The sequence below is a fragment of the Gobio gobio genome (assembly GCF_949357685.1).
Source record: "Gobio gobio genome assembly, chromosome: 21".
In the NCBI taxonomy this organism is placed as follows: Eukaryota; Metazoa; Chordata; class Actinopteri; order Cypriniformes; family Gobionidae; genus Gobio; species Gobio gobio.
Genome location: NC_137117.1, coordinates 39872820 through 39944908, shown reverse-complemented (window position 1 = coordinate 39944908; position 72089 = coordinate 39872820). Strand labels below are relative to the sequence as shown.

At 39.3% G+C, this 72089-nt stretch overlaps 4 protein-coding genes across 4 annotated transcripts in view; 3 read left to right on the top strand and 1 right to left on the bottom strand.

Moving 5' to 3' along the window:
* Positions 1-10181, top strand: part of toporsb (topoisomerase I binding, arginine/serine-rich b) — an 18319-nt gene extending 8138 nt beyond the window's left edge. Inside the window, exon 3 of the mRNA XM_079802104.1 lies at positions 7540-10181. Within this exon, the coding sequence (XP_079658230.1) occupies positions 7540-9252 (1713 nt within the window). The 3' untranslated portion in view covers positions 9253-10181. The remainder of the gene's footprint in view (positions 1-7539) is intronic.
* An 11767-nt stretch (positions 10182-21948) lies between these two features.
* On the top strand, positions 21949-61855 carry rigi (RNA sensor RIG-I). The gene is made up of 19 exons (XM_079803032.1): positions 21949-22636; positions 24527-24658; positions 35184-35365; positions 35458-35602; positions 35706-35870; positions 35947-36048; positions 38180-38339; positions 38429-38675; positions 43554-43716; positions 43792-43893; positions 43974-44131; positions 50698-50833; positions 50961-51106; positions 51192-51288; positions 54852-55022; positions 55111-55259; positions 55344-55490; positions 58902-59063; positions 61289-61855. Exons 1-19 carry the CDS (start codon positions 22531-22533, stop codon positions 61454-61456), a joined length of 2838 nt encoding a protein of 945 aa, XP_079659158.1. The 5' UTR covers positions 21949-22530; the 3' UTR covers positions 61457-61855.
* LOC307117993 (PHD finger protein 23B-like) lies at positions 26034-26780 on the top strand (the record flags this gene model as incomplete). Its single annotated transcript, XM_079803286.1, has 1 exon — positions 26034-26780. The coding sequence occupies exon 1, from the start codon at positions 26169-26171 to the stop codon at positions 26778-26780; it is 612 nt and encodes a 203-aa protein (XP_079659412.1). The 5' UTR covers positions 26034-26168.
* Positions 61856-66240: 4385 nt separating the features above from the next.
* Positions 66241-72089, bottom strand: part of LOC307117485 (CXXC-type zinc finger protein 4) — an 8688-nt gene continuing 2839 nt past the window's right edge. The window contains exon 3 of the mRNA XM_079802339.1: positions 66241-66784. Within this exon, the coding sequence (XP_079658465.1) occupies positions 66737-66784 (48 nt within the window). The 3' untranslated portion in view covers positions 66241-66736. The remainder of the gene's footprint in view (positions 66785-72089) is intronic.

Here is a 72089-nt window from a genome sequence, read left to right as displayed (position 1 = left end):
AAACAATATTTAACAAATAGTAAAAACAGGTTAGGTAGAACAAGAAAAAAAAAGAGTTAAATAAATTCTGAAAATAAATTAAGCATAAATAAAATATTTACACTATTGCACTAGGGATGAAACGATTACCGGTTTCACGATAAACCACGATAAAATTTAGTGACGGTTAGTAATATCGTATAAAATTTTATTATCATTAAAACCGCGTGTGATTATCACGATTGTGAAAACTCGCGGTAAATCTTGTCCAGTCAGCGTCAGTCTGGCGCACCGCTGTTTTCTGAATGAGAATAAATGGCAGAAGCAGTGACAGCGGCGGGAGATTGTTCAGCCTCTAAAAGGACCAAATCTGAGGCGTGGTCATATTTTGGCTTTTACAAAAGTCCTGAGGGAAACTTAATCTAAGATGGTCACCTTCTGCAGAACATGCCAGAAGAAAGTCACTGTAATGGGGAAAACACTTCAAAACTACGAACGCAAGGCAAGTGGACTCCTACCAAAACTACGTCTGGCAAATTATAATGTGAAGCGAACGAACAAATTCAGTCAAGACTAAAGGTGACATTTAAGGGATAATAATCAGGGCTTGTCATTAACATCCGCCATTTGCGGGTGTAACGTTATTTCGGCTGCACACTAGCCACTCTGGATGTTGAACTTATAATAGTCTTCTCAAAAGCCATCTGTTATAATCACGTTGCGCATTATTACCACTCACACGTGTTTCTATTGAGTTTATGAATGCAATGTCTCATAATCAGAGGCGTTCAGATTAGCCGGAGTTTTGTTCAGAGCGCGCGCCGCGCTCAATCACTGAAATCTGCACTAAAAGCAGAGATAAATGTGCGATGTACGCAAGAGATTCACTCAGCATACATAGGTTGACTGTTTTTGTTCTATTTCAGCAGCGAAAATGGTTTAAAAAAACACAGCAGAACCACAGCGCATCTGATATGACTGGCATAACGCTGGCGAATTTAGGGACCGTCTCTAAAGTTACACACAACATTGAAACGTGTATAACGTTACCAAACTTCACTAGCATTTAAAGAGAATGACAGTCATAAAACTGACTGTAAAGTGTTCATCTAGGTGTCAGGTATGATGCACACATTTTGATATTTAATAAAATAAACTGTCAAATCATATGGAAATATGGATATGCATTATTTCACTTGGATACTGTTTGGGCTCTAACACAAAATATGCTGATTTAAATGCATCATAGCTGAACACGGATGAGAATATTTCTTGAGAATATATTTACAGAGATAATATTAGAGATTATATTTACGACAAATTATTATTATTTATGCGTTACTATTGATGACGGCCATTAAGTAAAGAAATCCCACAGAATCTAGCTTAAAGTGCTTAGAGCTGCTTTAGTTATTTGTTGTTTGTTGAATTTCAAATATAAAACTTGTTGAAATTTTTTAAGTGTGTGCATCGGTTCTTTTTGAACACTTTCATCTCGTTTGAACAAAACCGTGATAATATTGATAACCGTGATAATTTGGGTCACTATAATCGTGATGTTAAATTTCCATACCGTTTCATCCCTATATTGCACACAGTATCAACAAGCAAGCAGCATAATAAAGTGCACACTGACTGTACTATACTTCATTTTAAAACTGTTTACAACCTAGTCATTTAATGGTTAGGTGCACTTCAGGAAAAAATCTCCCAATGCTCCACGTGAAACTTCAGTCTTTCCACCTTTTACCATCGTGTCAATTCTCAGTTGATTTTGATTAATATGCGCGAGGGAGAGCAAGAGATTTTGAAGACGGTGAGAGCTGCCCTGTGGACGCCTGTCTGTAAATAATGCAGGGGAAAAAATATCGGCGAACGCAGCAGCCAAATATCGGCCGATACACGTAAAAATCACAAATATCGGCCCGATATATCGGTCTAACATTAGTGTCTATTAAAATATAATGTGGCCCGTCATGGATAATTTACAAATCGTGTAGTTTCACAATGTCAAGATGTACTAGACTTTAGGCCAGGGAAACAGCGCCAAAAGCGTAACGAAACAGCGCTGCTTGTGCTCTGCGCAACTCGCGAGCTCTGACTCTGAGCAAATGTGTTTACCTGCTGAGTGTCTCGATCACATGACCACTAAACAGCCAATGAGAAGCGTTCGAGTTCGGCGCAGAGGTCTCCGGTACGAGCTGCGAATCTCTCTGTGATTTGATCTAATTTAAATCCAGTTAAACAGCACTGACTTAATACATAACACTAACCTGCAAATCAGCTGAGCCGATTCAGTTCAAATACTTTTCAAACAACAATTTGCCAACATTTATCATGGATTTACTGTGGTAACACTCACTGTAATCGTGGTAATTTGTCAGAAATGTAGGTTAATGTCTAATTTTATTTAATTTGTAATGTAGACATGTATTAAATGAGCAATAAAGGCCAAATTGCAGACTATTTTTGTTATAAACTTGCAGTTTTGTGCATTTGTATTTATATGTTTATAGACTAAATACCTTAAAGCCATTCTATATATATATATATATTTACTAGGGATGCCACAATTCTCAATATAATATTGAACCGTTCGGTACGGCCTTCACGGTTCAATACGCGCCTGTGAATTGCGGTTTTTCGGTTTTGCATTTAATTAAGTATTAATTATTAATTAAGTATTAATTAAGTATTTTTCTACAAATTCTATAATTTGCCTCCATCCCAATACTGAACAACGTGACATACATTCACATCACAGGTTAGTGGTAGAGTTATACTCACAGAACACTAGAGTTATTCACAATCACCAATGTTCATTATTTGCATGCGTTTTAAAGTCTTGCCGGTTCATTCGCGTGCACGGTTTTAACATGCGCTTTTCAGAGCGCGCGCACTAAACGCCTGTCAAACACGTGATTACTGGACTAAGTAGTCGTCTTACTGCGATAATACTTTCAAATACACACAAGTTAACATAAACACAGTCGGTTATGTCTAAAGTGAAAGTAAAATCGGCGTGTGTGTGTATATTAGATGCGTGCAGGTCTTGAAAGAAAATTGACAGCGGCGCAGCCTATAGTGAACACGCGGCCCTTAAAGGGACAGTTCACCTCTAAAATGATGTCATTATTTACTCACTCTAATATTGTTCCAAATCTGTATTAATTTCTAATTTTTGAGTGAACTATCCATTTAATGTTAATACAACAACAAAAGACAAAGAGAAAATCACTCTCTGCTCTTGACTGAAAAAGTTTAACAGTAGCTTTAATAAGAATCAGTGTATATTTTATAGTGAAGTCTATGTAGTGTTTTATTTTTACATTTATTCATTCAATTTCACACTTAAATGCTGCTGTACAGCTCTGAGCTTCCAGTGTAAATCTTTATATATATATAATTTTTTATTATTTTTTATTATACAATACACTAGGAATGTGTACAAGGTTTTTTTTTTAAGTAATAATGTTTTTAGTTTAAGTAAGGTTTTTCAATTATTTTATGTAAACTAAAGAATTAAAGAATGCAATTAAAAAATAGTATTTTTTCTCCTTAACCTCTTGCTGTTCCTGTCGCTTAAGAATAGAATAGCAAAAAACTGATGTGACAAGCCATCAGAACCAAACCGAACCGAAAACCGTGGTTAAAAACCGAGGTATGTATTGAACCGTGGACTAGCTGTATTGTTGCATACCTAGTGTTTACTTTTTGCCTCGTGTGCACTGCAAAAAATGCTGTCATTTTGTATATTTGTCTTGTTTCTGGTCTAAATATATCTAAAAATTCTTAATTCAAGGTGTATTTACGAGATAAGTTAAATGACATTAGATTTTTTTTCTTGTTTTCTGGAAAATAAAATGAAATTAAAGTGACTTTTTGTTTAAAACAAGCAAATATATCTGCCAATGGGGTAAGAAAAAATATGTTTCTGTTTGGAATCTTGTTTCTGTCCCAAACAGAAACAGGATTATTTTTCTAATCCATTGGCAGATAATTTTGTTTGTTTCAACCAAAAACTCAATTCATTTAGACTTTTTCCCCCAGGAATCAAGGAATCAAGAAAAAAATGTAGTAAAAGCATCTTGATTTAAGAATTTTTAGATATTTGGACTGGAAAAAAGACAGAAATACCAAGAAAGAAAAGTATTTTTTACAGTGTGGTTTTACCTAAATAGAGCACAATTAAAAATAGAGCACTTATTAAATTTAAATAAGAATTGAGTTCTAACTCAGTAATAATAAATATATATATAATGTCCACAACATCGAATCTGGCCCCCTTTAAAAAAAGTTTGGACACCCAAAAGTTTGCATTGGTTGTCTTCCCGGTGACCGGACACCTAAAAATTTAACTTCCTCCACTCCAGTAAAACCAATGCAATTTATGTTTCTTCTATAATATTTTTAATTTTGTATTTTGAGATGATTTGGTGGTATTTTTTTATATTTATGCAATAATTATTAGGGCTGGGTAAAAAATATCGATTTCTCGATTTTAATCGATTCTCACTTTTGCAAAACAATATCGATTCTTAAATCCCAAGAATCGATTAGTCATCCTGTTTTCAGTTAATGAATGAAATAAACATTGTAGCGCCTCCCATCCAATAAATCGCAATAATCTTTGTGCTTTATTACTATTGATATGGACAACTTACTGAAATCCGTATCATGTCACATAGAATCGCTCAAGTGTTTCAACCACAGAAAGATGCAAGTAAAACGGCTTGTAAATGTCATGTAACCTCACATTTACCTCAGAAAAACCATATCCAGTGTCCATGAACTCATTAGTCAGCTAGAAAAATTAACTCTAGAGAGGAGCATTTTGCTAATTATATGCACCATTACATAGGATATTCATTGTCCATGTTCTTCAATATTTAATGCATGTATGTATGTATGTATGTATGTATGAATAAATCTGGCAGGTTTTTATGCAGCCACCATTTAAATGTTTATATTTCAAAAATCTAATTGGAGTAGAATTATGATTATGTAATTGTAAAGTTATTATAACTTAATTATGTTTTTTATATATATAATAATATAGTGTCATTTAAGTATTTGTATACAAATCTGTTCATTTGTACCTTCAATATTAGTAGGATAATGTAGTATCAACTGACTCCCATAGTTTACAACATTAGTTCAGAAATTAGTTTTCCTTGAGAAAATTTTCCATGTTTTATACCTGATACATATCCAAAATAATCCATATTGAATTGAAAAGAATCGAATCGAAGCTTTTGAATCGAAATCGAATCGAATTGTGAAATTGGTGTCAATACCCAGCCCTAATAATTAGTCTATTTTTGCCATTAATATTATACAAAATAGTTTTTTTATATATATATTTAAAAAAAAAAAATTAATTATTGCAGTATTTCAGGGTAAAATAGAGACTAGACCTTCAAAATAATTTTTTTGGAATTATTTAAGAAATCCTGCAACCATGTGTGTGACCACTAGAGGTCTCTATGGAGAGGCTTGAGAATTCACTAGTTCTGTTTTTTGATGGATTTGAATATATTAAAAAAATCTCAAAGACAATTTATTATAAAGTTTTAGATATTTTTTTGTTTGTTAGAAATATAGATTTTTTTTTCTGTGAATTTGTGTTTGTCTTTCTGCCCTGGGTAAAGCAAAGAAAACTACACCTTTCCTCACATTTAGAAAAACAAGGCAACATAATTGATAGAAAAACGGGAGTTCGGTTTGACCCTTGAATTTGTTTGTGTAAATATTTAAAAGAAAAGGTGTGTGATATAGTTGTTTGTGCTTCCGGTAAGATGCGCTGCTTGTTCGGTGTGTGACCGCCTTTAGGGTCAGTTTTTAATGGGAAGGATTCAAGTCTCTAGCCATGATGGTTTCTAGGGGTTTTATAAGTTTAGTTCTCAGTGGTTCTCAAGCTGGTACACACAGAGGAAAAGGGTTTCAAAATTGTACCTTTTGGGCTACACCAGTTTGTCACTGGGGCAGTACCCTTACTACGACATAGCTGTACCTTTTTCTTTTTACCACAAAAAGGTTCATAGTAGTACCTTAAGGTATGTATTTGTGCTCTTTACTTGGGAGTAAAAAGGTACAAAGATACCAAAGAGGTACTGCCCCAGTGACAAGCTGTTTTGACATTTTGACACCCCTTTTCTCCGTTTATACCCACATTTTTAAGGTTGTGGTCCAATGTCGACATTATTTTTTTCTACAGACATTCCTCTTTAAATACAGAGGGTGTCCGCTGTAAGCAAAGTGTCCCACATTGGGTAAAATTTTAACAATTTGCAGACATACAAACATGCTTTTTCCCATTTTGAACTGTCACCATTGGCATATAATGCAACAAGAATGGCTAAAGTAAACCGATTTTACAAATAGACCTCTCTGTGTAAAATTAACACGAGGATGACCTCTTTCTAAAGTAATTTTTTCCTTTATTTGGCTCCAAATCTTAGCTGAAAATTGGCATTTTGACCCCCTCTGCATCGCCATAAGTTTGGAAAAAGGCGTCTAGCAAATTTTGTAAATGTTGAGTATATCTATGTCGATCTCTACAAAAGTAATTTGATCGCTTTGTGTAAGGAGCAGAACATAGTTTAACCCTCTATGGTACACAATATGATTTCAATGAGGAAAAATTATTTGTGTTGTTTTTCCTGCTTAAAATAGGACACTATAACAATAGCAATATAATTAATTAATTTATTTATTTATTTTTAAGTTTGTTGCCTCAAGGCAACATTGTACCACAACGGACAAATTTAAACATTTGACATTTTCATGTAGAAAAAATAAATATATTTATTGAAAACATCGATTTCTTTAACCAGACACCTGAACAAACACATTTATCCAGTTTATAATGTATTACACATTTCATATTTAATAAAAAGTAACATTACAAAATCATGCAAAAATGCAAATACATTTTGAGAATTTTAACTCTTTTCCTTACAAATATACTATATTTGTACCCAACCCAGTGTGTCTGGTATGGCCTTATGCGATTCCATTATGGTACAATGTTACCTTGAGGCAACACAGTTTTTTGTTATTTACTCTAAAACATTTGATGATATATAATGTAAAGTTCTTGACAATACTTCTTTACTTACCAGTGAAGGCGACTCATATTTTTTGTGTGATTAACTGGACGGAAATACACTTTTCATTGGAGAAAATATGGAGCCATGTGACCTGTGCACATGTGCTGAAACAGGACACAAAATGGACCCCTGTGGGTCATGTGACCAATTTTTTGCACTTTCATTGATTAGTATTTGAGTTCTTCTTCCCTAAAATAGGTTTGACCAATAAATTGGTGTTTCATTGTATTAAAAATAAACTAAAATAGACTATGTTGCCTGGAGGCAACACCGTACCATAGTGGGTTAAGTTGTTATTCTCTTGAAATCGACCCCTATGAGGTGCTTTGACACTATGTCCAAGCGGATAATGTCGGGAGAACAGCAGGAGGGCATTATGGGGGTTTTACTTCTGTTTACGCAAGTGAATGAGGTTCAGTCTTAATTGTTGCGTTGTCTTTTCTCACAGGATGATGATGATGATAACAACAGCGAGGACAATGTGACAGAGAATCCCTCTGCTGTCCAGGAACACCTTGCATCCATTGCCACTGCAAGTGGAACGGAAAGTTTGCTGAGTCAGTCAGCGTGGGATGACGAGACGCCTGGTCCCTCCTATTCAACACTCTTTCCCTCTTCTAGCCAATCACAGGATGAGGGGGCGGAGCCAAGCTCAAGCACAGCCCCGCCTTTCAGCGGCCCTGACATGACTGCGGCGGGACGGGGTGACGATAACGAAGAGGAAGAGTGCCTGATTGTGGGATATGTGAAGCCGATGGCCGAACGGACCCCAGAGCTTGTTCAGCTCTCCTCTGATTCGTCTGAAGAGGAGCAGGAGGCAGCCGCTGTGGAGACGACGGCCATAGTAACGAAATCAGAAGTCGAGCTCCCTTCGCAGTCCCACATTAGTTCCTCCCCAGGCCCCGCTCCCTCATACAGTCCCAAGCGGACACACTCGGACAGGAGAGAAAGAGAAGCCGAATACTTGTCCTGCCAAGGTCACCCATCCAAAGATGGTTCACAGCAAAATCGAGCTCATGGGAGTCGCAAAGACCGCTTGAAACGGCGTTCGGGCAGCAAAGAGAAAGCCAAGAGCTTAGAGCAATCATGGCACGCCAAGACCCCGGATTGCTCACCAAGCCAAACCAGTCCGCCTCCGAGTTGGGCCGACCAGAGCCCTGTGGTGTCCATTTGGAGCTCTGGGTCACATGGAAGCGACTGTTCTCCCTCGAGAAACAACACAAGCCAAGAGCTGAAACTCTCACAATCTCCTTCCAACTCCAGGAGGAGGAGAACCAAGGACTTGAGAAGCAGGTCTCCCGACTTGGACTCGTTCCTTGGTTCCCATTATCCCAGAGAGTCAAAGCGATGCCGTAAACGGCGTAGGCGAGCGATCAGCAGCAGCAGTGCCGACTCGCACTCCGAAAAGTCCTGCTTGGACAAACCCAGTGGCAAACGCAAGTATAAAACCCGGCACTTGGAGCGGGCGGCCCAGCGGCAGCACGAGGAGGGAACCACAACCAAGGAAAAGCGGCGACGCCGCAGTAGGGAACGATCTCCAAGTGTGGAGATCATCTACGAACGAAGGGCTCCCGAGCCGCATTGGCACTCGCGGAAGAAGAAGAAGCACCGAAAGCGGAAGAGGGAACTACGCTCACCCACGGTGATCACGATCGACAGCGATAGTGACCGCACCATCGACTGTCTGGACCGCGTCATGGATGTCATAGACCAATCCGTTGCAGATGTCGGGATTTCTGGGCGAGATACGATCCAGAACGCAAGTTTTACCTTGGACTCCTCAAATCCTCAATCCGAGTCCTCGAGTCCCGAAGTCCCCACTGAACGCACGCTAAACCTGGACGACTGTGTGGTGGACGTAGTCGACCACAGTAGCTCCGACTGCTCCCGAAATATGGATGCCAGTAACCACGAAGAGTTTGTCCCCGATTCATTCCCAATGACACCGGCCCAACCTTCGGACACAAGGCTCCTTGAAACTATACTGCAAGATCTAGAGGAATTCCTACCAGAGGCGGCGCCCAGTCCTTGCGCAAGTTCTCCCGTCCAACAAAAACGCGCGTCTAGCCCTCAAAAAGACCAATCGGACGTGAGAGTTGCTGCGGAAAACTTGGAGAATAGGAACACTGACGGCGACGTACCACAAGACATTGCTAGCTAGAACTAAAACAAACTTGTATGACGCTTACCTGAACCACTCAGCCAGACTAGAGGTTTTTATAAGCTCGTTTGAAGGGAGCTGTGCCCGGTTGCATAAAGCACCTTAAGTGTAAGTTTGCCTTAAAGGACAACTCTGGTGAAAAATGAACCTAGGGGCAAAATGAACCAAATTGACGCGCATCCTTTTGCGCTTTTCATAGTGGTTGTGTGCTGCCGCGAAATTGAAAAATACTACTGTTATTGTGTCACGAAATGTAGTTTTAAGAGTTGTTCAGTCGAGAATGTAGTTGTTTAAAGGACAACTCTGGTGAAAAATGAACCTAGGGGTAATTAACACATGGTTACCGAGTAGATCGTTCTCATGAAAATCGAATGTAAAGAGTTTTATCTCTAAAAACAGATTAGCTTATAACGCTAGTATATGGGGCATAGAATAAGTCAAATTAAATCGCTAGTTAATACCACTAACAAGGCTCAAAATAGCCTCACACTAACAACCCTACATGCAAACCGAAGAACTGTGTAAGTGTACAAACAGTTTAATAAGAAGATACTTTATAAAGACAGAACATTACGTGTATACAGACAGGAGCCGTTTTGGAAAAAAGTCTCGACAAGTCGAGCCACGAACGCTGTGCTAAGTGATGAACTGTGACTTGGAATCTCATTTGGTCCGTTGTTTCCGGAAGAAAGCACTGAACGCAACAGAGAAAATAAATAAATAAAAATAATTTAAAAAAAAAACTGAACGCAAGAGAGACTAGTGCTTCCAAAGGATACACGCTAAAGAGATGGCGGATTATTCAACTGATTATTTTCCAAGATGGCTCCTGTCTGTATACGCGTAATGTTCTGTGTTTATAAAGTATCTTCTTATTAAACTGTTCGTACACTTACAAAGTTCTCAATGCTTCAGTTTGCATGTAGGGACCCTCATTATGCTACCGTGTTAGTGTGAGGCTATTTTGAGCCTTGTTAGTGGTATTAACTAGTGATTTAATTTGACTTATTCTGTACCCCATATACTACCGTTATAAGCTAATCTGTTTTTAGAGATAAAACTCTTTCCATTCGATTGTCATGAAAACGCATCCCAGAGAACGATCTACTCGGTATTAATTACCCCTAGGTTCATTTTTCACCGGAGTTGTCCTTTCAACCACTACATTCTCGACTGAACAACTATAACACAATAACAGTAGTGTCTTTCAATTTCGCGGCCGCACACAACCACTATGAAAAGCGCAAAAGTATGCGCGTCAATCAAAAGCTTGCTTTGGACGGGCGAATGCATTCAAAGTTCAAGCGTCAAACTAGACGCGAATTTGACGCTCTATTCACGTTTGGTGTTAGTGTTTTGCGTATCTATGGCAACAAGACTTTTATAACGTGAATCCAGGTTCGCTGTCGTGAAACACTTACCTAAGAAAACCGTTTAAGAGATTATGTGCAACACCCTTAAGTTATTCTCTTAGGTAAGCGGAAATCGCCCCTTGAGGGAAAAACTTAAGGTGCTTTAGGCTACCGGGCCCAGATGCTCATTCTTTTGTCATTGTTCATTTTGTTTATAGTTACGGTGATCCTCTTCCTCCAATCCGGTGCTGATTTACTGTGCCACAACCCAACCTCAGTCATGTCTTCCCTCATCCTCCACCCTAACCCTTACATTAGGGTTACTATCTAGACTAGTGGGTCTCAACTTGTTTGCGTCAGGTCCCAGATTTCGCTTCACAAGACCGAATAAGGAACATAAATGGGAAAGTGTATTGGCTACCCTTGCGTTTTCTGCTTCTTAAGATTGAGAACCGGTTGAGAACCATCATTCGTTATTCAGTCCCGCTGAACTTGGAGAATTGTGTCTTTTTTAAACTCAGGGAACAGGCGCCTCGCTTGTGTATGTGGGTCACCCTGGAGATATAATTCACTGATCATGTCTACTGAACACACAACGAGCCTTCTTTTACAATAGCTGTCCATCATGTCAGCCAAACAATCAATAAATGCATTCAATAGATGTACAATCCCAGCGTCTGGATCTGTTTTTTTTTCTTTATGAACTCTCTCGCTTTGACCTGTCAATTCAGGAGACAAACCAATGGGCCGTGTATAAATAAATACCCTTGTATCGGCCCCAAAGTGCGTCGGGAAAATGCCCGTGGTGCCAGATTACCAGCCCTCTACTGTTCTTATTTAGTTGCTAGAACTCTTGTGTTAGCTAACTATACTAACTAAGCTTTTGTTAGCACAACATACTATTTCAATTTAATTTTTTTTTTAAACCTCTTAAACTCGTTAATGTTAATTGTCTGTGGAGGAACTCTGACCACCATTTGAAAGCTTAGAGTCTCTACTTTCTGGCATTTAACCCCCTGGGGCTCTTTGGTCATTTCTGACCTGAATTTTTTTAAATAAAAAATTTAAAAATCGTAGCTTCATCGGAATGGTCCAAAACTTGGTTACTTCATTGGTACTTGGAATATGAACCCCCCAACAAATTGGGGACAGGATTTGAAAAGTCTAAGTGGTCGTAAAAAAAAATAGTCACACTCAGGACCTTCGGGTCAAAAATGACCCCCATAGGAAATGAATGGGAAATTGGCAAAAATATGAAAATGCAGAGTTTTTTTGTGCATACAATCTACAAATCAGCCAGAATGCAGAAAAAATGGACTCAACAGTGAAGGGGTGAATCTCTAAAACATCAAGAGTGCAAAACAGACAAAAAAAACACACACACACAAACACAATTAGCTTTTGGAATGGCAAGCGTTAATTTGTGTGTGTGTGCGTGTGTTTTTGTGTGTATAAGTGTGTGTGTGTGAGTTTTCTTTGTCTGTTTTGCACTTGATGTTTTAGAGATTCATCCCTTCACTGTTGAGTCCTTTTTTTTCTACATCCAGGCTGATTTGTAGATTGTATGCACAAAAAAACTAATTTCCCATTCATTTCCTATGGGGGTCATTTTTGACCCGAAGGTCCTGAGTGTGACTTTTTTTTTTAACGATTTTTTTTGTTGTTGATCGATTAATCTATCAACTAATTTAGCGGTTAATCTATCGCCTGATTTAACGGTTAATCTATCATCTGATTTAACGATTAATCTATCAGCTAATTTATCGATTAATCTATCGTCTGATTTATCGACTAATCTATCACCTAATTATCGATTAATCTATCGCCTATTTAACGGTTAATCTATCGTCTGATTTAACGATTAATCTATTGTCTAATTTATCGGTTAATCTATTGTCTAATTTATCGATTAATCTATCAGCTAATTTATCTTTTAATCTGTCATCTGATTTAACGATTAATCTATCAGCTAATTTATCGATTAATCTATCGTCTGATTTAACGGTTAATCTATCGTCTGATTTAACGGTTAATCTATCAGCTAATTTAACGATTAATCTATCGTCTGATTTAACGATTAATCTATCAGCTAATTTATCGATTAATCTATCGTCTGATTTATCGACTAATCTATCACCTAATTATTGATTAATCTATCACCTATTTAACGGTTAATCTATTGTCTAATTTATCGGTTAATCTATTGTCTAATTTATCGGTTAATCTATTGTCTAATTTATCGATTAATCTATCAGCTAATTTATCTTTTAATCTGTCATCTGATTTAACGATTAATCTATCAGCTAATTTATTGTTTAATCTATCGTCTGATTTAAAGATTAATCTATCAGCTAATTTATCGATTAATCTATCGTCTGATTTGTTGGCTAATCTATCAGCTAATTTATCCATTAATCTATCGCCTGATTTAATGGTTAATCTATCGTCTAATTTATCGATTCATCTATCAACTAATTTATCAATTAATCTATCGCCTGATTTAATGGTTAATCTGTCGACTAATTTATCGATTTATCTATCAACTAATTTATCAGTTAATCTATCGCCTGATTTAACGGTTAATCTGACGACTAATTTATCGTTTAATCTCTCAGGTAATTTATCGATTAATCTATCGGCTAATTTATCAAATAATCTATCGCCTGATTTAACAGTTAATCTATCGTCTAATTTATCGATTCATCTGTCAACTAATTTATCAATTAATCTATCGCCTGATTTAACGGTTAATCTATCAACTAATTTATTGATTTAATCTATCAACTAATTTATCGATTAAAAATAGTCGATTAAAAATATTGATGTCGACTAATTAACAGCAGTCGATTGTATCGACCAATCGCGACAGGCCTATGTGTGATATAATAAACATATAAAATATTTAAAAAAAACAGAGACACAAAATAGGCATTTTGGGATTTTTTGTTCATATAAATTCATTTTTGAAAGTGTATATCTCAGTTTGTTCTAGCACCCTGTGGAGAGTTTGGGCTGTTTCCAGCATATGTCGGCAAACACTGGACAAAATGTCATATTCCTCCCTTCAGATCCATTTGAATAAATCTTGCATACATGATACAGACACAATATTTTTTTCCAGTATTTTCTAGAATCTAGTGGAAACAGCCCAAACTCTCCGCAGGGTGCTAGAACACACAGGGCCTGAGTTACTCACTTTCAACAATGAATTTATAACCAAAATAATCAAAAAGTGCCTCTTTTTGGGGGGGTTATTACAGCTCAGACAACATATACTCACATGTTTATCACTTTTAGCAGTGGTTTATGAAACTTAAAAGGGTTTCCTGTAAAATGACACCAGTATTGTGTGTTTAGAGACACACTGTTTGTGTGTGTGTGTATGGGAAGCTTTTATATTTGGGGAGGCCAAATCCAGGCGGAAATGGTGCCAGAACTTAAGGGCGCTTTCACACCTTCCTTGTTTGGTCCGGATTTTCTGACTTTTCAGTTTGGTCCGAATCAAAATTACAGGTGTGAAACCTCCCCGTACCACGGTCCGGACCAAACAGACGAGATTTGGTCCGCCGAAAAGAGGCAGTCTCGGTCCGGATCAAACTGAACAAAGGTTCGGTTCGTTTCTAGTGTGAAAGCATTTTCTGTATGGTTCGGACTTTCAGAGCATTTACAGGAAGTTCCTGTTTATGTTTAAATATTATAATGTTATTTTTAAATTCAATCTAGGCTACATTGATTATGAAAAGTGAAAAGATGCGCAATATGTCAGAAGACAGAAGGTCAGAAATGATTTTGAACTAAATTTTGTATGATTTTGCTTAGAAAGCCTTTCTTTAATGTGAATTTCGTTTCGTATAAATTGTATCTTCATTTTAATCAACGTTTCATCATATAATCGCCTGGATTTAATAAATAAGAAGCAAATAGTCTATAGCAGACAATAATCGCGGGAGCGATCACATGCTTTACACATGAACTGGAGCGCGTCTCAAATAAACTGAAACTCAGCAGATACTCGTCTCACAAACATGAGAAATGTGTGTATATAAGGCTTGAAATATCCACTTTTAAACGTAACGAAAAGAAAATAGTGAAGCAATGCAAAGTTCAATAGTGGCAGCGATATGCGTCTGTTCATTCACTCTTGTCAAAGACGCGTCAGACGCACGTCCGTTTACAAACCAATCAATGTCCAGATGCCGCCCACACAGATGATGACGAGTGGACGCAAGTGTGTCATGTAAAGTTCTTTAGTCCACTCACATAATTGCAATGTGAAACCAAATCAAAACTAACCGAATGTATAAAATGTATCAAAACATGAACTTCGGTTCGGACCTTGGTGCGGACTTTCAGATGTGAAAACGCCCTAAGAGGTAAGTCTAACATCTGTGTATGATTTTACAGTTCCGTTGCAAAATATGTCATATAAGACACTTTTTTGTTTTGTGTTTTATCTTTAGGTTCGGTGTGACCAGTGTTGGGCACGTTGCTTTAAAAAAGTAATTAGTTATAGTTACTAGTTACTTCTTACAAATAGTAACTGAGTTAGTAACTGAGTTACATCATTATAAAAGTAACTAATTACCAGGGAAAGTAACTACTGTGTTACTTTTTTTTTTTTATGTTCAAATATGTCAAATAACTTGGATGCCCCCAATATTAAATATGTTAAATGAATGAATTGGACACTAAATAGAATAAATTATTGTTATAAAACATTGTACATTAATTGACACTATTGTAATGTTGCTGTGGGACAATGTGAGAGACATTATTGTAAATATTATCAGTAGGCCTACTATAGTGTGAATATTGTGTAAATATTATCAGTAGACCTACTATTGTGTAAATATTGTGTAAATATTATCAGTAGGCCTACTATAGTGTGAATATTGTGTAAATATTATCAGTAGACCTACTATTGTGTAAATATTCTGTAAATATTATCAGTAGACCTACTATTGTGTAAATATTGTGTAAATATTATCAGTAGACCTACTATAGTGTGAATATTGTGTAAATATTATCAGTAGACCTACTATTGTGTAAATATTGTGTAAATATTATCAGTAGACCTACTATAGTGTGAATATTGTGTAAATATTATCAGTACGCCTACTATAGTGTAAATATTGTGTAAATATTATCAGTAGACCTACTATAGTGTAAATATTATCAGTACGCCTACTATAGTGTAATTATCAGTACGCCTACTATAGTGTAAATATTGTGTAAATATTATCAGTAGACCTACTATTGTGTAAATATTATCAGTACGCCTACTATAGTGTAAATATTGTGTAAATATTATCAGTAGACCTACTATAGTGTAAATATTATCAGTACGCCTACTATAGTGTAAATATTGTGTAAATATTATCAGTAGACCTACTATAGTGTAAATATTATCAGTACGCCTACTATAGTGTAAATATTGTGTAAATATTATCAGTAGACCTACTATAGTGTAAATATTGTGTAAATATTATCAGTAGACCTACTATAGTGTAAATATTGTGTAAATATTATCAGTACGCCTACTATAGTGTAAATATTGTGTAAATATTATCAGTAGACCTACTATAGTGTAAATATTGTGTAAATATTATCAGTAGACCTACTATAGTGTAAATATTGTGTAAATATTATCAGTAGACCTACTATAGTGTAAATATTGTGTAAATATTATCAGTACGCCTACTATAGTGTAAATATTGTGTAAATATTATCAGTAGACCTACTATAGTGTAAATATTGTGTAAATATTATCAGTACGCCTACTATAGTGTAAATATTGTGTAAATATTATCAGTAGACCTACTATAGTGTAAATATTGTGTAAATATTATCAGTAGACCTACTATAGTGTAAATATTGTGTAAATATTATCAGTAGACCTACTATAGTGTAAATATTGTGTAAATATTATCAGTACGCCTACTATAGTGTAAATATTGTGTAAATATTATCAGTAGACCTACTATAGTGTAAATATTGTGTAAATATTATCAGTAGGCCTACTATAGTGTAAATATTGTGTAAATATTATCAGTAGACCTACTATTGTGTAAATATTGTGTAAATATTATCAGTAGACCTACTATAGTGTAAATATTGTGTAAATATTATCAGTAGACCTACTATAGTGTAAATATTGTGTAAATATTATCAGTACGCCTACTATAGTGTAAATATTGTGTAAATATTATCAGTAGACCTACTATTGTGTAAATATTGTGTAAATATTATCAGTAGACCTACTATTGTGTAAATATTATCAGTACGCCTACTATAGTGTAATTATCAGTAGGCCTACTATAGTGTAAATATTGTGTAAATATTATCAGTACGCCTACTATAGTGTAAATATTGTGTAAATATTATCAGTAGACCTACTATTGTGTAAATATTATCAGTACGCCTACTATAGTGTAATTATCAGTACGCCTACTATAGTGTAAATATTGTGTAAATATTATCAGTAGACCTACTATAGTGTAAATATTGTGTAAATATTATCAGTAGACCTACTATTGTGTAAATATTATCAGTACGCCTACTATAGTGTAATTATCAGTAGGCCTACTATAGTGTAAATATTGTGTAAATATTATCAGTACGCCTACTATAGTGTAAATATTGTGTAAATATTATCAGTAGACCTACTATTGTGTAAATATTATCAGTACGCCTACTATAGTGTAATTATCAGTACGCCTACTATAGTGTAAATATTGTGTAAATATTATCAGTAGGCCTACTATAGTGTAAATATTGTGTAAATATTATCAGTAGACCTACTATAGTGTAAATATTATCAGTACGCCTACTATAGTGTAAATATTGTGTAAATATTATCAGTAGACCTACTATAGTGTAAATATTGTGTAAATATTATCAGTAGACTTACTATAGTGTAAATATTGTGTAAATATTATCAGTAGGCCTACTATAGTGTAAATATTGTGTAAATATTATCAGTAGACCTACTATAGTGTAAATATTGTGTAAATATTATCAGTAGACCTACTATAGTGTAAATATTGTGTAAATATTATCAGTACGCCTACTATAGTGTAAATATTGTGTAAATATTATCAGTAGACCTACTATAGTGTAAATATTGTGTAAATATTATCAGTAGACCTACTATAGTGTAAATATTGTGTAAATATTATCAGTAGACCTACTATAGTGTAAATATTGTGTAAATATTATCAGTACGCCTACTATAGTGTAAATATTGTGTAAATATTATCAGTAGACCTACTATAGTGTAAATATTGTGTAAATATTATCAGTACGCCTACTATAGTGTAAATATTGTGTAAATATTATCAGTAGACCTACTATAGTGTAAATATTGTGTAAATATTATCAGTAGACCTACTATAGTGTAAATATTGTGTAAATATTATCAGTAGACCTACTATAGTGTAAATATTGTGTAAATATTATCAGTACGCCTACTATAGTGTAAATATTGTGTAAATATTATCAGTAGACCTACTATAGGGTAAATATTGTGTAAATATTATCAGTAGGCCTACTATAGTGTAAATATTGTGTAAATATTATCAGTAGACCTACTATTGTGTAAATATTGTGTAAATATTATCAGTAGACCTACTATAGTGTAAATATTGTGTAAATATTATCAGTAGACCTACTATAGTGTAAATATTGTGTAAATATTATCAGTACGCCTACTATAGTGTAAATATTGTGTAAATATTATCAGTAGACCTACTATTGTGTAAATATTGTGTAAATATTATCAGTAGACCTACTATAGTGTAAATATTGTGTAAATATTATCAGTACGCCTACTATAGTGTAAATATTGTGTAAATATTATCAGTAGGCCTACTATAGTGTAAATATTGTGTAAATATTATCAGTAGGCCTACTATAGTGTAAATATTGTGTAAATATTATCAGTAGGCCTACTATAGTGTAAATATTGTGTAAATATTATCAGTAGACCTACTATAGTGTAAATATTGTGTAAATATTATCAGTAGGCCTACTATAGTGTAAATATTGTGTAAATATTATCAGTAGGCCTACTATAGTGTAAATATTGTGTAAATATTATCAGTAGGCCTACTATAGTGTAAATATTGTGTAAATATTATCAGTAGACCTACTATAGTGTAAATATTGTGTAAATATTATCAGTAGACCTACTATAGTGTAAATATTGTGTAAATATTATCAGTATAGGCCTACTATAGTGCAAATATTGTGTAAATATTATCAGTATAGGCCTACTATAGTGCAAATATTGTGTAAATATTATCAGTAGACCTACTATAGTGTAAATATTGTGTAAATATTATCAGTACTATACTACTCCTTTGGTAGTGGAGCTCACGTCATCACCTGAGTTTTTAGCCACTAATGTTGTGTCGGCATGTGATGATGTGAGGCGCTTCATTAGATTAGAATGACTTGCCACAGACGTGGAGAGACTTTTTCTTCCTCGACATAAGTTGCACGTCACATAAACATTCTTACCTTTCACCTCAACGAGGGAAAAGTAGCGCTTATATTTCCAGTTTGCGAAAGCTACCTTTGAAGTCGTTGGACTTGCCATCGCTGACTGTGCATATGCGTGTGCGTCATAGGTGTGTGTGTGTGTGTGTGTGTGTGTGTGTGTGTGTGTGTGTGAACCATAGACCCTAAACTCAACCTATCAACCTCAACCGTATCTCCCACCCACCAATTATAATCAGTTATTTGCATAGATATCCATAATAAAGGCTAGATGTCTTACGGCGGAGTCTCATCACCAGCGGCCATCTTGTCACAGGCAGGGCTCTGCGGCTCCTGATGATCTGCACGAACACAAATACTCTTATCTCACTGAAATCTTGACGGATTTACAAATGATTTGGTTTCTTACAAACGTTATTAACGTGGCTATAATTATGGATGCTTGAACAAATTATGAATAATTTTTGATAAGTATGCAGTGTCATAACTACATCTCTGACGTTTATAACAAACCAAACAGTTCGAAAATCGGTAGAAAATTGAGCAAGTTATGGTTATTTAAAAAGTGCATGCACCATTAAAACACAATGTTATGAGTGAGCGAGCTGACTGTGACAAGATGGCCGCCAGTTGCGGACGTCGACCTCCATTGGCCAGCAGCAGACGAGACATCTAGCCTTTATTATGGATATCTATGGTTATTTGTACCATAACACGCATGGCTGGTGCGCACACACACACACACACACACACACACACACGTCGCAGGTCCGACTGATAGAGAGCCTGTTCGGATGAGCCGCTTCAGTGAGCTCAATTATAGTAACGCCGCATTGTTTCCCCTCAGTAACGCTAACGGCGTTGTAACGGAAGAAACAGTCATTCGTTTGATTACTCGTTACTGAAAAAAATAATTCCGTTAGTAACGCCGTTTATCTATAACGCCGTTATTCCCATCACTGGGTGTGACCACTAAACGAACCAGGACTAAATGTATTATTTGCCTTTTTGTTCCGGACCAAAAGAACTGAGAGAACTATACCCTAAGGCCCTGTCCCAAAATGGCCGCCTAAACCCTCACGGCCTTCCTCTGAGTCTGAGACCCAAAAAGACAAATGGGACCCCCTGAGGTCTTGTGGACTTAAAGGGTTAGTTCACCCAAAAATGTAAATTCTGTCATTAATGACTGACCCTCATGTGGTTGGACACCCGTCAGACCTCCGTTCATCTTCAGACACAAATGAAGATATTTTAGTGTAAATCTGATGCTCTGAAAGGCCTCCATTGGCTCAATGCACTTTACACTCTCAAGACCCTTAAAAGACTCTAAAGACTAAAGTTACAAAGTCCATCTCACTACAGTGGCTCTACAATAACTTTATGAATCGGCGACAATAGTTTTTGTGCGCAAAAAACCCTAAATAACGACTTACATAGTGATGACGATTTCAAAACACGGCATCATGAAGCTTCAAAGTGTTATGAATCAGTGAGTCGATTCAGCGGTTTGATTCATAACGCGACTCACTGATTCATAACGCTTCGAAGCTTCATGATGCCGTGTTTTGAAATCGTCATCACTATGGAAGTCGTTATTTAGGGTTTTTTTGCGCACAAAAACTATTCTCGCCGATTCATAAAGTTATTGTAGAACCACTGTAGTGAGATGGACTTTGTAACGACGTCTTTAGTGTCTTTTAAGGGTCTTGAGAGTGAACCGTGCCATTGTGCCAATGGAGGCCTTTCAGAGCCATCAGATTTCAGCTAAAATATCTTCATTTCTGTTCCGAAGATGAACGGAGGTCTTTCGGGTGTCGAACGACATGAGGGTCAGTAATTAATGACACAATTTACATTTTTTGGGTGAACTAACCCTTTAACAAAAGTGCACAGGAAGTGTGTCATTTGGGACAGGGCCTGAGTTGCTGTCCAACTTGTTAGCCAAATTTATTAATTTATCTATTTATTGCTAAAAACAGTTAATGCTTTGCTTTTTAAGTCATTTCAACTTTTCATTTCATGATTATGACTTGGCATGTTATAATTATATTTTGAAATGATAAATATCTGTAATGCTGTGTTTTGTCGGCGCTGTTTGAAAGTTTGTGGAGCGCTTGCAGAATCTGAAAATGTGAGTAATTTGCACTAAATAAGAGAGATTACACAGAATGCATGTTATCTGTCCTGAAGAAGATCTTTCACACAGAAGATGTTTATAGTCCAGAAGACTAAACAACATCTGAATTTATTTAAAAAAAAAACCTGTTCAGAAGTTTATGAAACATTGATTCTCAATACTGTCTGTCGTTCCTTGATGATCCACGGCTGTGTGTGTGTGTGTGTGTGTGTGTGTGTGTGTGATGGGTAGGTTTAGGGGCAGGGGCAGTGTGTGTGTGTGTGTGTGTGTGTGTGTGTGTGTGTGTGTGTGTGTGTGTGTGTGTGTGTGTGTGTGTGTGTGTGTGTGTGTGTGTGTGTGTGTGTGTGTGTGTGTGTGTGTGTGTGTGTGTGTGTGTGTGTGTGTGTGTGTGTGTGTGTGTGTGTGTGTGTGTGTGTGTGTGATGGGTAGGTTTAGGGGCAGGGGCAGTGTGTGTGTGTGATGGGTAGGTTTAGGGGCAGGGGCAGTGTGTGTGTGTGTGTGATGGGTAGGTTTAGGGGCAGGAGCAGTGTGTGTGTGTGTGTGTGTGTGTGTGTGTGTGTGTGTGTGTGTGTGTGTGTGTGTGTGTGTGTGTGTGTGTGTGTGTGTGTGTGTGTGTGTGTGTGTGTGTGTGTGTGTGTGTGTGTGTGTGTGTGTGTGTGTGTGTGTGTGTGTGTGCGCGCGCGCGCGCGTGCGTGCGTGCGTGTGTGTGTGTGAGAGATTCTGATCTGAGGGACTCAAACACATTCACTGATGCTCCAGAAGGAAACGCGACGCATTAAGACCGGGGGTGGAAACTTAATGAATCTGAAGATCAAAAATGTTTCCGAAGGGCCAGTCCTGAATGAAAAAGAAATACAATTTAAACAAAATAAGAAAAATTATTATCATCATCAGAAATGTTGTACATATCACGAGCATTCGAGGTGAAATTATCTTGAGGATTCCATTTTGAGGGATTGTATGAATTTACTCAGAAAAGGGCCACTTTTGATTTCATTTTCGCGGAAGTTCGCAGTTGTTGTGGTGTTTTCGCAGCACTTTGGAGCTTTACTGAGGGAGTGTCTTAAATCCTCGTTCGCCCACTATAAAAACAGCAGTTTTGGGTGAGCGCGCTCTCGGGAACGCGCCTATGTAGGCAGCTCACTATATTCTGGGACGGCTTCGGGGAGATACCTTTCGTTTCCTGGTTTCGCTTTCGTTTCTGGCTCGGTTGTTCGTGGTCAGTCAGTGGCTCTTGCTATCATAATCCGGTCTTCATCGCAATCGGTCGTGTCCCGAATCGCCGCTGAAATGTACGAGCTGGAAAAGGAGAATCTGCGGCGCTCTGAAGTTTATATCTTCAAGTTTTTACGACCGTCATTCATCAAAACCTTCATGACGACGTACTTTGATACAGGTGAGTCACTAGCCATCTTAGTCAAAACATCCCTCAGTTGTTATTGTATTTTGTATAATCTATATCATTAATATACGTGAATTGTGTTGAATAATGTGTGTTAAATAAGCAAGGAGGAGTGGCTGCAGGACTATTATCATCCTGAATGTCCTACAGGATTGTTTTAACTTGCTGGTGATGATAACCAAAATATTTTTTTTATTAATTTAGAATCATTTTATTATTACTTGTACACTGCTTTCTCTAAACTTGGAGAACATAGCACTTGCAGACCCCAGTTTGAATACAAATGAAAAAATAATTTAATTAATGTTACAGATGTATTTTTAATAACTCGATGTATTTTTTTTTTTTAGTATTGTAGGAATTATCGCTGTGCGATATTGAAGAAAAATGCGATATGCAATACCTTTATAAATATTGCGATATTCTGTATGCGATACGATATTGCTTTAAGTGTGTAAAATCTATTTAAATTATATAAAATAAAATAAAACTGAGAATGATACCATTTATGTGTTTCACATTCTTTCTGGGAAAAGAAAGCATCGCTACAACTTCTTAAAGTGACCAGCAGCCCTCATGAAAAAATACTATAGTATAAATTACAGTAAAATTACTCTAGTAAATACTATAGTGTTTTTGAACCATACTATGGTAAAGATACTACAGTATATTGTAGTATATTATAGTATTTACTACACTTTGTTAATTTATTAGAGAAATTTTACTAAAATATAGTATAGTATTTTTTTATGTGGGAGTGTTTAAGCAAAAATGAATGTCTCAAATCTGACAATATAATTTTAACATCAATGTAAACAAAAAAACAAAAAAATGTAATGCCAATATTTAAAAAAACAAAAACTCTTTGCTTGAATTGGTAATATATAGTTACATCAACCTAAAACTTAACATCGAGGAAACAAAGACACCTGAACTAGGGGTGGACGATTATTTTTGTTGTTTTATCTTTGTTATTAAAAATAAGAACTAAAAACAGTAGTCTTCACATGAACTTATACATAATAAGTGGTTTCTTTCGCCAACTGTTATCATTCACTTAAAACATAACCGACTGCGTTTACAAGAATACGCATCAAGACATAATTATGTGTGTATTTGACCGTTCGAGTGTGTAATAAGGCACGAAACAGAACTGAAGGGATCACACACTTTCAGAGGTGGCTTGTGCGCACGTTTCGGTGTGTGTGTGTCAGACAGCGCGAGTTGTTTTTCGCAAGTTATTGCGTTTAATAACTCTTTTTAACGTCAAGCAAGTCACATAAGTAACAAGTCGTGTGCTCAGTTTATTCTCTACTAAATGCGTCAACCTAAAACGTACACTTTTCACAACGTTGAAGTAGCCTATTAAAATCATTCCGATATTGCGTGCCGTTGCGAAATGCATATCGCGATATGAACATTTGCGATATTTCGATAATTTTGATATATTGCGCAGCCCCAGTAGGAATCCTACAGAAGATTAAAAAAAAAAAACATAAACATTGTACACCTCAGTTTTGTGTGTTAGTTTTTTAGGTTTTTATGTTAATTAATTGTTTTGTTCTTTTATTAATTTTTGTTGTTTTTTTCTCTCTAAATATTGCCATTTATGTATTTCCGATTGATTTTAGGCCTTCAACTTAAACTTATTTCAGGTTATTTCCAAGGCAACATTTCTACGTTTAATTTAGCTTGACTATTAGTTTATTTTATTTCAGCTTTATCTCAATTAACATAAACATTTATAGTAGTTTTAGTCAATAATAGTTTTAGTTAACAATAATAACCCTGATTCACGCTATGGTAGTGAGTTGGATTTTTTTCTGTTTGTAAGATTTGAGTTTAACTTTAAATGTCTGGGCTATTCTATTCTGTCTCTTGCAGAGACGGTGGAAAGGATTATCTCTACAGAGGAGAAGTCTGTGACTGAAGCTGCCCAGTTACTGCTGGACAAGATGTGTCTTCTGGAAGAAGTGGGATGGTTTCAGGCCTTTTTGGACATCCTGTTAGCCTCAGGTGAGCTGGTAAAAGGAGCTGGTCAAATAATAGTTTTATGAAGGAAGAAGGAACCGGCCAATGTTAAAGGGTTAGTTCACCCAAAAATGAAATTTCTGTCATTAATTACTTACCCTCATGTGGTTGGACACCCGTCAGACCTCCGTTCATCTTCAGACACAAATGAAGATATTTTAGTTGAAATCTGATGCTCTGAAAGGCCTCCATTGGCTCAATGCACTTTACACTCTCAAGACCCTTAAAAGGTACTAAAGACGTCGTTACAAAGTCCATCTCACTACAGTGGTTCTACAATAACTTTATGAATCGGTGAGAATAGTTTTTGTGCGCAAAAAAACCCTAAATAACGACTTATATAGTGATGACGATTTCAAAACACGGCATCATGAAGCTTTGAAGCGTTATGAATCAGTGAATATTGATGAGGGTGTAAATGTTATAATAGTGAAGATTAAATGTTATGTATATAGTAATTGGCAGAAAATTACTGTTGTAATACTTACCTCTAAAAGAAGGTGGAGGAGTCCATGTGGGTGGAGCTTCGAGGTTATAAGCCAGGCCTGTTTGTTTATGCAGGAGGGGTGGTAGTTTGGAGAATTAGAGTTGCTAGTGAGTGTGTGCATTGACCTTTCTGGAGAAGGATCTACCAGCCAAGAGCTGTTGTATATATATATATATATATATATATATATATATATATATATATATATATATATATATATATATATATATATATATATATATATATATATAGGTATCTTGTCTATTTGTTTTCTCCATTTTTCCCACATTCCCTATTTTGTCCATTTTTACTTTTATTTTTGGTGAACTGTAAATAGGAACACTGTCAATAAAAACACCTTGCATGGCAGTGCTATTGCGGTCTGGCCATCATTTTCTTGTGCGGGACCATTCTTCCATCACGCCTCGTCACAAGTGATGTCAGAAGTGGGATAGCACTGCCGTGCAAGGTGTTTTTATTGACAGTGTTCCTATTTACAGTTCACCAAAATAAAAGTAAAAATGGACAAAATAGGGAATGTTTTTCTTGAGTCAGTTGACATCGTCGACTTTGGTGAGGCGCGCCGGAGGCGGCACGCAGACGTAATTTTTTGGAGAACTTTGGTCGTTTTCCCCTTTCGTCAAAAGGATAGCGTAGAGTTTTTTTATTACTAACGTTCGTTTGCAAAAAACATGCAGGATCCTTGGTTTTATTATTGGTTCTTTTTCACTTGGTGGTCCGTTAGGTAATTGAACTGCCATCTGGATTATTTTTGCAACGCTACTTGCTGACCAAAATTAAGTTAATTAATCCTTCCAGGGACTCAAGATCCAGCGATATTCCGTTGGATCCGCTTGTAAAAAGAAGTAAAATCGTCGTTTAAATCATTCTGATGCCCAGCTAACTACACCATAGCTGGTCAGCCGGGGCTTGCTGCGCCCAAGCCGGGCGAAGATTGACGCTGCTCGGTGTCATCCAACTGAAGAGGATCGAGCTTATTAGGCGACAATGCTTGAAATAATGTCCGAGCACCAAGATTCATTACTGAAGTGCAAAGCAGAGAATCTGCCATCAGAGAGAAGAACAGTGGAGGACTTCAACAAGTTTTGCAGTTTTGTTCTTGCATATGCAGGTTACATTCCTTCTCCAAAGGAGGAAAGGCCATGGTCGGCGGCATCCTCCAGTTCTCCAAATAACTCCGGTGGTTCGGGAGAAGGTAGTGTTTTAGGTGGAGCCAGTTCTAATATGGCTCCCAGCTGGAGTCACGGCACGTCGGACTTGCACACCATCCACACCTTCGTTCGCAAGGCTCGTGCCAATAAGAGCAACAAGAGTATGCGGAGGCTCTCATCTGACAGCGCCCTGATGGACAAAATGTGTTTAAAAGACTCTTTCTATGAGGGCCAAGTGGCCAGCAAAGCTGAGCGCAAAAAGGACAAGAAGCTGAAGCGTCTTTCTCTTGGTTCAGGCGCTGGCAGTAGCAGTAGCAGCGGTGGTGAGAAACGTGCAAGGATCAAGCGCAGTAAAAACCCCAAACAGTCCAAAGCCCTTAAGAAGCTTAAGAGCTCGGCCCACAGCGTCAGTTCCGGCACCAAGACCACCAACGATACTACGCTCTGAGCCTACAATACCAGTATACCACGAGGGGGAAGACATTGAAAACTAGCTCCAACGATTTGAGCGTTTGGCCAGGACCTGGAGTTGGCCAGAGCAGGAGTGGGCTTGTCAACTCGTGCCATTACTTACTGGGAAGGCATTAGAAGCATACATCGCCATGGATGAGGAGAGTTCAATGGAGTATGAGGTTCTACGTGAAGCTTTACTGGAAAAATTTGACATTTCAGCAGAGACTTACAGACAGCGATTCCGGCAGACCTCTACAAAGCCAGGAGAAACTCCCACAGAGACTTATCATCGGTTGAAGGGACTGAATGCCCGTTGGATAAGGCCACTACACCGCACCAAGGAGGAAATCGGTGAGCTGATTATCCTAGAGCAGTTGTTGCACGTGCTGTCGTTGGACGTGCGCACTTGGGTAAAGGAGCATGAGCCTGTAGATGGATTAACCGCAGCCCGAATGGCAATGCAGTACACTAACGCACGGCGAGGGGGACGGCCACACCAACAATCACCAATGATAAGAGGTACTTCAAAGACTGAGCAGGACAAAGAAGGTACTGTTTCAAGCATTTCTATGAAAGGTTTGATTTGCTTTTACTGTCAACAACAAGGTCATAAAGCTGCTAATTGCCCGATGCGTAAGCCTAAACTGTCCAGCTACTGCTATGTGCCAAGGGGGGGGACAAAGCAGACAGTAATGAACATGTTGCGTACTGTTGCACAGTTGCTGTGAATGGGCACACTGTAAAAGCTTTGATTGACACAGGAAGTTCGATGTCCCTGATTAAACGTGGTTATGTCCCTGAAAATGTGATTAACTATGTGAAGACCATATCTGTACAATGTGTTCATGGTGACAAAGTCAAGCACCCTACAGCTGAGGTTACGCTGAAGGTCAACGAACAAATGTATTTGATGTGTGTGGGGGTAGTTGACAGACTTCCTGCTGAAGTGGTACTTGGATGGGATGTACCAGTGTTGAATGACTTGTTAAACATGTGTGATAAACCCACAAAGACATTAACCAGGGTTTCATGTCCAGTGCTCACACGAGCTCAAGCTAAGACTGGTTTGCAGCCTCTGCCAGACTTAGACGATAGTCTGATACAGAGCTGTAATAAACCTAGAAAAACACGTCGGCAACGCAGGATGGCAAAGTATTTAGGTACCCGACACCCAAGGTATCAACAGATGGTCTGGAGGGCAGAGATTGGAAGATTCCAACCAATATTGCTCAGTTGCAGGAGGCTGATGGTACCTTAAAGTCGCTGTTTGCCAAAGTAGGTGAAGGCGAGAGCAAAGTACAAACTCTTGGGGCAGAAATGTATGTTTTGCAGAATGGTATTTTATATGTGATGTCTGATGGTTTGGCACGTCTTGTCGTTCCTAAATGTTGTAGATCTCTGGTGTTACATCTTGCACACACTATACCATGGTCAGGACATCTTGCACACCAGAAAACATACCAAAGACTCAGTTCCCGTTTCTTTTGGCCTTCCATGTATACTGACGTACTCACACACTGTGCCACATGCTCTGTCTGTCAGAAAACCAGTGCTGTTCGCAGGTCGGCCAGAGTGCCTCTGTATCCATTGCCGGTGATCACCACTCCCTTCAGAAGAATCGCAATGGACGTAGTCGGACCTCTGGAGAGGAGCAGTGCCGGTCACCAGTACATCTTGGTCATGTGTGACTACGCTATTCGCTATCCCGAAGCATTCCCCCTAAGGTCGATTACAACTGCCAAGGTAATCAGTGTTCTTGTGCAAATGTTTTCCAGGGTCGGTATTCCAGATGAGATCCTCACCGACCAAGGCACCAATTTTACATCGGGCTTGATGAAAAACCTCCACAGACAACTGGGTATCCAGTCGATCAAGACCAGTCCCTATCACCCGCAGACGGACGGGCTAGTTGAAAGATTCAACCAAACACTCAAAAACATGCTCAAGAAGTTTGTCAGTGACACGGGAAAAGACTGGGACAAGTGGTTGCCGTTCATGCTATTTGCATATAGAGAGGTACCCCAAGCATCAACAGGTTTTTCCCCTTTTGAGTTGGTGTATGGATGGTCTGTCCAGGGTCCACTAGATCTGCTGAGGAAGAGCTGGGAAGCACCTACCACGTCTGCAGCTGGTGAGCAAGGAATACTTCAGTATGTGCTGCAGATGAGAGACCGCCTGGAGAAGTACCGAAAGCAAGCCATCGAGAACTTGGAAGCAGCCCAGAAAGCACAGAAGCGATGGTATGACCAGTATGCCCGGCACCGGGAATACCAGGCAGGGCAGAAAGTACTGTTGTTACTACCCTCCTCAACGAATAAGCTTTTAGCAAAGTGGCAAGGACCCAACAAGATACAGAGACGAGTGGGACCGGTCACTTACGAGGTATTGCACCCGGAGAAGGGAAAGTCCAGCCAGGTGTACCATATCAACCTTTTGAAAGAATGGCGAGAGAAGGCAGAAGAAGAAGAGAAAGTGCTGTTTGCCTGCAAGGGAGCCCCAGAAGGTGAGGAGGGTGAGGAAGACATGGAAGACATGGCTGTACAGAGGTCTCCAGCTAAAATAACCTTGGAACACCTGGAAGAGGAACAGAGGGAGCAGCTGCTACAGGTCGTAGACAGGCAACCGAGTCTCTTCAGGACAGAGCCAGGACGAACCAGCATGATCGAACACACCATCCAGCTTACAAACTCAACTCCTATTCGACAGCAGCCCTATAGAGTACCGGAACGACTGATCGAGCCACTGAGAAGGGAGATTCAGCTAATGAGGAACATGGGGGTGATTGAGCCGTCAAACAGCCCATGGAGCAGCCCAATTGTCCTGGTTCCAAAAAAAGATGGATCGATGAGGATCTGCCTGGACTTTCGGAAACTCAACGCTGTATCCAGGTTCGATGCATACCCAATGCCTCGGATTGATGAGCTGGTGGAACGGATCGGCCAGGCCAAGTACATCACCACATTAGATCTGTGTAAAGGATACTGGCAGGTGCCTTTAGCCCAACAATCCAGAGAGTACACCGCCTTCAGAACCCCCCTAGGACTGTTCCATTTTACGACCATGCCGTTCGGGTTACATGGAGCTCCAGCCACCTTTTAACGGCTGATGGATCAGGTGCTACAGGGGGAAGAGGACTGCTGCGCGGCGTATCTCGATGACGTGGTCATCTACAGCGGTAGCTGGGAAGAGCATCTTCAGCACCTGAACAGAGTATTCCAAAAAATCAGTGAGGCAGGCTTGACCTTAAATGTGAACAAATGTGAATGGGCAAAACAAGAAACACAATACCTGGGATTTCTGCTGGGCAATGGGGAGGTTCGACCACAAGTGGACAAGGTGGAGGCCGTACGAAACTGTCCAAGACCTCGGACAAAGAAAGAGGTACGTGCCTTCCTTGGACTGGACCGAAGGTTTATATCAGAGTTTTCCAGTATCGCGGTACCTCTGACTAACTTAACCACAAAGCTGGTGCGGAACCCAGTGCCTTGGACGGAGGAAGCTGAACGGGCTTTTCAACACCTGAAAGAAAGCTTATGTAATAGTCCCGTTCTTCGCAGTCCTGATTTCTCCAAAAGATTTCTAGTTCAAGTGGATGCATCTGCTAGTGGACAGGGAGCTGTGCTGGCACAAGGAGAGGGGGGCCAGGAACTTCCAATTCTTTATCTAAGCCGCAAACTGCTACCTCGAGAGACCCGTTACTCCACTGTTGAGAAAGAGGGACTTGCCATCAAGTGGGCATTGGAAAGTCTCCGCTATTACTTGCTGGGAAGAGAGTTCGACCTCGAAACAGACCATCGAGCATTGACCTGGATAAACTCAATGAAAGATCAAAACGCCCGGATAACAAGATGGTACCTGTCACTGCAGCCGTACCACTTTAAGATCAGACACCGGCCTGGGAAAGAGAACCTAACTGCTGATTACTTGTCTAGATTGTCGAGTTCATCAATCAAGGAGAGGAGGGAGGTAATGTGACAGAGGGCTCTGTCACGATCGCGGCAGCACTACATTTTACACGCACATTTGATTCATTATCCACCTGGTTTATTGTTTCCTACCCTTGGGTGCACACGAGGGTCAGGTTAACGCTTCAGTAGCATACATAACACACACATTCACCCCATTATCGCATCTTTTCTCCAAATCCCCTTTATAAACACACACAGACAACAGATAAATGAATCCATAGATGTTTATTGGACTTTTTTTTTTTTTTTTTAGATTAGATTCAACTTTATTGTCATTACACAAGTACAAGTACAAGGCAACGAAATGCAGTTTAGGTCTAACCAGAAGTGCAATAGCAGCAAGTGCAGGATATACAATGGATGCGTAAGTGCAGGACATGGATATGTACTGAATATGTATAAATATGTATAAATAGAGAGACGTTATTACTATAAACAGAACTGAATTTACAGGTGAATATGTACAGTGAATAAATATAGAGATGGCTATTACTATAAACAGAATTTACAGGTGAATATGTACTATGAATACAATATACAGATGGCTATTACTATAAACAGAATTTTACAGATAGAGGTATACAATAATATGTTAGGCTAATATGAGGAATAGCAGTGGATTAGGGTAGTGCAATAAATTATGGACAGAGCTATCCGGAAAAAAAAGGTAAAGTGCAGTGGAAAGTGGTTGCATATTACAGTTAGAAGTACAGTGCAAAATGCAAATGTAAACATTGGTACTATAAATACAGTCGGCAGTGCAAATGAGCATAATCCAGTTAAGATATGGCAGTGTAAGATCTATATGTAAACAGTTGTTACTGTGATAAACAGTCGGTAGTGCAAATAACAAAGTGAAGGAAGATGTGAGGTAGGAGAGTTATCAGTTTATGAGGGAAGTGGATCAACGGGGGTTTGAGTTCAATAAAGAGACAGCTCTGGGGAAAAAACTGTTCTTTAGTCTGCTGGTCCTGGTCCGGTGGATCCTGAAACGCCTGCCGGAGGGCAGGAGAGAAAACAGTCTGTGGGCTGGGTGAGAGGAGTCCTTGAGGATGCTGCGAGCTCGGTGCAGACAGCGTTTCCTCTGGATGTGCTCGATGGCAGGTAGTGGAGTCCCTGTGATGCGCTGGGCAGTTTTCACCACCCGCTGCAGTGCCTTGCGCTCCGCAACAGAGCAGCTCCCATACCACACTGCCTCACAGTTGGTCAGGATGCTTTCTATTGCGCAGCGGTAGAAGTTCACCAGGATAGCCGAGGAGAGCTGATTCTTCCTCAGTGTCCTCAGGAAGAAGAGGCGCTGGTGAGCCTTCTTGACCAGGCTGGAGGTGTTGGTCGTCCACGACATGTCCGCCGAGATGTGGGTCCCCAGGAACTTGAAACTGGAGACACGCTCAACAGCCATTCCATTGATGTGGATGGTGTCGTGTGTGCCTCTTGACTCCTTCCTGAAGTCCACGATGAGCTCCTTCGTTTTGGTGGTGTTGAGGAGCAGGTTATTATCAGCGCACCATGTGGCCAGGTGCTGGATCTCCTCCATATAGGCAGTCTCATCGTTGTTGCTGATGAGACCAATCACCGTAGTGTCGTCCGCAAACTTGACGATGGAATTAGATCCATACACAGGCTTGCAGTCGGCGGTGAAGAGGGAGTAGAGAAACGGACTTAGCACACAGCCCTGTGGTACACCAGTGTTAAGAGTGATGGATGTGGAGCAGGTGAATCCTGAACGAACATTCTGGGGTCTGTCAGTTAGGAAGTCCAAAATCCAGTTACACATTGAAGTGTTGATGCCCAGGTCTCCAAGTTTGGCTATTAACTTGGATGGGATGACAGTGTTGAATGCTGAGCTGAAGTCAACAAACAGCATGCGTGCATAAGTGTTCTTATGGTCCAGATGGGTGAGCACAGAGTGCAGTGCCATGGAAACGGCATCCTCTGTGCTCCTATTGCTGCGGTAGGCAAACTGGTGTGAGTCCAATGTGGATGGTAGAGAGTCTTTTAGGTGTTCCAGGACCAGCCGCTCAAAGCACTTCATAACGATGGGTGTGAGTGCTACAGGGCGGTAGTCATTAGGGCACCTCGGGTTAGAGTGTTTTGGCACTGGCACAATGGAAGTGCGTTTAAAGCATGTCGGTACAGCTGCTTGGGCAAGAGACAGGTTGAAAATGTCTGTAAAAACCCCAGCGAGCTGCTCCGCACATGCCCTGAGCACACGTCGAGGGATGTTGTCTGGTCCAGCAGCCTTGTGTGCGCTGATGCGGCTCAGTGCCTTGCAGACATCTGTGGTGGAGAGTGTGATTGGTGGGTGGTCAGCTGAGGGTTTGAGCTTGGTGGCAGTTTCTCTGTTGTCTCTTTCAAAACGAGCATAAAAGTAATTTAGCTCGTTCAGGAAGTTGACATCAGTGGCTGCGGGGGTGGAGTGGGTGGGTTTGTAGTCACTGATGGCCTGGATGCCCTGCCACATGCGTCGAGGGTCAGAGTTGGAAAAGTGACCCTCTATCTTTAGCTTGTAGCAGTGCTTGGCCTTTTTGATGCCCCTTTTCAGGTTAGCTCTGGATGTACTGTAGGCTTGTGCATCACCTGATCTGAAGGCAGTATTGCGTGACTTCAGCAGGAGTCGAACTTCCCTGTTCATCCAAGGCTTCTGGATGAACTATCTGCATAGTATATTTTGTCTTTGGTCGCGGTCTGTTTGTGTTGTGGTTAGTCCAGGTTACCGGAGGCAAATGGCAAACCCCGGTTACGATCCAGAAAGCCAGATATCGCTGTATTCCCGCGTTGCGCCTGCGCAATCGCTCTGGTAACTGGACCGTCTTAAGTGTTGTTGTTTGGGGGGGGGGGTTGTGAATCCTGACAACGCAAGTACCATTGGTATGCAAATAGATCTATATATATAACAATACATATATATATATATTGTTTTATGATGAATATTGATGAGGGTGTAAATGTTATAATAGTGAAGATTAAATGTTATGTATATAGTAATTGGCAGAAAATTACTGTTGTAATACTTACCTCTAAAAGAAGGTGGAGGAGTCCATGTGGGTGGAGCTTCGAGGTTATAAGCCAGGCCTGTTTGTTTATGCAGGAGGGGTGGTAGTTTGGAGAATTAGAGTTGCTAGTGAGTGTGTGCATTGACCTTTCTGGAGAAGGATCTACCAGCCAAGAGCTGTTGTGTATATATATATATATATATATATAGGTATCTTGTCTATTTGTTTTCTCCATTTTTTCCCACATTCCCTATTTTGTCCATTTTTACTTTTATTTTTGGTGAACTGTAAATAGGAACACTGTCAATAAAAACACCTTGCACGGCAGTGCTATTGCGGTCTGGCCATCATTTTCTTGTGCGGGACCATTCTTCCATCACGCCTCGTCACAGTCACAAATAAACAAACAACAAAACTAAAAGTTAAGCGGCAGCCACTTACAGACGACTGCCACATATCAACTTAACAAAACACAAAGTAAATAGTCCAGGCCTGGTTCTCTTTCATCCTTCACTGTCGTCACTCCTCCTTTTATTCTTTCGGAGCTTCTCCATGAGACTCGGCTCGCAGGTGACACTCATTAGCAATCCAGGCACTGGCCTCGCTCCGTTCCCATGGCTCTCGGTCCCGCCCTGCTTGCCACATACTCCCGTCACCTCTTGCAGGCCAGGGGGTACCTTCGAGGCTGTGCTCCACCCCCTCCTGGGGGCCATCATGGCGGCCGCAGTACCTTTGGGTAAGGACAGACGTGGTGAGAGCAAAGGAGATGGAAGGATAAGGAGAGGCCGAGACAAGAGGGTAGAAAAGAGATAATAAATCCTTGGTCCAGTTCCCAAAACGCACTTCAAACCAGTCCTCCACCACCTAGGTGAACTCCTCCACGATGTCTGGCTGTGGCGCTGGATTCCCCTCGGTGGACAGCCCTCTAACTCCTCCGATGCCTGGTGGACGGCGACAGCTCCAGGCAGCCGCCAAAAGAGTCCCCCGTTCCCTACTCCTCACCATCATGGATTATGAGGGCTCACAGCCGTGAGGACTCAAGACTCGAGGCGCATTAGCTCTTGCACCACCGGTCTCGCTCCGTTCCCATGGCTTTCGGCCCCGCCCTGCTTGCCACATACCCCATCACCCCTCGTAGACCAGGAGATACCCTTGAGGATTTGCTCTAGTGGGCAGTTGTGGCCTATTGGTTAGAGAGTCAGACTTGTAACCTGAAGGTTGCGGGTTCGATTCTAAATGCCAGAAGCAAATGTCTGAGTTGCCCTTTGAGCAATGCATCCCCCAATCGCTCCCCGGGCGGCAGGTTCTTTAGATTTTAAAAATGTTCTTCACATTAAGAATTTTAATTTTAAGAACTGATCATTGAAAGGGTCTTTGAGGAACCAAAAATGTTTCTTCTATGGCATCGCTATGTGTCTGTGTGTTTTGCTGTAGAATATACTGGTCTGCACAATGCCATTAAGGAATGGAACTTCACTGAGTTAGAGGGACTGAATGAGCACCGGAAACTTCTGGAGAGACTCGAACCATCATTCATCACGCACATAAAGCCCAGCGAGCTGCTCACGCACATGAATGACTGTCTCAACCCCAGAGAGCATGAAGAGATCAAATCGGTGAGTCTCTGTCTTCTGTAGTGTGGATTGTGTGATGTATGTATATTTGTTTCTGGCCTTACACAAGTTCTTTCTGTATGTGTGTGTTACAGGTGGAAATCCAGCGCGGCCTTATAGCTGCCGGTGAGAAACTAGTGAAAGCGCTCCTGCGCTCTGATAAATCAAACTGGTTTAAGGTGCTGAAGATTGCGCTGGATGCCTGCAGATTCTTTGAGGCGCTGGAGCTGCTGGATTCAAGTAATACTTGAATATTTAGCCACTTCATTCAATATTCATTCATCCGTCCATCTATCTATCTATATTCTGTCTCATGATGATGATGATTATGTATGTCCTGCAGATGGAGGTGGTAAGAGTGCAATGGGCTGCGGATCAGATGGGGAGGCGGACGCCATGGCGACAGAAACCATGCCTATGACTATTGAGTTTAGTGAAGAGGCTGAGAATGACGACATGCTGATGAGCAGCAACAACATGACTGTCGAGACCCTCAACAAGTGCACAGGTACACAGACCGACATCATGATACCATCACCTGAATGCTTGTATTTACGGAAATGTGACCTTCGACCTCTATGCAGGGGAATATGAGCGTTCAGGTGAGCATAAGCTGAGGGAATATCAGAAGGAGCTGACGGAAGTTGCTGTCCAGGGGCAAAACACCATCATCTGCGCCCCTACAGGTGTGTCACACCAAACAACAGAAACTTTCACATACAGAACACGTTTTACCAGCATCCACACAAGCATTGCATCAGCAGCTCGAGTTGAGTTTGGCAGGTCATTCCACCAGCAGGAAGAGTCCAGGTAAAGGTGCGCCTCTTTGGGATGATGGCACCACAATGCGCCGTTCACTTGCAGAACACAAGCTTCTGGAGGGCACATAGGTCTGAAGTACTGAGTTTAGGTATAGGGATGCAGAGCCAGTGGTTGTTATGTAGGCAAGCATCAGTGCCTTGAATTTGATGCGAGCAGCTATTGGCAACCAGTGCAAGAAGTTTATAAAAAGAGAGGTGTGACATGCGCTCTCTTTGTTCAGTCTGGATAGAACATGAGCTTGAGTTGTGTAGCTCCGATAGGAAGGGCCTGATCCTCCTAATGTTGTATAAGGCAAATCTACAGGACAAAGAAGTTCTAGCATTGTGATCTGTGAAGTTCAACTGATCATCAGTCACTCCATTGGTCCTAGTGGAAGAACCTAGTTGAATAGAGAAGTTGTGATGGAGTATTGGGTTGGGTGAAACCAAAAGCAGTTCTATCTTGGCAAGGTTGAGTTGAAGGTGGTGGTCCTTCATCTGACAAGAAATGACTGTCAGACAGGCTGAGATTCGAGTAGCTACCATCAGATCATCTGGCTGGAATTAGAGGTAAAGTTCAGCATGGCTGAATGACTGATCCTAGTGATGACGTGTAGCTGGAGAATTGAAACGGTTCCAGCACTGAGCTCTGAGGCACTCCAGTAGCTCTAGATGATAGCAGTGATAGGAGAAACCATGTTTCTAAAGGTCAGATCTAGTGATGATGACATGTAGATGGAGAAGAGAAGCGGTCCCAGCACTGAGCCCTGAGGCACTCCAGTAGCTCTAGATGATAGCAGTTATAGGAGAAACCATGTTTCTGAAGGACAGATCTAGTGATGAGATGTAGATGGAGAAGAGAAGTGGTCCCAGCACTTAGCCCTGAGGCACTCCAGTAGCTGTAGATGATAGCAGTGATGGAGAAACCATGTTTCTGAATGACAGATCTAGTGATGAGATGTAGATGGAGAAGAGAAGAGAAGCGGTCCCAGCACTGAGCCCTGAGGCACTCCAGTAGCTCTAGATGATAGCAGTGATGGAGGAACCATGTTTCTGAAGGACAGATCCCAGTGAAGACATGTAGATGGAGAAGAGAAGCGGTCCCAGCATTGAGCCCTGAGGCACTCCAGTAACTCTAGATGATAGCAGTGATAGGAGAAACCATGTTTCTGAATGACAGATCATGTGATGAGATGTAGATGGAGAAGAGAAGTGGTCCCAACACTGAGCACTGAGGCACTCCAGTAGCTGTAGATGAAAGCAGTGATATGAGAAACCATGTTTCTGAATGACAGATCTAGTGATGCTTGGCTTGGCGTGCTCAGTTGGGGACATTAAATTTTTCAACTAAACATCGAAATACATCTAAATAATAAACTAAATTAACCATTTAAACTAAATTACTGATCAAATTATTGATCTAAAGCCCACACTGTCACTGTATGATAACTGAAATGAACTGATGACATCAGCTTTTTTTCCCAGAATGGCTATACAGCTGAATAAAATTATGCTGCATTATTTTCCTGTTTAACACTGTAAAGCTGCTTTGAAACAATCTACATTGTTAAAAGCGCTATATAAATAAAGTTGACTTGACTTGACATGCGTGTAGATGGAGAAGAGAAACGGTCCCAGCACTGAGCCCTGAGGCACTCCAGTAGCTCTAGATGATAGCAGTGATAGGAGAAACCATGTTTCTGAATGACAGATCGAGGAATGAGATGGAGAAGAGAAGCGGTCCCAGCACTAAGCCGTGAGGCACTCCAGTAGCTTTAGATGATAACAGTGATAGGAGAAACCATGTTTGTGAAGGACAGATCTAGTGATGAGATGTAGATGGAGAAGAGAAGCGGTCCCAGCACTGAGCCCTGAGGCACTCCAGTCAAAAGTTTGGAATAATTGCATTTATTTATTTAGCACCTAATGATTTTGTGTTTCACATTCACAAAGTGGATAAAACAGAAAATTGCCAGTATTTTGTAACACCTCACTTATGCATTACACTTTCCCTCAGGATGTGGAAAAACAATTGTGGCCGCGGAAATCTGTGATCACCACCTGAAGCAGAATCCCGGACGGGCAAAGATTGTGTTCCTGGCAACCAAGGTCGATGTCTATGAACAGCAGTACAAGCTTTTCAACAAACACTTTTCCAGCTCTTATCCCAGCATCAGGCAAGATCCCACACACACACACACACATGTGACTCTTGGTCCACATCCAGACGGTTCTTCCTCTCTAAAGTGTGTGTTGTGTGCTGCAGGGTGACGGGGATGTGCGGTGATATGGATCTCTCCCTGCGGCTGCTCATAGAGAATAATGATATCGTGGTGATGACGGCCCAGATCCTGGTGAATGCACTGCAGAGGGGAGAGTTGCCCTCATTGGAGCTGCTTTCTCTCATCTTGCTGGACGAGTGTCACAACACGACCGGAAAACACCCGTACAACAACATCATGACCCGCTACCTGGACACCAAACTCAGCTCCGGCACACACTCACTGCCACAGGTGCCACAGCACACCCTTCTGCTCAGATCTGCTCTGTTCTCCATCCAATCAAACACGTATCCTATGAGATAGTGAAAGAATAACACCTGGATAGATGGCCAGTCCGTTGCAGTCTATTCTAATTTATCCTATATAAGGCTGTGTCCATACGAACACAGGTATTTTCAAAACCGCATGGAACCAAATTTTCAAAAACACTGAAACCAAACTTTTTTGAAAACTCCTGCCAGGGTGAAGATTTTTACACACTCAGGTGGCAGTGTTGTCGTGTTGGACAGTGAAACCGCCAATAACTTTTTTTCCAGGCTTCTGATTGGCCGACATGGCTTTACGGTTAGGGTTATATCGCCACCTGTTGGTTTGGCATGCTCTTGACAGCGCTTCATAGCGTGTTTTTGCTTTTTCATGTGGACGCAATTTTTTTTTAAACGGAGGAAAAAAACTTATTTTATAAAAATACCTGTGTACGTGTGGCCTATTCCTGTCAATTTAAGTACAATTTCTTACATTTTTATTTCATGTAGGGTAAAGGTGAAGCAATGGTCAATCCTTTGCAGTATATCCTATCCTATCTAATCATGTCTTTATTTATTTATTTATTTATGTATCAATGTAATTTTTGGTTTTAAATAATTTTTTATTTCTAGGGTAAAGATGTTATAAAGATATTTTATTTCAATCTACTGCAGTCTATTATATCTTATCCTGGTTTATTTTTTATTTTTATTTAATTTATTTATTCATTTATTTTATAGGTGGCAAGAAGGCCAATCTATTGCAGTCTATTCTATCCTATTGTTTTATTTTTTATTTTATATTATTGTATTTTAGAGGTCAATAGATGGCCAAGCTATTGCAGTGTATTCTATCTTATTCTGTTTTTTTATTTTATTTTTTATAATTGTTTATTTTTATTTATGTTTTTTATGATTATTTATTATGTTTTTAATATACATTTTATTTTATTTATTTATTTAGTTTTAAATATAAATGTAATTACATTTTTTATTACTTAATTTTATTAATTATTTTATATAATGTTAGGGCTGTCAAAAGATTAATCGCGATTAATCGCATCCAAAATAAAAGTTTGTTTTTACATAATATATGTGTGTGTACTCTGTTAATTATTATTTATATATAAATACACACACAAGCATGTATATATTTAAGAAAAAAATATTATTTTTATATATAAACATTTATATTTATATATATTACAGATTATATAAATGTATATACAGTATATACATGCAAATATTTCTTAAATATATACATGAATGTGTGTGTGTATTTATATATAAATAATAATTAACAGAGTACACACACATATATTATGTAAACACAAACTTTTATTTTGGATGCGATTAATCGCGATTAATCTTTTGACAGCCCTAATATATATAAAATCCATCCATCCATCCATCTTCTTCCGCTTTATCCAGGGCCGGGTCGCGGGGGCTGCAGTCTAAGCAGAGATGCCCAGACTTCCCTCTCCCTAGACACTTCCTCTAGCTCTCCCGGGGGGACACCGAGGCGTTCCCAGGCCAGCCGGAAGACATAGTCCCTCCAGCGTGTCCTAGGTCTTCCCCGGGGCCTCCTCCCGGTTGGACATGCCCAAAACACCTTCCCGGGAAGGCGCTCAGGAGGCATCCGGAACAGATGCCCGAGCCACCTCAACTGACCCCTCTCGATGTGGAGGAGCAGCGGCTCTACTCCGAGTTCCTCCCGAGTGACTGAGCTTCTCACCCTATCTCTAAGGGAGCGCCCAGCCACCCTGCGGAGAAAACTCATTTCGGCCGCCTGTATCCGGGATCTTGTCCTTTTGGTCATGACCCAAAGCTCATGACCATAGGTGAGAGTAGGAACGTAGATTGACCGGTAAATCGAGAGCTTCGCCTTATGGCTTAGCTCTTTCTTCACCACAACAGACCGGTACATCGACCGCATTACTGCAGAAGCTGCACCGATCCGTCTGTCAATCTCCCTTTCCATCCTCCCCTCACTCGTGAACAAGACCCCTAGATACTTGAACTCCTCCACTTGAGGCAGGAACTCTCCACCAACCTGAAGAGGGCAAACCACCCTTTTCCGACTGAGGACCATGGCCTCGGATTTGGAGGTGCTGATCCTCATCCCAGCCGCTTCACACTCGGCTGCAAACCGTCCCAGTGCATGCTGAAGGTCCTGGTTAGAAGGGGCCAACACGACAACGTCATCCGCAAAGAGCAGAGACGAAACCGCGTGGTCCCCAAACCTGACACCCTCCGGCCCCTGGCTGCGCCTAGAAATTCTGTCCATAAAAATTATGAACAGAACCGGCGACAAAGGGCAGCCCTGCCGGAGTCCAACATGCACCGGGAGCAAGTCTGACTTACTGCCGGCAATGCGGACCAAACTCCTGCTTTGGTCGTACAGGGACCGGACAGCCCTTAGCAAAGGACCCCGGACCCCATATTCCCCGAGCACCCTCCACAGGATGCCGCGAGGGACACAGTCGAATGCCTTCTCCAAATCCACAAAACACATGTGGACTGGTTGGGCAAACTCCCATGAAACCTCCAGCACCCTGTAGAGGGTATAGAGCTGGTCCAGTGTACCACGGCCCGGACGAAAACCAGACTGTTCCTCCTGAATCCAAGGTTCTACTATCGGCCGTATTCTCCTCTCCAGTACCCTGGCATAGACTTTCCCGGGGAGGCTGAGAAGTGTGATCCCCCTGTAGTTGGAACACACCCTCCGGTCCCCCTTCTTAAAAAGAGGGACCACCACCCCGGTCTGCCATCCCAGAGGCACTGTCCCCGACCGCCACGCGATGCTGCAGAGGCGTGTCAGCCAAGACATTCCCACAACATCCAGAGACTTGAGGTACTCAGGGCGGATCTCATCCACCCCCGGTGCCTTGCCACCGAGGAGTTTCTTGACCACCTCGGTGACTTCAGCCCGGGTGATGGACGAGTCCTCCTCTGAGCCCCCAGCCTCTGCTTCCTCAATGGAAGGCGTGATGGCGGGATTGAGGAGATCCTCAAAGAGATCCTCAAAGTATTCCTTCCACCGTCCGACGATATCCCCAGTTGAGGTCAACAGCCGCCCATCGCCACTGTAAACAGCGTTGGTAGGGCACTGCTTCCCTCTCCTGAGGTGCCGGACGGTTTGCCAGAATCTCTTCGAGGCCAGCCGATAGTCCTTTTCCATGGCCTCACCGAACTCCTCCCAGGCCCGAGTTTTTGCCTCCACAACCACCCGGGCTGCAGTCCGCTTAGCCTGCCGGTACATGTCAGCTGCCTCAGGAGTCCCACAAGCCAACCAGGCCCGATAGGACTCCTTCTTCAGCTTGACGGCATCCCTTACTTCCGGTGTCCACCACCGAGTTCGGGGATTGCCGCCTCGACATGCACCGGAGACCTTACGGCCACAGCTCCGAGCGGCAGCTTTGACAATGGAGGTGGAGAACATGGTCCATTCGGACTCAATATCTCCAGCCTCCCTCGGGATCCGGTCGAAGTTCTGCCGGAGGTGGGAGTTGAAGATCTCTCTGACAGGGGGCTCGGCCAAACGTTCCCTGCAGACCCTTACAGTACGCTTGGGTCTACCGGGTCTGTCCAGCTTCCTCCCCCGCCATCGGATCCAACTCACCACCAGGTGGTGATCAGTTGACAGCTCCGCTCCTCTCTTCACCCGAGTGTCCAAGACATACAGCCGCAGGTCAGATGAAACGACCACAAAGTCGATCATTGACCTACGACCTTGAGTGTCCTGGTGCCATGTGCACTGATGGACACTCTTATGCCTGAACATGGTGTTCGTTATGGACAAACCGTGACTAGCACAGAAGTCCAATAACTGAACACCACTCGGGTTCAGATCAGGGGGGCCGTTCCTCCCAATCACGCCCCTCCAGGTGTCACTGTCATTGCCCACGTGGGCGTTGAAGTCCCCCAGTAGAACGACGGAGTCCCCAGTCGGAGCACTTTCCAGCACCCCTCCCAGGGACACCAAAAAGGCTGGGTACTCTGCACTGCCGTTCGGCCCGTAGGCACAAACAACAGTGAGAGACCTATCCCTGAGCCGAAGCCGCAGGGAAACGACCCTTACGTTCACCGGGGTAAACTCCAACACATGGCGGCAGAGCTGGGGGGCTATAAGCAAACCCACACCAGTCCGCCGCCTCTCACCATGGGCAACTCCAGAGTGGTGAAGAGTCCATCCTCTCTCGAGGAGTGTGGTTCCAGAGCCCAAGCCGTGCGTAGAGGTGATTCCGACTATCTCTAGACTATCCGACTATACTTCCCCGCCAGTGAGGTGACATTCCATGTCCCAAGAGCCAGTTTCCGTGTCCAGGGATCGGGTTGTCTAGGCTCCTGCCTTCGACTGCTGCCCGATCTTCTCCGCACCGGCCCCTTACGGTCCCTCCTGTGAGTGGTGGGCCCACGGGAAGGTGTCCCCACGTCGCTCCTTCGGGCTGAGCCCGGCCGGACCCCGTGGGGGAAGGCCCGGCCACCAGGCGCTCGCATACGAGCCCCAACCCCAGGCCTGGCTCCAGGGTGGGGTCCCGGCTGCGCCGTACCGGGCGACGATATATAAAATAAATAAATAAAAAAAATAAAAAAAAATATACACATTTTTTTACATTTTAATTAAATTAAATATATATTAAAAACATCATTAATAATAATAATAATAATAATAATAATAATAATAAAAAAACAGGATAAGATAGAATATACTGCAATAGCTTGGCCATCTATTCACCTCTAAAAAAAAAAGTATATATATATATATCTTTTTTAGAGGTTGGTAGAAGGCCAATCTATTACAGCCTATTGTATCCTATGTTCTATTCTAATGTTCTATTGTTTTTAATCTCACCTGTCTCAGATTGTGGGCCTGACGGCGTCGGTTGGCATCGGGTCATTCAAGGACAAGCCGGAGGCAGTGAACAATATCTTACAGCTCTGTGCCAACCTGGACACCAGGGTCATCACCACGGTTACCAAACACCGGGATGAGCTCAGGTCGTACGTGCACACACCTGAGAAAGGTCAGGATACACAGAAACACACATATCAAATATTACCAATAACACATGGGTATTAATCATACCTGTGCGTGTCAGCCTTTTTTGAGGTTCCTCAGCGCACGTGTGACCCCTTCATCAGAATCATCATGAACATCATGGGGAACATCGAGCAGCTGGCGCAGAAGACCTACGACATCGGTACCCTTACCTCTCTTCACATGCTGTATAAACACTCATGAACACTCAAACTCACACACACACGTCTGTCTGTGTCTCAGAGAGCCTGTCGAACATCCAGAGCCGCGAGTACGGCTCTCAGAAATATGAGCAGTGGATCGTCTCCGTCCAGAAGAGCTGCAGAACCATAGCAATGAAGGACCCAGAGGAGGAGAGGAGGATCTGCAGAGAACTCTGCAACTACACTGAACACCTGCGGGTGAGACAGACAGACAGACGGATGGATGATAGACAGACAGACATACAGACAGACAGACAGACAGACGGACAGATGATAGATTGACAGACAGACAGACAGACGGACAGATGATAGATTGACAGACAGACATACAGACAGACAGATGATAGATTGACAGACAGACATACAGACAGACAGATGATAGATTGACAGACAGACATACAGACAGACAGATGATAGATTGACAGACAGACAGACAGACAGACAGATGATAGATTGACAGACAGACATACAGACAGACATACAGACAGACAGATGATAGATTGACAGACAGACAGACAGATGATAGATTGACAGACAGACATACAGACAGACAGATGATAGATTGACAGACAGACATACAGACAGACAGAAAGACAGATAGAGACAGACGACACCATACAGACAGACAGATGATAGATTGACAGACAGACATACAGACAGACAGATGATAGATTGACAGACAGACATACAGACAGATGATAGATTGACAGACAGACATACAGACAGACAGATGATAGATTGTCAGACAGACATACAGACAGATGATAGATTGACAGACAGACATACAGACAGACATATGATAGATTGACAGACAGACAGACAGACAGACAGATGGATAGACAAACAGACAGACGAATGGATAGATAGACAGAGAGAGACAGACGGATGGATAGATAGATAGACAGTCAGACGGACAGATTGATGGATGATAGACAAACAGACAGACAGACGAATGGCTAGATAGACAGAGACAGACAGAGAGACAGACGGATGGATAGATAGACAGTCAGACATACAGATGGATAGTCAGAAAGACAGATAGAGACAGACGACACCATACAGACAGACAGATCATAGATTGACAGACAGACATACAGACAGATGATAGATTGACAGACAGACATACAGACAGACAGATGAGACATACAGACAGACAGATGGATAGACAAACAGACAGACGAATGCATAGATAGACAGAGAGAGACAGACGGATGGATAGATAGATAGACAGTCAGACGGACAGATTGATGGATGATAGACAAACAGACAGACAGACGAATGGCTAGATAGACAGAGACAGACAGAGAGACAAATGGATGATAGATAGACAGTCAGACAGACAGAGAGACCGACGGATGATAGATAGATAGACAGACAGAGAGACAGACGGATGATAGATAGACAGTCAGACAGACAGAGAGATGGACAGTCAGACAGACAGACAGACAGACCAACAGTCAGAAAGACAGATAGAGACAGACAGATGGATAGATAGACAGAGACAGACAGACAGAGAGACAGATGGATGATAGATAGACAGTCAGACAGACAGACAGACAGACGGATGATAGATAGACAGTCAGACAGACATACAGACAGACGGATGATAGAGAGATGGACAGTCAGACAGTCAGAAAGACAGATAGAGACAGACGGATGGATAGATAGACAGAGACAGACAGACAGAGAGACAGATGGATGATAGATAGACAGTCAGACAGACAGACAGACAGACAGACAGACGAATGGATAGATAGACAGTCAGATGGATTGATAGATAGACAGAGACAGAGAGACAGACGGATGGATAGAGAGACAGAGAGACAGACGGATGGATAGATAGACAGACAGACAGACGGATGGATAGAGAGACAGTCAGATGGATTGATAGATAGACAGAGACAGACAGACAGACGGATGATAGACAGAGACAGAGAGACAGATGGATGGATAGATAGACAGTCAGACAGACAGACAGATAGATGATAGATAGACAGTCAGACAGACAGACAGACAAATGGATATATAGACAGAGACAGAGACAGACGGATGGATAGATAGACTGATAGACAGACAGACGGATGATAGATAGACACTCGGACAGACAGACAGACGAATGGATAGATAGACAGACAGAGACAGATGGATTGATAGATAGACAGTCAGAAAGACAGACAGACAAATGGATAGATAGACAGACAGACAGACAGACAGACGGATGATAGACAGAGACAGAGAGACAGACGGATGGATAGATAGACAGACAGACAGATAGATGATAGATAGACAGTCAGACAGACAGACAGACAAATGGATATATAGACACAGACAGAGACAGACGGATGGATAGATAGACTGATAGACAGACAGACGGATGATAGATAGACACTCGGACAGACAGACAGACGAATGGATAGATAGACAGACAGAGACAGATGGATTGATAGATAGACAGTCAGACAAATGGATAGATAGACAGAGAGACAGACAGACAGATGGATAGATAGACAGACGGATGGATAGATAGACAGACAGACGAATGGATAGATAGACAGAGACAGACAGATGGATAGAGAGACAGTCAGACGGATTGATAGATAGACAGAGACAGACAGACAGACGGATGATAGACAGAGACAGAGAGACAGACAGACAGACGGATGATAGACAGAGACAGAGAGACAGACAGACGGATGGATAGATAGACAGGTAGACAGTTAGACAGACAGACAGACAGATGATAGATAGACAGTCGGACAGACAGACAAATGGATAGATAGACAGAGACAGACAGACAGACAGACAGAGAGACAGACGGATGGATAAATAGACTGATAGACAGACAGACGGATGATAGATAGACAGTCAGACAGACGGATGATAGATAGACACTTGGACAGACAGACAGACAGACGAATGGATAGATAGACAGAGACAGACAGAGAGACAGATGGATGGATAGATAGATAGACAGATGGATTGATAGATAGACAGTCAGAAAGACAGACAGACAAATGGATAGATAGACAGAGACAGATGGATAGATAGACAGACGGATGGATAGATAGACAGACAGACAGACGGATGGATAGATAGATAGACGGATTGATAGATAGACAGCCAGAAAGACAGACAGACAGATAGTCAGACAGAGAGACAGACGGATGATAGATAGATTGACAGTCAGACAGACAGAGAGACAGACGGATGATAGATATACAGACAGTCAGACAGACGGATGGATAGACAGTCAGACAGACAGACGAGATAGACGGATGGATAGATAGACTGACAGACAGACGGATGATAGATAGACAGTCAGACAGACAGACAGACAGACGGATAGACAGATGATAGATAGACAGTCAGACAGACGAATGGATAGATAGACAGAGACAGACAGGGAGACAGACGGATGGATAGATAGACTGACAGACAGACGGATGATAGATAGACAGTCAGACAGACAGACGGATGATAGATAGTCACTCGGACAGACAGACAGACAGACAGACAGACGAATGGATAGATAGACAGAGACAGAGAGACAGATGGATGGATAGATAGATAGACAGATGGATTGATAGATAGACAGTCAGAAAGACAGACAGACGAATGGATAGATAGACAGAGACAGACGGATGGATAGAGAGACAGTCAGATGGATTGATAGATAGAGAAAGACAGACAGACGGATGATAGACAGAGACAGAGAGACAGACGGATGGATAGATAGACAGTCAGACAGACAGAGAGACAGACGGATGATAGATAGACAGACAGACAGAGAGACAGACGGATGATAGATAGACAGTCAGACAGACACACAGAGAGACAGACGGATGATAGATAGACACCCAGACAGAGAGATGGACAGTCAGACAGACAGACAGACAGACAGACCAACAGTCAGAAAGACAGATAGAGACAGACGGATGGATAGATAGACAGAGACAGACAGACAGAGAGACAGACGGATGATAGATAGACAGTCAGTCAGACAGACAGACAGATGGATGATAGATAGACAGTCAGACAGATGGATGATAGATAGACAGACAAACGAATGGATAGATAGACAGAGACAGACAGACAGACGGATGGATAGATAGACAGTCAGATGGATTGATAGATAGACAGAGACAGACAGACAGACAGACGGATGATAGACAGAGACAGAGAGACAGACAGACGGACGGATGGATAGATAGATAGACAGTCAGTCAGACAGACAGACAGACAGACAGACAGACAGACAGACAGACAGACAGATGATAGATAGACAGTCAGACAGACAGACAAATGGATATATAGACAGAGACAGACGGATGGATTGATAGACAGACAGACAGACGGATGATAGATAGACAGTCAGACAAACGAATGGATAGATAGACAGAGACAGACAGACAGACGGATGGATAGAGAGACAGTCAGATGGATTGATAGATAGACATAGACAGACAGACAGACAGACAGACAGACAGACGGATGATAGACAGAGACAGAGAGACAGACAGACAGACGGATGGATAGATAGACAGTCAGTCAGACAGACAGACAGATGATAGATAGACAGTCAGACAGACAGACAAATGGATATATAGACAGAGACAGACGGATGGATTGATAGACAGACAGACGGATGATAGATAGACAGTCAGACAGACAGACGGATGATAGATAGACACTCGGACAGACAGACAGACGAATGGATAGATAGACAGAGACAGACAGAGAGACAGATGGATGGATAGATAGATAGACAGACCAATGGATTGATAGATAGACAGTCAGAAAGACAGACAGACAGACAAATGGATAGATAGACAGAGACAGAGAGACAGACAGATGGATAGATAGACAGACAGACAGACGGACGGATGGATAGATAGACAGACAGACGAATGGTTAGATAGACAGAGACAGAGAGACAGACGGATGGATAGAGAGACAGTCAGACGGATTGATAGATAGACAGAGACAGACAGACAGACAGACGGATGATAGACAGAGACAGAGAGACAGACAGACGGATGGATAGATAGACATTTAGACAGACAGATGATAGATAGACAGTCAGACAGATAGACAGACAAATGGATAGATAGACAGAGACAGACAGAGAGACAGACAGATGGATAGAGAGACTGATAGACAGACAGACGGATGATAGATAGACAGTCAGACAGACAGACGGATGATAGCTAGACACTCAGACAGACAGACAGACGAATGGATAGATAGACAGAGACAGACAGAGAGACAGATGGATGGATAGATAGATAAACAGATGGATTGATAGATAGACAGTCAGACAAATGGGTAGATAGACAGAGACAGAGAGACAGACAGACAGATGGATAGATAGATAGACAGACAGACGGATGGATAGATAGACAGACAGACGGATGGATAGATAGATAGACGGATTGATAGATAGACAGCCAGAAAGACAGACAGACAGAGAGACAGACGGATGATAGATAGACAGTCAGACAGACAGACAGAGAGACAGACGGATGATAGATATACAGACAGTCAGACAGACGGATGGATAGATAGACAGACAGACAGACAGACAGATGATAGATAGACAGTCAGACAGACAGACAGACGAATGGATAGATAGACAGAGATAGACAGGGAGACAGACGGATGGATAGATAGACTGACAGACAGACGGATGATAGATAGACAGACAGACAGACGGATGATAGATAGACACTCGGACAGACAGACAGACAGACAGACAGACGAATGGATAGATAGACAGAGAGACAGACAGAGAGACAGACAGAGAGACAGACAGAGAGACAGACAGAGAGACAGACAGAGAGACAGACAGAGAGACAGATGGATGAATAGATAGATAGACAGATGGATTGATATATAGACAGTCAGAAAGACAGACAAACGAATGGATAGATTGACAGAGACAGACAGACAGAGAGACAGACGGATGGATAGATAGACAGTCAGACAGACAGACGGATGGATAGATAGACAGACGGATTTATAGATAGACAGACAGATAGTCAGACATGGAGACAGACGGATGATAGACAGACAGACAGATAGACAGATAGACAGATAGATAGATAGATAGATAGATAGATAGATAGATAGATAGATAGATAGATAGATAGATAGATAGATAGATAGATAGATAGATAGATAGATAGATAGATAGATAGATAGATAGATGGATTGACAGAAAGATTGATAGACTGTCAGAAAGACAGATAGACAGACAGAGAGACAGATGGATGGATGGATGGATGGATGGATAGACAGACAGACAGACAGACAGATGGATAGATAGACAGTCAGACAGATGGATGGATGGATAGACAGACAGACAGATAGATAGATAGACAGTCAGACAGACAGACAGATAGGCTGGCAGAGAGACAGACAGATTGATAGATAGACAGTCAGACAGACAGAGAGACAGACGGATAGATAGTTAGACAGACAGATAGAGAGATGGATAGATAGACAGACAGACGGATGGATATATAGACAGTCAGACGGATTGATAGATAAACAGTCAAAAAGACAGACAGAGAGACAGACAGACGGATGGATAGATGGATAGATAGACAGACAGACGGATGGATAGATGGATAGATAGACAGACAGACGGATGGATAGAAAGACAGACAGACGAATGGATAGATTGACAGAGACAGACAGACAGTCAGACAGACGGATGGATGGATGGAATGGAGTGATCTGATGATGTTCTCTCCCTCCTCCAGAAATATAACGATGCTCTGATCATTAATGAGGATGCCAGGACTCTGGATGCTCTGGGGTTTCTGGACGGGTTTTTTGAGCAGGTCCGGAACGCCGGATATCACGAGACTGAGAGGAAACTCACAGCGATCTACGACTGTAAACAAACCTCCTTTACTGTAGCTTCATCAGCAGTTACACATCTGACCTCAGCGTCCTGGGGCACAAATCTAGAGTTCAGAAACCAGGGTGTGAAACAGAGAGTGTGTGTGTTTCTCTGATGCAGGTCAGCGGCCGCAGTTGCTGCATTTGGCCACTGAGGGGCAGCAGAACCCTAAACTAGCGGAGCTGAAGTTCATCCTGGAGGAGGAATATCACAACAACGATCAGACGCGCACCGTCCTCTTCGTTAGGACCCGCGCCCTCGCTGATGTGAGTCTGCCCTCAGCGCCTGCACACAAAGTGTTTCTTCTTCAAATGTCTGATTCATGTGTGTGTGTGTTTACACTTAAATAAGGCCATGAAGAAATGGATTGATGACACCGATTCCCTGAAGTTCCTGAAGCCTGGAGTTCTGATAGGAAAAGGACGAAAATCCAACTTCACCGACTCAGGTGGGAATTTAAACACACACTTTTATCACATATGTGTTTGTCATGATCTTAGAAAAGGCTTCTGTTTTAATACTTGAAAAACTGAAATGTTATTAAAAATGTAATCAAATAAAGGAGTCTAGACAAGAAGGAGCTCCATAATGTAAATAACTCCAAAATAAATCCAGATGGTTTAATGTTTGAAAATGAAGAAATTAAGAATGTGAATAAAATATTAGTATTGGCCGTAAATATTAGTATTGTAACCAATAATAATAATTATAATAGATTGTAATTCTTATTTTGTTGAATTTTTTAATTTAATAAATGTTAGAATTAAAAAATTTGTAATAACGATAATTTTATTTTACAGTACAATTATATATTTTTTTTACAATCTTATTGATATATAATAACAATTTTATGGCCATTTGTGCAGCCATGAAGCACAGCAAACATTTTAGAGTTATTTTTGTATATTTTTTCTAAATATTTTGAATTCGATTTTATTCTTATATTTTCTGTTTTAATTTAAATTCAAGCTCTAGTAATTTTTGTGTGTTTTTGTTTGATTGTTTTTTTGTTTGTAAATATGTCAAAATGAGAACAAAAATGAGAAATTAATATCTCTGTTTCTATTTTAGATAGCCTGAAATAATATTTTTTAGGATACTTATATTACTTTATCCTAAAAAAACTTAACTTCAAGCTTTTTTAAACTACTTATCCTAAAAAAAAAAAACTTCAAGCTTTTTAAACTACTTATCCTAAAATAACTTAAAAGCCTCAAGCCTTTTAAACTACTTATCCTAAAAAACTTAAAATTTTCAAATTTCAAGCTTTTTAAACTACTTGTCTAAAACTTAACTTTAAACTTCAAGCTTTTTAAACTAATTATCTTACAAAAACATGAAATCTTCAAGCTTTTTAAAACTATTTATATTTAAAAAACAAACTTCAAGCTTTTTAAACTACTTATCTTAAAAAACTTAAAAACTTAAAGCTTTTCAAACTACTTATCTTAAAAAAACTTGAAATCTTCAAGCTTTTTAAAACTATTTATATTTAAAAAACAAACTTCAAGCTTTTTAAACTACTTATCTTAAAAAACTTAAAAACTTAAAGCTTTTCAAACTACTTATCTTAAAAAAACTTAAAAACTTCAAGCTTTTTAAAACTATTTATATTTAAAAAACTTAAAAACTTCAAGCTTTTTAAACTACTTATCCTAAAAAAAACGTAAAATCTTCAAACTTCGAGTTAATTAAACTATTTATCTTAAAAAAACTTAAACTTTAAGGTTTTTTAAACTACTTATCCTAAAAAACGTAAAATCTTCAAAGTTCGAGTTAATTAAACTATTTATCTTAAAAATCTTAAACTTCAAGCTTTTTAAGCTACTTATCCTAAAAAACTTACAATTTTCAAACTTCAAGCTTTTTAAACTACTTATCTTAAAAAACATAAAAACTTCAAGCTTTTTAAAACTATTTATATTTAAAAAACTTAAAAACTTCAAGCTTTTTATGTTTTATTACTGGGCGGCCAATATTAGAGGACTGACTTATTGGATGAGGTATAATGATAGCTCTGACACCCCTAAATGGCTTGATTTGGAGAAAATCTCCTGCAAATCTGTCTCTTTATCCTCTTTAATATGCTCTGAACTTCCAATGCCTGAACCTGCCTCACACTATTCCTCCAATCCTATAGTGTCACAATCCTTGAAAATTTGGAATCAATTTAGAAAATCATTTGCTCTCCGTAGCCTCTCCTTATGTGCCCCATTAAGTAAAAACCTTATGTTTACTCCTTCAATATTAGATAAAGCCTTCGATATCTGGGCTAAGAGTGGGATCTGTACATTACAAGATCTTTATATTGAGAATACCTTTGCATCTTTTGATGAGCTGGTTAATCGATTTAAGATTCCCAGGTCCCATTTCTTTAGATTTTTGCAAGTACGGAATTTTTTGGTTTCACATACTGATTGTTTTCCTTCACAGCCTCCTACATCTCTATTAGACTCTATTTTTAAGGTAATAAAAGGGAAAGATCCAAAACAAGCCATTGGTAGAATTTATAATCTCCTGATTCAGCATTGCCTGAAAGATTTAGATTTCCTTAAAAATGAATGGGAGAAAGATCTGAACGAACAAATTTCAGAGACAATGTGGCAGAAAATTATTAAACGGATCTATTCATCATCTATTTGTCAACGTCATGTGGTTGTACAATTTAAGGTGGTACACCGGCTTCATTGGTCGAAGGTTAGGTTATCTAAATTCAGACCAGAACTAGATCCTATTTGTGATAGATGTAGACAAGCTCCTGCAAGCCTTTTACACATGTTCTGGACATGCCCAAGTTTGTATAACTTTTGGAAATTGATTTTCAACGCATTTTCAGAAACAATAGGATTCCCAATAGAACCATCTCCTTTTCTTGCTTTATTTGGTGTTACACCACAGAACATGCACCTGAGCAGCTATACTTGTAAAATGTTGGCCTTTTGCACACTTCTTGCCAGAAGATTAATATTGTTTAAATGGAAAGACTCTCTTCCTCCCACTTTTTCTCATTGGATTAAGGAGATTATGCAGTATCTTAAACTAGAGAAAATAAGATACTCTCTTCAAGGGTCTGTTCAGAGATTTTATGCAATCTGGCAACCCTTCTTGACATTTGTTGAAAAAATCAAGTAGAGAATACAGTCCCAAAATATATATATATTTTTTTTTTTTAATCTATACATGTATTTTTATTTATTTTATGTCTATGTATGTACATTTATGTATCCTTTTCTAATAATCTTTATAAGTGTTTTTTTTTTTTTTTTTTTTTTTTTTTTTACTGTATATATCCAATAATTGCTGTCTGATGGGTTGAGGGATGGGGTTTTTTTGGGGGTTTTGTTGTATGTTGTAAAATCTTGAATAAACAGACCTTGTTCAAAAAAAAAAAACTTCAAGCTTTTAAAACTAATTATCTTACAAAAACGTGAAATCTTCAAGCTTTTTAAAACTATTTATATTTAAAAAAACTTAAAAACTTCAAGCTTTTTAAACTACTTATCTTAAAAAACTTAAAAACTTCAAGCTTTTAAACTACTTATCCTAAAAAACTTAAAAACTTCAAGCTTTTTAAACTACTTATCCTAAAAAACTTAAAAACTTCAAAGTTCGAGTTAATTAAACTATTTATCTTAAAAATCTTAAACTTCAAGCTTTTTAAACTACTTATCCTAAAAAACTTACAATTTTCAAACTTCAAGCTTTTTAAACTAATTATCTTACATAAGCGTAAAAACTTTAAGCTTTTTCAACTATGTACTTATATAAGAAGTGTGTATATATATATATATAAAATATAATGAAAAACATTTTTGGTGTGTTTTAATTAACGATAATATTATATGACATATATATGACATTTTTTCATGACAGTTGTCATTACTGTCATGCAAAGTTATATAAAAATCACATTAGAGAGATTCACAATAAGTCATGAAAAAAAGAATAGTTTTCATTTGTGTCACGTTTTGATGTGTCACATGTGATGTGTGTGTGATGTGTGTGCTACAGGAATGACGCTGACCAGTAAGAAGGGGGTGTTGGACTCTTTTAAGAGCTCCGATCAAAGTAAGATACTCATCGCCACATCTGTCGCTGATGAAGGCATCGATATCCCACAATGCAACCTGGTTCTGATGTATGAATATGTGGGTAACGTGGTGAAGATGGTGCAAGTTCGAGGTAACAAACATGTACATTCTTTCACACGCATATAAACACAAATACACTGATTCACCACATACGTGTGTGTGTGTGTGTGTGTGTGTAGGTCGCGGTCGTGCGCAGGGCAGCCGGTGTTTCCTGATCTCCAGTAGTAAGGAACGCATTATGAAGGAGAAAATAAACATGATAAAGGAGAAAGTCGTGGAGGAGGCCATTGTCGAACTGCAGAGCCACCCCGCTGAACTCAGTAACAAGGTTCTGCACTTTCACTGCATGTTTTAAACATTAGTGCATCTCTGCTGCGTGACTGAACGCTTGAATGTGTGTGTGTGTGTTCAGGTGGACGTGTTGCAGAGAGAAGAGAAGGCCCGGAGGGATCACGTCGGTGCCAGTCCCGAAAAACCCAAAACACAAGGCAGCTACCAGCTCCTCTGCGCCAAGTGCAAGAAGTTTGCATGCTTGACTGACCACCTTAGAGTCGTGCAGGTATGACCTTAATAATTCAATCAATTATACAAATAAAATAAATGCATAGGGCTGCTCAGTAAATGTGAAATCGCAATGTGTGATTATCAAATCACAAATGCACTGCATGAGTGAAGTGGGAAAAGTACAACTGTATCATAATTCGTTAAAAATAATAAAAACAGGCTTTTTAAACTACTGATATTAAAAATACTTAAAACCTTTTAACTTCAAGCCTTTTAAGCTACTTTTTTTATATATATATATATTATTAAAACTTCAAACTTTTTAAATGAACTTAATTTTCAAACTTCAAGCTTTTTAAACTACTTATCCTAAAAAACTTACAATTTTCAAACTTCCAAGCTTTTTAATCAATTTATCTTTATAAAAATAAAAATTTTCAAACTTCAAGAGATTTTAAACTACTTATCCTAAAAAAACGTAATTTTCAAACTTCAAACTTTTTTAACTACTTATCTTTTTAAGCTTTTTAATCGATTTATCCTGAAAAAATCATTTTCAAACTCCAAGCGATTGTAAACTACTTATCAAAACTTAATTTTCAAACTTCAAGCTTTTTAAACTACTTATCTAAAAAACTTAAAGTGGGAAAAGTACAGCTGTATCATAACAGTAGTAATATATTTCTGTTTTAATTTTTATAATTCGTTAAAAATAATAAAATATTTAAAACCTTCAAACCACAGGCTTTTTAAACTACTGATATTAAAAATACTTAAAACCTTTTAACTTCAAGCCTTTTAAACTACTTTTTTTTTAAATATATATATATATATATTATTAAAACTTCAAACTTTTTAAATGAACTTAAAATTTTCAAACTTATAGCTTTTTAAACTATTTATCTTTAAAAAAAAAATTATTTCAAGCTTTTAAACTAATTATGATTAAAAAAAATAAACTTCAAGCTTTTTAAACAACTTATCTAAAAAAACTTACAATTTTCAAACTTCAAGCTTTTTAATCAATTTATCCTAAAAACGTACAATTTTCAAACTTCAAGCTTTTTAATCAATTTATCTTAAAAACAATTACAATTTTCAAACTTCAAGCTTTTTAAAACTACTTATCCTAAAAAACGTAGCCTGGCGTGGCCATACTCAATTCTAGTCAGAATTTGAGTCTGGTACCGCTCCATTGAGCTTTGATTATGGGGCATGTTTTAAACCGAGCCAGGAAAGACCTCAATTGGATAGACCCACAACCAATCAGAGCAACGGAGCGACGCGTAACGTTAGTTGTCAAATGTCAACAGAACTCAACTGCACTGTTGCCAAGTCCGTGTTTTTCTCCATGTCCGCGGGTTGAAGCGACCCCAATTATGTGATTATATAAACCCAGGAATGCGAATTTTAGCAGGCAACCTTGCCAAAATAACATATTTTGCCAACCAAGCGCCATTTTTTTTCCGGAGAACCCCCCGGAAAGTTATTGTTTTGGGCTATAGTTTTGAGTAGCAACTGCGCGACATTGCAAAAACACTTGGAAACCCTGTCTGCACGCACGCTGGATTAAGTAACGTTACAAGAAAAAGATGAGTGTAAACGATCTTTGCCAGTAATAAAATAATTTAAGGATACACAGAGTACTTACCAACACGATCATCGTTTCTGTTGTTTCTGAATGCATATACGAACAAGTTCTCCGTTTAGGATGAGAGCAAATTCAACCCAAGAGCCTTCGATGACGTAGATGATTACGTTACTGTTGATCATCTGTCCATCATCGTCTAAAGCCCGCCCTGTCAATTTCATTGGTCCGAACAGTTTCTGTTCGGGCATAATTCCTCCTCTATGGAGCGAGTCCAGACCGAATTGCCCGAGCAAAAAAATTTGTGGGCGGGGCTAAATTCGGCTGGCATCCAGGCTATAAAAAACGTACAATTTTCAAACTTCAAGCTTTTTAATCAATTTATCTAAAAAAAAAAAAAAATTCAAACTTCAAGCGATTTTAAACTACTTATCCTAAATAACTTAATTTTCAAACTTCAAGCGATTTTAAACTACTTATCCTAAAAAACTTAATTCTCAAACTTCAAGCTATTTTAAACTACTTATCCTAAAAAACGCACAATTTTCAAACTTCAAGCTTTTTAATCAATTTATCCTAAAAAACTTACAATTTTCAAACTTCAAGCTTTTTAATCAATTTATCTGAAAAAAAAATTACATTTTCAAACTTCAAGCAATTTTAAACTAATCCTAAAAAACGTAATTTTCAAACTTCAAGTGATTTTAAACTAATCCTAAAAAACGTACAATTTTCAAACTTCAAGCTTTTTAAACAATTTATCTTAAAAAAAATTCAAACTTCAAGCTTTTTAATCAAATTATCCTAAAAAAACTTTAAAAAGCTTAAAATCTTCAAACTACATATCCCAAAAAGCTTAACATTTTCAATTTCCAAGCGATTTTAAACCACTTATCTTAAAAAAACTTTAAAAAGCTTAAAATCTTCAAACTACATATCCCAAAAAGCTTAACATTTTCAATTTTCAAGCGATTTTAAACCGCTTATCTTAAAAAAACTTTAAAAAGCTTAAAATGTTCAAACTACATATCCCAAAAAGCTTAACATTTTCAATTTCCAAGCGATTTTAAACTACTTGTCTTAAAAAACTTAACCTTCAAACTTCAAGCTTTTTAATCAATTTATCCTAAAAAACGTAATTCTCAAACTTCAAGCGATTTTAAACTACTTTTTCTAAAAAAACGTACAATTTTCAAACTTCAAGCTATTTTAAACTACTTATCCTAAAAAACTTAATTTTCAAAGTTCAAGCTTTTTAAACTACTTATCCTAAAAAGCTTCAAGCTTTTTAATCAATTTATCTTAAAAACAATTAAAATTTTCAAACTTCAAGCTTTTTAAAACTACTTATCCTAAAAAACGTACAATTTTCAAACTTCAAGCTTTTTAAAACTACTTATCCTAAATAACGTAATTTTCAAACTTCAAGCTTTTTAATCAATTTATCTAAAAAAAAAAATTCAAACTTCAAGCTTTTTCAATCTACTTATCCTAAAAAACTTAATTTTCAAACTTCAAGCTTTTTAATCAATTTATCTTAATTTTTTTTTAAATTCTCAAACTTCAAGCGATTTTAAACTACTTATCCTAAAAAACGTACAATTTTCAAACTTCAAGCTTTTTAATCAATTTATCCTAAAAAACGTACAATTTCAAACTTCAAGCTTTTTAATCAATTTATCCTAAAAAACGTACAATTTTCAAACTTCAAGCTTTTTAATCAATTTATCTGAAAATAAATTTTAAACTACTTATCCTAAAAAACTAAAAAAATATATTTTTTGTATCCCCAGTTTTCTTAAGAATGTTTTTTCTGTTTGGACCATCTTTCTGTTTGTTTGTCTCTCTATCATCTTTCTCATTATCTCTTTCCCTCAGGAGTCTCATCACATCGCTCTGGATCGCTCCATGTTCGAACGCTGTACAACTTTTCCTCATAAGAAACCCAGAATCTTTGATGGCTTCAATAAGAAAGAGAAGCTGCTCTGTGCCGACTGCAAACACGACTGGGGCCTCGTCGCCTCTTACCTCACGATCCAGGTGAATTCTTTGGAGCTCTTAATATTTTGAATTAGGTTTAATTTTAATATTTTAGTTATTTTTTATAGTACAATTGAGATACTATTGTTAATATATTGAGTCAGATTTCATTTTTATATTTTTCGTTATTATTCGTTTCTATAGTTTTCACTTTAATTTAAGTTTTAGTAATTTTGTTGTTTTTATTTGTGTTTTAACGTGTCAGTTTAGTTTTTAGTAATTTTTAGGGGTTCAAGAGCGTAGTGCTGAAACCTTATTGTAATTGTTACATTTTCCAATGATCATCATTCTCCCCTAAAAGTGATCGGGCAGACCAAACCGTAAGACTTGAAACTTTGAGGGCAATGTCAGCGAGGCGTTCCCCGATCGGCCTGATGGAGGCGCTACAGCGGTCAAAAATAACTCTTAAACCGTTAGGCGTGGGCTCAAGTGTGTTATATCGTAGGAATCCTTGGCTCAAGACGGTCAAAATGCATTGATATGGATTTGCTCATTCCTTAGGCAATATTTTCGAGTAATTTTGGATTTTTTGAAAACCTACTTTTGCAAACTACTCCCAGGTTTTTTTTTTTTTTTGCCTGATCGGAACCAAACCAGTGCTGAAATATTCCCTGGAGAGTGAATATCACTCATTATATCATGCCAGGTTTTACCTTATGGTTTGTGCAAAGGTGGGATTTAGCACTTAAAAAAAAAAACTTTTGCGAATATCTTCAAAACTGTTATTCCGATCGAGACGAAACCACCGCAGGAAATTTGAAAACATAGGTTGATAAATATAAGAAAAAAAACATAAAAATGGCTATGACCACCCAACTGTTACTTGGAATGCAGTGTCTTTCTATGAGGACATTGGCGTATATAAAAAAAAACATGACCGCAATCGGCCAATGAAATTTGAGCATCTATTAGACAAGCTTAACGGAGGCCGATCGGAAGGAAACTCGGTATGCGTTATCCACATGATGTCCTGACTCCCGAAGGAGCCTGAGAAGTTTCGAGCCAGCGCTTTTCACGGTAGTTAGACTCCTGAATTCTTGCCGAGTCCAACGATACCAAACATGCCAGGTCTTGGTTTGTGCAAAGGTGGGATTTAGCAAAAACTTTTGCGAATATCTTCGTAACCGTTAGTCGAGACGAAACCACCGCTGGAAATTTGAAAACATAGGTTGATAAATATAAGTGTCTATAACTTCAAAACAAAATTTTTACACCAAATTTTACACTAATATGTTTGGGTACACTCTGAGGACATCTAAAAAAAGTGGTGGAGATCAGGCAAGAGGTGGTGCTATAACTGTTTAAAAAACATATTTTTCCTTAGAAAATTTGCCCGTATTGGCTGTAAATGGTATTTTCCATCTATGATGGAAGTGGTTGCATGCTTGATAAATAAAACGTATCTTTTTATCCGTGCTTAAAGGCCTTAAACGCTTGAACCTGGTCATTACTGCTCGCAGCTATATTTTGTTTTTAGTTTTAGTAACGTTTGTCGAGATTCTATTATCGTTTTTTTTTTTTTTTGAACTACGCTTTATTTTTGTATTTTCTGTTTTAATTTTAAAGTTTTAGTAATTTTTATTTTTTTGTCAGTATAGTTTTTACTAAGTTTTAATTGCTTGAGTTATTTAACTCAAACTCAACAAAATTAAAAATGGTGCCTAGCTGAAATAAAAAAAAGTTGCTATTTTTATAGCATCATTGAGATACTATTATAGTTTTTGTCAATATATTCAATCAGGTTTTATTAATATTTTATTTTTGGTTAAAGTTTTAATTTTTGTTGTTGTTTTAAATGTCAGTGTAGTTTTTAGTTTTAGTTACTTTTGTACTTAAACTTCAACAAAAATGAGAGATGTTCGCTGGCTAAAATAAAATTTTGTAATTTTGACACAAATGTCTATATATATATATTTTTTTTTTCGTTTTTTTTTAGCTGAAACAAAATAAATGTAAGTTTTTCATATATTGTATTTCAGTTACTGAAATTAGTTTGTATTGCTTTAGTTAATGATAATAACCCTGATTCTGAGCAGATGAATCTGAAATCAAAAACTGCCAAGAACAGATATTATGTAAATCTTAAAGTATTAAAAAAAACTGTTCTGACAGAACGCAAAATTCGACTGAGTTTAAGTGTGTGTTGAATGCTGATTCTGATTATTAGTTGAAATCATCAGTATTTGATCATAAACGGATGAATTCTTGTTGTCGTGTGACCCCAGGATCTGCCGCTGTTGAAGATCGAGAGTTTCGTTGTGCAGGATTGCGCCACTGGGAAGCAGTTTTACTTCAGGAAATGGCGCGACGTGACGTTTGCCATCCGGGAGTTTGACATTACGGAGATCACGCCTCTAACATGGCCGCTGAGAGACACAACATTACAAACTTAAATCTTTTAAATCTCACTCTAAATTTGAATGTACTTTTTAATTTGGTGAACTCTGATTGTGTAATCCAGATGATGTGTAGTCTGTTAACAACCCAACAAACATATACAGTAGAGCACAATTACTCTCATCTTTCTGAGGTTACATGTTGAGCAAATGTGTAGTTTAACATTTTAATTTAAACTTTGGATAGGGGTACTTTTCCTGATTAATTAGACGTGACTATTATTTTGAAATAATTAATAATGAAAATATTTGATATGAATGTGTGTTACATTTGATATCAACTGAAGATTATCAAAATAAAATAACTCACGATATTAAAATATTATGAATATAATATTTTGTGAATATAGTGTATTATTTTATGTTAAGAAAATAAAGCCTATTTTAGGACCATTTATATATACAGGTGCTGGTCATATAATTAGAATATCATCAAAAGTTTATTTATTTCACTAATTCCATTAAAAAAAAAAGTTTATTTCTTTTAATTTTGATGATTATAACAGTCAACTAAGGAAAATCCCAAATTCAGTATCTCAGAAAATTAGAATATTACTTAAAACCAATACAAGTTAAGGATATTTAGAAATCTTGGCCAACTGAAAAGTATGAATATGAAAAGTATGAGCATGTCCAGCACTCAATACTTAATTTGGGCTGGTTTTGCCTGAATTACTGCAGCGGTGCGGCGTGGCATGAGGAGATCAGTCTGTGGCTCTGCTCAGGTGTTATGAGAGCCCAGGTTGCTCTGATAATGGCCTTCAGCTCTTCTGCATTGTTGGGTCTGGCATATCGCATCTTCCTCCTCACAATACCCCAGAGATGTTCTATGAGGTTAAGGTCAGGCGAGTTTGCTGGCCAATTAAGAACAGGGATACCATGCTCCTTAAACCAGGCACTGGTTGCTTTGGCACTGTGTGCAGGTGCCAAGTCCTGTTGGAAAATGAAATCTGCAACTCCATAAAGTTGGTCAGCAGCAGGAAGCATGAAGTGCTCTAAAACTTCCTTGTATACGGCTGCGTTGACCTTGGACCTCAGAAAACACAGTGGACCAACACCAGCGCATGACATGGCACCCCAAACCATCACTGACTGTGGAAACTTTACACTGGACCTCAAGCAGCGTGGATTGTGTGCCTCTCCTCTCTTCCTCCAGACTCTGGGACCCTGATTTCCAAAGGAAATGCAAAATTGACTTTCTACAGAGAGCATAACTTTGGACCACTCAGAGGCAGTCCAGTCCTTTTTGTCTTTAGCCCAGGCGAGACGCTTCTGACGCTGTCTGTTGTTCAAGAATGCGACAGCTGAAACCCATGTCTTGCATACGTCTGTGTGTAGTGGTTCTTGAAGCACTGACTCCAGCTGCAGTCCACTCTTTGTGAATCTCCCCCACATTTTTGAATGGGTTTTGTTTGACAATCCTCTCCAGGGTGCGGTTATCCCTATTGCTTGTACACTTTTTTCTACCACATCTTTTCCTTCCCTTCGCCTCTATTAATGTGCTTGGACACAAATCTCTGTGAACAGCCAGCCTCTTTTGCAATGACCTTTTGTGTCTTGCCCTTCTTGTGCAAGGGGTCAATGGTCGTCTTTTGGACAATTTGGGGATTTTCCTTAGTTGTCAGTTATAATCATCAAAATTAAAAGAAATAAACATTTGAAATATATCAGTCTGTGTGTAATGAATTAATATAATATACAAGTTTCACTTTTTGAATGGAATTAGTGAAATAAATCAACTTTTTGATGATATTCTAATTATATGACCAGCACCTGTACATGTATGTGTGTGTGTAATAATGCGATTAATGTGTGCAATTAATTAAACAATTGACAGCACACATGCATATATATATGTGTGTGGAAGTTCATGTGTGTGTAAAGGCAGGCGTCACAAAACTTTTGGCAGTATAGTGTATATCAGTGATTGAAACATAATTTTTAAGACAATTAAGCACAATTTTCATGTAATTGTCATTACGATAATGCAAGACAATAATGTTTTTTATGCACCATATGGAACTATTCTTAAAATGAAAGCAAACTTAAATGTAAAAATCATCATGTAAGAAAGGTAAATCAATAATTCACAAATAATTTGGGGGGGAGGGGGGTGCTTAATTTTGTCAAAAATGATTCATAATGCAAAACAAACAAACCAAAAAAAAACTGAAATGCTCCTAAAAGCAGGATTTTTTTCCCCCTACAATTCTCTTGATAGATTATTCGCCCTGCGAGGTGGAAAATAGTTCAATTAAAACAATTAATGGCAGTCTATAAAGCCTCGAGTTAATGATGCTTGAAATTCCCAGCGTTCACTTGCATCCGGAGCAGAACCTGGATGTGTGGATGTCTGAGGAATAACAGCACGTTCATCAAAGCACGAGCCGCTGTGTTTGTGTGGGGGTTTGGGAATTTAGGACAGGTTTACAGCAAAAACTGCCTCTTGCATGGAAATATTCATGCGTTTACAGCCTTTGATTCATATATATATATATATATATGCAGCTTTACAGTAATAAACAGTAAAATAATGAACAATGAGTCAAACAGACTTGGCTCTAAAAACACAATGGTCTCATTGTTCGGTTGAAATCCATTCAGTGTTGATTCATATATTCAGTTCAATTCTATACATCCAGATTTATAAGTATTTCTAGTAAGATTTGACAATTAATTATCGTTTACCCGATGATTTATGAGACTATTTCTCATTCAATGTTTTTAAGTATATAGGTTTTATAAATACATAGTTATTGTGTATAGCATAATTATGACTCATTGTATATGTATATATAGATAAATTGATACACAAATACATATTAATCACAAATAACATAACAATGAACTGTAATTGTTCATTCATAATTGTTAAAATCTTACTATAGTCTTATAAATCAGGATAGATAGATTGACGTATAGGTATATAGTAACATAATTATTTTATATGTGATTAATGTGTATATATAATAGTATTTTAGTGTTTAAAAAAGGGACAGGAGAATGTCTTTGCCCCTTACACACACACACACACACACACACACACACACAAACACATATTTCTAAGTATATAGTAAGAATTCAACATAATTATTTATTATTTTATGTGATAAATATGTATATAATAATATGTTAATGTTTAAAATGGGCCAGGAGAATATGTCTTTGCCCCTCACACACACACACACACACACACACACACACACACACACACGCACACATAGTAAGAATTCAACATAATTATGTATTATTTTATGTGATAAATATGTATATGTTTAAAATGGGCCAGGAGACTGTCTTTGCCCCTCACACACGCAAACACACACACACACACACACACTTTTCTAAGTATATAGTAAGAATTCAACATAATTATGTATTATTTTGTGTGATTAATATGTATATAATAATATTTTAATGTTTAAAATGGGCAAGGAGATTGTCTTTACCCCACACACACGCACGCACGCACACACACACACACACACACACACACACACACACACACACACACACACACACACACACACACACATTTCTAAATATATAGTAAGAATTTAACATAATTATTTATTATTTTATATATATATATGTGTATATATAATAGTATTTTAGTGCTTAAAAAGGGCCAGGAGAATGTCTTTTCCCCTCACGCACACACACACACATTTCTAAGTATATAGTAACAGGCGACGTGTGTGATGTAAATCTCAGGCAGAGTGAAGGCATCTCTCGGCCCCTCCCTCATTCTAGAACACAGGACTTCATGTCATTGTAATTCATGTTGCCTAGCAACATGGGAGTCGTCATAGAGGCCCAACAATAAAGAGATGACATGTACAGTGATGTGCTGAGCGCTTTAACACCGAGATATGCCTCCGCCATCTTTTCCTGCTCATCTGTGCTCGGAGGGATCAGAATTAGAAACGCCATTTAAACGCTCTCCGGGTGACATCTTATCACGTCGCGCCGTCAGCACGCTTCCAGCGCTATCTAGCCCAAATCAAGCCGTCGCGCATCCCATAAAAAAACATGTCAATAAATGCAGTGCACAAATAAAGGAGGCACACAGTCAGTCACAGTTCAAAAAGGATCACATTTAATCAACAAGCCATCCTAAGAGTCTCTTATTCATCAAGACAGTGTGGCGTCACAACAGCAATAAACAAAGTTATTTCTTAAAGTCTTCAGTTAAAAACGAAACACTTTTCTACCCATGCAACAGAAAGGTTGTTCGAAGGAAGCGTTCACTCACAAAATGAACCTTCTGCCATCGTTTACTCTAAACCTGCGTGACTTGCTTTCTTCAGTGGGAGAATATCCCGCTTCCATCACGTCTACCATCAAGGTTCTATATGGCACCATATCTTAACATGTTCTGTATATGGTAGCGGTGCTATATAGCACCATAGTTAGCGGTGCTACACTCTAAAAAAAAAAAGGTTCTATATGGCACCAAAAATGGTTCTTGGCTCGTAATCATAGGGGAACCTTTTTTAGTGCTATATAGAACCAATTTTGGTTCTTCAGAGGTTCTTCACCGGTTCTTTGACTAAGGTGCTATATACACTCTAAAAAAAGGCTCATAATCATAGGGGAACCTTTTTTAGTGCTATATAGCACCAATTTTGGTGCTTCAGTGGTTCTTCAGCGGTTCTTTGACTAAGGTGCTATATAGCACCTCTGAAGAACCGCTGAAGAACCGCAGAAGAACCACTGAAGCACCAAAATTGGTGCTATATAGCACTAAAAAAGGTTCCCCTATGATTACGAGCCTTTTTTTTAGTGTGTATGATTACGACGAAGAACCGTTTTTGGTGCCATATAGAACCTTTTTTTTTAGAGTGTAGGGTTAAATGAGCCTATTATATAGTGCTCCACTACTTTGCGTGTTGTCCTTTTAGAGTTCAAATAACGTCCGTTTGTCTTCCACCGAAGAAAGCAAGTGTTTGGAGCGAGTAAATGAGGGCCGAATATTCAATGTCCGCCGGGTGAACTGCTCCTCTAAGCCCGGCTGGGGTCCTGATACGACTGAGGTCAAGCCTCTGGTTCTCTATTGGTGTTTGGTTGAGGTGAGGTCAGTCTGAGACCCAGAGACTTGTGCGTTTCAGTCGGCCTCCGTGCCACAGTGAGTCCTGAGGGGAAGGGGTAGAAAGCGAGGAGGGCGGTGAGAGTCCCTGATTGCGGAACCGTATGATCAGATTGTAGGGCGTATGACCTGCAGTTCTTCTAGTTTTGGAGTCCGGTGTTATGACGTGGATCGGTGCGGCGAGCTCTTCAGAAGAACCAGCGGAAGGTGTCAGCAGCTCCGGCCGATGGTGCTCTCTGCGGGAAGACACAGTTTAGATCGATATCATGACCCAGGTAATGACAGAAATCATGTGGAAAATGGTGCGAGTCGTCTTCAGGATGAGATGTGACTGTGCAAAGTATTGGATTGTTTAAAAATGGGAGTAAAATTGGGAAACTAAACACAACAGACCCAGTTACACACAGAAACCATGCAATACATATGTGAAAAATGGTGCGAGTCGTCTTCAGGATGAGATGTGATGATTCAAAGTATTGGATCGTTTAAAAATGAGAGTAAAATTGGGAAACTGAACACAACAGACCCAGTTACACACAGAAACCATGCGATACATATGTGAAAAATGGTGCGCGTCGTCTTTACCATAAGATGCAATGATTTAAAATATTTGATCGTTTAAAAATGGGAGTAAAATTGGGAAAACAAACACAACAGACCCAGTTACACACAGAAACCATGCAATACATATGTGAAAAATGGTGCGAGTCGTCCTCAAGATGAGATGTGACGGTTCAAAGTATCGGATCGTTTAAAATTGGGAAACCGAACACAACAGACCCAGTTACACACACAATCCATGCGATACATATGTGAAAAATGGTGCGAGTCGTCCTCAAGATGAGATGTGCTGATTTAAAGTACTGGATCATTTAAAAATGAGAGTAAAATTGGGAAAATGAACACAACGGACCAACACAACCATCAGTATGCAAAGGCCTTTGCAACCAAGCTGAGGCTAACATGTATGTCACTATTATTGACGAATTGCTTTTCAATTAAGAAATGGATTTTGTAAGTCGCTTTGGATGATTATAAACTGTCTTACAAGTCATTCATCTGATTAAGGGTGCTTTCACACCTGCCTCGTTTAGTTTGGTTGAATCGAAATTTTTCTCATAGAAATTTGGTCTGATGACCGTATTAGGTCCCAACTTTCGAAGAACAGCGCGATCTTCGCTTGAAGTGACGAGCGATGTGCGCTCGCTGTTTGCATTAGAGCGTTGTTTTCAAGCTGCATCCGCGCTTCATTATAGAAATGTATTGTTTGCATATTGTGGTGTATACAAACAATAGCCAGGGACAAAACCAGCCCGCGCAGTCGCAGTTTAGGAAATACGCCATGGCCAATGAGTGATGTGGATGTTGTCATGTGACTGTGTTTTGGTTCGTTTCAACCCGTTCGGACCAAAGCAATCAGTGTGGTGTGAACAGGAACCAAAAAAGCTGAAAAATGCTACAATGTATAATTGTTTGCCCTTGGTTCGGACCAAATGAACCGAACTAGAGATGTGAAAGCCTGGGCATAACTTTTAAGTCTGTTGCAGAGGTAGATTGATCTAATCTGACTCCGAAAAGTAAGACTGATTACCCCTAACTAACTGCGAGTTGAGTTCCTCTGGAACTCATAAAGTTTGTGAGGATTGATAGCCTAGAAATCTAGACGCACCCTAGCGGCAGAAAATATAGTTTGCAGCCAGGGCGTCTAGCAACTCTCCGTTGGCTTGCGAGCTGGAAAAAACAAACTCTGGTCAGGCCAATCACATCGTGTATAGAGTCTGTGGGCGGGCTTAACATAATGACGGCAGAGTTGCGGAGGTTCTGCGTGCTACTCATAAACAAAGAAGCTGGCGAACGGCGGCCTTTCCAATCGGCTTTGGCCGCGACTCTGGAAGACTTGGAGTTAAGCTTTTCTTTGAGAAAAGAACAATGACTTCAGTGCCGTTCTTTCTTAAAAAAGGAAGATGTGTCCGGAGTTTTGCAGACGAAAGTTTAATCTATCAACTAGCTCCGCTTCAGCTTCTTCGCTGCTCTGGTTGGTTGTAGCACTATCCTATTGCGTGCAGAGGGGATTTGAAAGACAACCATTTATCCCGCCCATAGACGGTAAATAAATATGGGCGTAGTGTCCGTAATGTCACTCATTAGATTCTGAAGAGACGTTTTGAAGCGTAAAGTCGGGTCGAGCTGGGCGTCGTCATCGTGCATCACTCCTGGATAACAGAAAATGGCCAAAGAGGCGGGATGTGGGCGGAGCTGAGGTGATGACTTACAGACAGCAGACAAACGGCAATCAACCTGTCACTCAAAGTGACCACTCCCTTAATTATGCAGAACTTTAAGGCGTTATATAATGTAAACTAATGAGTTATAAAATAATTCACCCCCCTCACAGTCGTCATGAAGGGCAAAATTAGCCGAATAGACCAAAAGCAACAGTAAACATGTGTTCTTCTGCTGTAAAGTTGGGCATTTTAACTTGAGCTCAATGAGATTCTGCTCCTTCTGGAGTCTGTCTCTAGTGGCCAGTCCATGAACTGCAGGCTTCAAGAGAAACTGCGGGAGGAGCCGCTTGGTTTATTGTTATGAAAAATGCCCAAAAATAGTATATATATTTTCAAAAAAAAACTTTTTCTCTAAAACAGCAGGAAAACCAAAGCCATAAATCTAAAATTTGAGGTTGATATCTCAATAAATGAGCGTTCAGTCAGATTTCGGTTGTGTGAAATTCATCTCCATTCAGTTCCAATGCGCTCATTTTAGACCACGAGGAGCACAAGTGTGACTTTTTTTAGGACAATTTAACCTTTTCGAATCATGTCCGTGATTTTTTTTGTGTTCACACAGCAAAACCTTAAAGTTTCGTAACATTCAGATGAAGTAAAAAAACAACACGTACATGCCCCTCGGATTGAGCCCTACCAATGGTGTGTTCCCACACCCAACATCTTGATGTGAGTCAGGCTAGAGGACTGAACAACTGAAAGACAATCAAGAGTTCAGACACTAAGTAGCACGTAAACTAGTCGTCCAAGAGCGCATTCTAGTATTTTTTCATAATCTGACATCTGCACACACACTTTCTAATTTATTCAGTGTCATCTGTGACTTTTTGCAGTGAATAATGCACCGTTAATGCCGCTGGTCTAGTGTAGTATCACTTATTACTCTTGTGTAACTGTCTTGAACATCTAGGCTGGGGCTTGCCGTAGGCATTGAATAAAAGCATCTGCCGAATGCTTAAACGTAATGTTTTCAAACGGTTCCGAGAACCTCCTCAGCATTAGGGATGATTATAATGAGACATCCCAAATGTGCAGTGCCAGGAAAGAAGACTTGATAAACTCTTCCTCATCCAATGTGCACAGGCAAAATCCAGTCATTTCTATAGGAGTCCATGCGATTGACCCTTTCCACAGACTGTGATGGCGCGTTTTAACGGTCATCAATATCGTATATCCTGCAGCATTTTTTGTATTTTCTTTTTAACCCCTTAACTGTCACCCCCCTTTTTGAGAATACACATGAAAATGCACTATCCAAACTTAAAGGGCTGTAATTCAAGAGTGCTTTTGAATATATACCTAAGGTCTTGTTTTAAAGCAGACACTCTGTAGATTATTGCTGAAGTGAAAGCACTTCAAAATATGAAATTATGAAAAAGTTATGGAAGTTTAAATTTACTTTAAATAAAAAATACTGTACTAAATATTTTTTATTTTATATAAAATATATATTTTACAAAAATGTTTTAATCTAAAATTACTATAAAATCAAAGCCATATGTCTAACCAAGTTGTGTTCCAAATTTGAAGTTGATATCACAAAAATTTAAGTCCCCATGAGATTTTGTTTAGGCGCTGTACCAAAAATTGCCCCCAGGTGTCATTGAAATTCCATTGATTGTTTTTTTGATGCATTTTCCTGTAAATTTCTGTCCAAATGTCACTTCCATCACAAAACAGTCACCAAATATGGAACCCTGAGACTCAGACCTTTCAGACGATATGTGTTTTGTCAAGATTAGAAGAGATTTTGATTATAAAGTAGTTCAAATAAATGTTGTAATACGAAACATGACACCACCCATTAGGGGGAGGAGCCCGCTAGAAGAATTTAAAGTAGCATTTCCATGGTAACGCAACGCCCAATTTCAAAACGGTTTTCACAGGATGAATTTTGAGTTCGTAAGCTTTCGAATGATACCTAATTTATGATAATTACTAAAATATATGATACGAAAAAAAAGGCGATGAAAAAAAAGAGTGCCAGGTGTCCCGCCAGCGGGACGGTGATAGTTAAGAGGTTAAAAAATATATATGTACATTTATAATACTAATACTTTGTATCTTATTATTTTTGCATCAAATTACAAAAAAAAAGTTACCGCTGCTGTGAGGGTGTTTCTAATACAGCGTCTATGGGAGCGATGGTAAAAATTTATATATTTCTCTCTTTTGACAGCCATTATTAATCTCACTCTATTTTTTCGCTCTTTTTGAAAGTTGTGAAATCACTATTGTAGCGTTTTTCTTTTGCTATTTGAGCAAATGGGCACACAAAAAAATATTTAATGTATTCTCTCATTTATAGCTATAATATTTAACCCAACTTGAGCCCTATTCGGGATTAGTATTATCTGGGGACCTCGTGTGATTTAGAAATTACTCCCCCACATCTTAATTTTGCGTGGCGCATTCGCACGGGATAAGCAAGCCTGTGATTTTACTCGAATTTACTGATGTCAAGACTTGTAAATGTTTTTTCGTTATAGATATAGCTGTATGAAATTATAAACAGTCGTATCGATAACATTTTTACATAGTTTTATAGTAATAAAAATAATTTCGTTCAGTTAGAGAACAGACGCTACAATTAAAAACTGAACTGAGCAATATAATAACAATATACGGCGGAAGATTCAGTTTCAAAGCTAAATGTAAAAGCACCCATTTAAGCGAGTTTGTCATATGTTCTGTTTTTGTGTTTTTCATTAAGAATAATATTAAACACACCATTCAAGCAATTTACTCCCAAATTGGTGCTCATTCTAAAGTGAAAGTATAATCCACGCGGGAATTCATAACGGTGCGCATTATATGCAGCCGAGCTCCATTCTTCGTGAAAGATAAAGATAGAAATGCGCACAGGAAACAAAAACCTTGCAAAAATGATATACGATCCGCCTAATCCCGACCAATCACAGAGATGCCGATTCGCACGGGACTAATATTATCACAAGGACCTGGTGTTCGGCGAAATATGGTAGGTAATTTGCGGGGGAATTTTTACTTTACAAATTACAGACATGGCCGATTCGCACGGGATTAAGATTACAGACATTCTCTGCAATTATTACAAATCACCAGAGGTTAATACTAATCCTGTGCGAATCGGCCATGTCTGTAATTTGTAAAGTAAAAATTCCCCCGCAAATTACCTACCATATTTCGCCGAACACCAGGTCCTTGTGATAATATTAGTCCCGTGCGAATCGGCATCTCTGTGATTGGTCGGGATTAGGCGGATCGTATATCATTT

Excerpts from the sequence above, each read along its gene's own strand:
- rigi (XM_079803032.1), top strand. The coding sequence starts at position 22,531 with ATGTACGAGCTGGAAAAGGAGAATCTGCGGCGCTCTGAAGTTTATATC. Across the intron at positions 22,637-24,526 it reads GACGACGTACTTTGATACAG|AGACGGTGGAAAGGATTATC; the intron begins GTGAGTCACTAG and ends TGTCTCTTGCAG. Across the intron at positions 55,491-58,901 it reads ACCACCTTAGAGTCGTGCAG|GAGTCTCATCACATCGCTCT; the intron begins GTATGACCTTAA and ends TCTTTCCCTCAG.